The 62,889-nt window shown below is 47.3% G+C and overlaps 2 protein-coding genes across 4 annotated transcripts; one reads left to right on the top strand and one right to left on the bottom strand.

The window, feature by feature from the left end:
- Positions 1–11,648: 11,648 nt before the first annotated feature.
- On the top strand, positions 11,649–22,552 carry Trim45 (tripartite motif containing 45). Of its 3 annotated transcripts, XM_051165686.1 has the most exons (6): positions 11,649–12,442; positions 13,998–14,731; positions 16,319–16,448; positions 17,051–17,165; positions 20,637–20,763; positions 22,260–22,527. In XM_051165686.1, exons 1-6 carry the CDS (start codon positions 11,952–11,954, stop codon positions 22,406–22,408), a joined length of 1,746 nt encoding a protein of 581 aa, XP_051021643.1. In that variant the 5' UTR covers positions 11,649–11,951; the 3' UTR covers positions 22,409–22,527. The 3 variants fall into 3 exon arrangements, with proteins under 3 accessions (XP_051021643.1, XP_051021641.1, XP_051021642.1); XM_051165684.1 differs by lacking the exon at positions 20,637–20,763 and having other exon boundaries at positions 22,260–22,552; XM_051165685.1 differs by lacking the exon at positions 20,637–20,763 and having other exon boundaries at positions 17,056–17,165.
- A 5,977-nt stretch (positions 22,553–28,529) lies between these two features.
- On the bottom strand, positions 28,530–58,653 carry Ttf2 (transcription termination factor 2). Its single transcript, XM_051165674.1, has 23 exons — positions 58,588–58,653; positions 58,411–58,513; positions 56,043–56,129; positions 52,058–52,124; positions 50,524–51,474; positions 49,653–49,767; positions 49,227–49,409; positions 47,666–47,793; positions 46,275–46,356; positions 44,604–44,723; positions 43,406–43,556; positions 41,509–41,614; positions 40,010–40,191; positions 39,224–39,377; positions 38,845–38,936; positions 38,073–38,155; positions 37,389–37,522; positions 37,097–37,267; positions 34,661–34,719; positions 33,239–33,389; positions 32,248–32,330; positions 30,718–30,792; positions 28,530–28,681 (listed from the first exon to the last, which is right to left on the bottom strand). The coding sequence occupies exons 1-23, from the start codon at positions 58,613–58,615 to the stop codon at positions 28,537–28,539; spliced, it is 3,450 nt and encodes a 1,149-aa protein (XP_051021631.1). The 5' UTR covers positions 58,616–58,653; the 3' UTR covers positions 28,530–28,536.
- Positions 58,654–62,889: the final 4,236 nt, after the last annotated feature.

A 62,889-nucleotide genomic window follows, 5' to 3' on the forward strand; every position in this document is an offset into this window, starting at 1 on the left:
GCTGTCACAGTCTACGCCAGACATTTTCTTAGGAGATTTTAACAGAGTGACATGGCACGTGGAAGGACAGAAGGGCTTTGCTGCGTCAGAAATTCTGGAAAAGGACATGTAGTGCTCATTAAATAAGAGAAGAAAATGAGGGATGTTGCCTCCATAGAAAAGACAGAAAGTTCTTCCAGGCCCTACATATTGCGCAAATAAATGAACATTTTATTAAAATGCGGCACTAATCTAAATGCTTCCCAGGAAATAGGTACTTAAGAAGAAATAGCTGCTGTCAATCTAGAATTCATAACTAGGTGAGGGAGGTTTATACTTTCTTGCAGCCGGGAACATTATTTATACTTCCTACCAACATCTCTGGAACTAATGTACAAATGTCTCTGTATACCATGATGTATTATAATCTCCTCGTGCTGTAGATGCTGTTACTGAGCTGGGGGCGACTTGTGCTCAGAGAAGTTGGCTGTCGTTTGAATTAGAAGACACTGCGTTCAATCACAGCCTGCTCTTTTATTGTCATTCTCGGGTTTCGTCACTCGGAGACACGGGGGGGGGGGGGAAAGGCATGTGTTTGTAACCACTTTAGTAGCTCTTCAAAAGGAAGGGAAATAAAAAAAATAAGGGGGGGGTGTTTCAAGTGTAAAATCAAAAGCCGTGAGGCCCACAAATCCCGTGGAGAAAGCAGAATGGTGTGGCACTTGTGTGTTTGTATAGGAACGCATATAAATTGTACGTACAGTCATGAAGTCATTATTGGATACCTAAGCCTCATCTGAGCCCTCTTTCAAATGAAGGCCATCCTAAAAATTGAACAAAATATTAGGTATATGGTATCAGTAAGTGAAGAAATTTTCATGGAGATTTCAAAATATTTTCCATATAATCTTTACAAATGGGGTCTTAATGAAATATTAATATAAATGAATGAAATGGCATATCTTGGCTTTGCTTTAAAGTTTTTTAGCAAAGAAGAAAATAAACAGCTGGGATATATACTAAGCCAAAGTAAGAAGCTTTTATAACTAGAAAGGCTGAGCACTGGCTGCTTAACTTATGAGTTCATTGTGCTTGCCCTGTGGGAGTTCAGGAACATGCATGGTGAGTTCTACAGCATACGGATTTGGTTGTTTTCAAGACAAGGTCTCTCTGTGTAGCCCTGGCTGTCCTGGAACTCGCTCTGTAGACCAGGCTGGCCTCAAATTCAGATATCTGCCTGCCTCTGCCGCCCAAGTGCTGAGATTAAAGACATGCGTCACCACTGACTGACTAATAAATGGATATTTTTAAAATGCTGGCTACTTTCTCATATTTCATACTTGGCATAGGAGATGTGACACTTATATATACTTCTAAATTACTGGCTTGTTTAGCAAACATATTTTCTCAATAAAAATGACACTAGCTGGGCGGGGTGGTGCACGCCTTTAATCCCAGCACTCGGGAGGCAGAGGCATGTGGGTTGCTGTGAGTTCAAGGCCAGCCTGGTCAACAAAGCAAGTCCAGGATGGCCAAGACAACATAGAGAAACCCTGTCTCAAAAAACCAAAAAAAAAAAAAAAAAAAAAAAGGAAACTATGGAGGAATGCTGCTTATTGGCTTACTCTCTGGTTTGTCCAACTAGTTTAAAAAATAAACTATAACATTCTCCCTTCCGTTTTTCCCCAGCTGCCACCTCTAATCCTAGCTAGCTAGTTTGCTATCTTTCTTTTTTTTAAATATATTTTATTAATTTATTCATATTACATCTCAATTGCTATTCCCTCCCTTATATCCTCCCATTCCTCCCTCCTTCCCATTTTCCCCTTACTCCCCTCCCCTATGACTGTGACTGAGGGGGACCTCCTCCCCCAGTATATGCTCATGGGGTATCAAGTCTCTTCTTGGTAGCCTGCTAGCCTTCCTCTGAGTGTCACCGGGCCTCCCCCTCCGGGAGACATGGTCAAATATGTCCTGACTTCCCTAAATAAAGAACTGTGACCTGGAGAAAAAACAAAACAAAACAAAACAAAAACTACTATACATGTACACACACACACACACACACACACACACACACACACACACACACACACACCCTTTGGTATTGTGAAGAATTGGTTCCAGGATGCCCTGCAGATACCGAGAGCCACACATGATCAAGTCTCTTGTACAGAGTGGTATAGTGTTTGTGTATCACATGCATGCATTCTCCTGTGTAGTTTTAGTCATTTCTAATATCACATATACAGTGTAAATGCCAAGCGGTCGCTATATTGTATTGTTTAGAGCATAATAAGCAGCTATACATGTTTATTAAGGATTTAATTATTTTTTAAATTTTATTTATTTTTATTTATATTTGGTATATATTTTTATTTTTACTTGTCTATATGTATGCTCACCACCTGTGTGCCTGGAAGCAAGAAGAAGGTGCCAGATCCCTTGGAGCTGTTTTTACAGATGGTAGTGAGCTGCCATGTGGTGTGGGTGCTGGGGACCAAACTCAGGTCCTCTGGACGAGCAGCCAGGGGCCTTAACCACTGAGCCATCTCCCAAGCCCCTGAGTGATTACTGCATTGATCATAGAACATAAGGTTTTCATTATGAAATGTCCAGTCATGCCCTCATTTCTTCTCCACATCTCTAGTACTTTCCTGTCTGTCTTTCTACCTCCTACATAGAGAGAAAGCACGTGTTTGTTTGTTTTGGTTTTTTTTGTTTTTTCAGATATATTCCTAGAAGTGCTATGGTACCATAGTGGCTGAACTAATTTACATACCCACTAGTAGTGAACAGAGTTTTGTTTTTCATTTTGTTTTTTTGTTTTGTTTTTTGTTTTTTTGTTTTTTTTCTTTTGTGACAGGGTTTCTGTGTAGCCCTGGCTGTCCTGGAACTCAATCTGTAGGCCAGGCTCCAGGCTGGCCTTGAACTCAGAGAGATCTGCTTGCCTCTGCCTCCCGGGACTGGATTAAAGGCTTGTGCCACCACTGAGTGGCTTGTTTGTTTTCTTAATGATTAGTCATTCTGACTGCAGTGAGACAGAACCTCAGTGTAGTTGGCAGCTGCATTTGCCTGACAGCTAAGGGAGTTGAATATTGCTCGTGTATTTGTGTATATCATGCATGTCTGCATGTCTACCTGCATAGCTTCATTTTAAAAGCGTTTTCATTTCCATTGCTTATGTATAGATTGAACTAATTAGTTTTTTGGTTCCCCTGTTTAGTTCTTTATATATGGCATTACTCCTATTAGATAAATACTTGGCAAAAAAAAAAAAAAAAAAAAAAAAAAGAGAGAGAGAGAGAGAGAGAGAGAGAAAACACTTGGCAAACATTTCTCACTTCATTTGTGGGCTTTCCTTCACTGATTGTTCTTTTGTTCTACAGAAGCCTTTTAATTTGATATAGTTCCTGCTTCTGGACTACTGGAGTCCCATGCAGAAAGCCTTTGCTTACACCAAGATCTGAAACAAGCTGCAAAGTTTCCGGTCTTACACTAAAGGACCTTGGTTTATTTGAGTTGATTGTTGTGTAGGGTGAGAGTTAAGAATCTAGTTTGGACAGCTAACTTTCTTAATATCACTTTTGCAGAAGGCTGCCTTTTTTCCAATGCATATTTTGGTAGGAATCAGATGCCCGCAAGCGCGTGGGCGTCTAGGTCGGTTGTCTAGGTCTGCTGCAGTACCACGCTGCTTTTGTTGCCTTGGCGATGGTAGAGTCTAAGTCAGATCTTGTGTTGCCTCCTGAATTACACTTTTGAATCAGGATTGCCTTGGCTGAGATCTCTTGTGCTTCCACCTAAGTTTTAGGACTAAATGTTCTACTTATGTGAAGAATGCCACCAGAAATTTTTATGAGAACGACATTGACATATTGCTTTGGGTAAGGCAGCCACCTTAACAATATTGATTCCGCCAACCTAGGAGCATTAGTCTCTCCATTAATCCTTGCCTATATGGGACCTGCCACCCTGGCAAGGAGCAAGCCGGGAAACTAACCAGAGTAAGTGTGTACCACACCAAAGCATTTTTCAAAACTAACCTTGAAAGGTGGCACATTTATTAAAGTCAAGTGCTGAAGGAATCCAAGAAGGGAAAACTGTGTTAAATTTAAAAAGCAGTGTTTACCAGGAGCACAAAGCATGCTTTGTGACCAATTCTTCAGCATAGCAGCATAAGCACTGCTCAACCAAGACTCCAATTTTAATGACAAGTATTAGCCCCACATGCAGTATAGAATCTGGCTTCTAAATAAATTGATTTATTTCCAAGAAGGGTGACTAATGAGCTCTAGTGTGTGAAAAACATATGAAAGGGAGTTCACAGAAAGACATGGACAGGTGGACAATAAAGTGTACACAGTTCAAGGACCACTTAAGATGGACACTTTCTGACTATGCCAACTATCGGCTCTTTGGGGCCATGATGGAGGCTTGCCAGTGGACAGGAGTCCAGTACGGAGAATAAAGCATCAGCAACAAGACGGCAAATGCTCTTTCTGTCTTATCATACAAAGGCAGGCTAAGCAATGGCGGAGCTGATGGCTTATGAAGTTGCGTTCCAACCTTCTCCTTCCTCTATGGAGAGCTTGAGAGCTGACATCGTCCTAACCATCTCATCTTCACCTTCCCAGGCTTGCATAACTACCCATTTGTCACCAGGTGCCAGGAACGGGGAACTCTGTAATGCTTGTTGTCGCTCACGATGACATCACCTCATAATCTATTCCTGCCCTCATTCCTGCCTTCTTTCCTTCCTTTCTCTAATGACCTTGGACCTTTAATGACCTGGTTTTCCTGCCTCTACCTCCCAAGTGCTGGGATTATTGGTGAGTGCCACACCTGGCTCAGCAGTGGAAACATCTAGAACTCACTGTGTCCTGGAGCCTATTCAATCCCTCCCTTCTCTATATAAGTTCTATTATTATTATTATTATTATTATTATTATTATTATTATTATTATTATTATTAACTAAGCAGTTTCTGTGCTTATTGGTGCTTTTGTTAGAAGCTACTTCCACTAGATGGCACTAAATAGTCGTATGTTAGGACTCAGGAAATGCTAACATCAGGAAGATTATCTGAAATAATCTATACATTTCTTTGATGATTTGTCTTGATATTATGAGTTTCTAGGTATGAACCACGAGTCTCGGCCATGCACCATAGCCTGTGTTGGCGATGCAGCAGTAAGACCGGGGCCAGTTAAGACCATGCCCAGAGGATCTGAGTTCAGTTCCCAGTACCTGTATCCACAGCGCCAAGGGATCTGCCACCTCTGGCCTTATAGGGCACCGACACTCAAATGCACGTGCACATGTCATTTAAAAATAATAAGAATAAAATCTTTTAAAAATTAAAAAAAAAAAAAAAGAGTGGAGGGGCATTGTGCTGGCAGAGGGCACCATCAGGTGAGATGCCGCTGGCAGTGGTGGTGCTGCCACCTTTCATCCCAGCAGTGAGGCAGGCAGATTCCTGTGAGTTCAAGGACAGCCTGGTCTACACATCAAGTTCCAGGCCCGCCAGGGCTACATAGTAAAAGAAAAGAGAAAGGAAGAAAATTGAGGTGCATCTTGGCCTTCTGTTGTTGTGATAAAACACTAATTAAAAAAAAAAAAAACTAACTTGGGCAGAAAAGAGATTTATTCTGCTTACCCTGTGATCACAGTGAATGAAGGCAGGAAGTCTAGCAGGGGCAGAGGCAGGAACCAGGGAGGAAGGCCACTTACAGGCTGTCTCCCCAGGGTCACAGTCAGATTCCTTTCTTATGCCTCCCAGGACCACCTACGCAGGGCCAGCACCACCTACAGTGCTCTGGGGCCTCCCACACATCCACTAGCCAACGATTCGCAGACCACAGACCAATGTGATGGAGGCATTTTCTCAACTGAGGTCCTCTCTTCCCCGACGCCCCAGTTTGGGATAAGCTGACAGAAATCTATCCAGCGTGTATGGGCAGCACATAGACACGTAACAAAGACGCACTGAGTGGAGGATTCCTGGAGAAGCAGAACGGTTAGGAATCGCCCAGGCAGAGGTACTGGCAAGTTGCACTAGTGAGAGCAAGTAGATTGGTGCGGTTGTTTTAAAGGCTGAAAGCTCAGGTACGTGCTGGGCAGTGCAAGAGGTTGAAGCTGGCTGCCAAGATGAGGTCGTGATAAAACCTCTACCCTTTGTCCCCTACTACCTGGCGTCCTGCTGTTGCTTAAACAGGCCAGGTCCGCACTTCGTGTAAACAGCCTCTTTCAGACCCACACCTCGTGTAAACAGACTCTTTCCCATCTGAGCAATTCTGCTTCCAGTCTCGTGCCTACGTCACTCCTTCACCACCAAGTCTCTGAATTCAGAGGTACCAGGAAGGGCATAGTGCTGCCAGGAAAAAAAAAAAAACCTCCTGATTTTTTTTCTATGCATCATTTCAAGGACTGCCCCCCATTATACCAGGCAGGAAGGGATTGGGGGTGAGGGCTAAAATCTCTAGCAAATCAGCCCCAGCGGAAGAAGCTGCATTGCAGGAAACAGAGAGCAGGAGACGGGAGGCAAAGTTTCAGAGAGAACGCCGTGTTTTACACTGACATCAAAGTCAGTTAGATGAGAACTGAAAAGTAGCACATGGCATGCTGCTGGTGCCCTCCGGTAGGAAAGCGGCTTCTGAGGAATGCTGACAGAAATGCCAGACCGCAGGGCACTAGAGAGTAAAATGAAAGAAAGGGGAGGAAGTGTTTGCCTTGGCTCGCAGTTCGAGATACAGTCCGCTGTGGTGGGCATGGTATGGTGGCCTAGCGACTCTCAGCACCAGCCGGGGTACAAGGCTGTTTGCTCACATCTGGGCAAATCAAGCAGCAGAGAGTACAGCGAGAGAAGACCAGCTAGAAACATCAAAGTGCCCCACCCCACCCCAGGGGGCCATTTCCTCCCAGGAGGCTCTACCAACTAAGTTGTCAATCCTCCCCAGACAGCACAAGGACGGAGTGATCAGACACTGGCTATGGGAGATATTTCATTTAAGTCACACTATTCTTCTCCAGACCCTCAGTGTGAGGCCATAGAAAGATCCACCAGTAAGGAGGGATGAGGACGGAACAGAGGTGGGGCTGGAGCTGTGGACCAGAGGCCTCATGGGAAATCAAGGAGGTAAAGGGATGGTGACTGACAGCACAGAAGTCCGCCCGAACCTTTCTGTATATTCACTCGGTGACTGTTGCATGGGCCGAGCTGTGTCAGAAGCAGCCTTTCTCATCTCCGGATGGGCATCTTCCTTTCCTGGCTTTCCTGCCTTTGGTACTATGGCTGTCGTGGGCATGAGGGGTGGGCTGAGAGCCTTACCCACTTGACGGACCTGGCTGCTTCCTTCTGCTGCCATGGCTTTTGTGCTTCCCTGTGGTCACTTGCTGGCTGGAGTCCCCAGTAGGGAGAGCAATGTGCAAACAAGGAGCAAGACAATGAGCCAATTCTGACAAAGGAACATTGATAAGAACTCTTTTTTCATTTTTGGAGACAGGGTTCTTCTGTGTAGCCTTGGCTGTCCTGGACTCCTTTGTAGACCAGGCTGGCCACGAACTCACAGGGATCCGTCTGCCTCTGCCTCCCAAAGTACTAGCATTACAGGCATGTGCCACTATGCTCAGCTTCTTTTTTTTTAAAAGACCACTTTCTTTTTCCTTTAAAAAAAAAAGATTTATTTATTATTTATACAGTATTCTGCCTGCATGCACACCTGCAGGCCAGAAAAAGGCACCATATCTCATTATAGATGTTTATGAGCCACCATGTGGTTGCTGGGAATTGAACTCAGGACCTTTGGAAGAACAGTCAGTGCTCATAACCTTGGAGCCATCTCTCTAGACCGGTTAATAAATCATGTGATCTCAACCCACACCAATTATCCACAAAATTCTTGGTTGAATATGGTCCTGCTAATTTTCTCATTATTTGAGATCACCAATTTCTGCCTCATTATTAACAGGTTTTCATCAAAGGCCTACTATGAAGCCACTACACATAATACACATAATTTATACATGTTTACACATGGATAAATATGTGCACAAACATAATAAAGCAATACTATAAGGAAGAAAAATACTGCAAAATAAGCAATATAGGCAGTGAAGCTGATTTCCTTTTCACGTGTTTTGAGGGGTGCTGGGTATCAAATTATAGCACTAAGCTGAATCTCCAAACTCACAGAGGAGATGCTAGAACAGAATCTGGAGCTTGAAAATAGCAGGAAGACTCGTGGAGGTAGCAAGATGTTCACCTAACAGAGAAGGAAGGAGAGACTTTAACAACAAAGCCGGGACAACGCTGTGGACAAACCGACAGAGAGCAAGAATGGGGCTTGTCAAACTTCAGGGGTTACCTAAAAGTCTGGGTTCAGGGGTCTATAAAGGAGACATTTTAGAATGACGGCTTAATGTGGTTTAACAATTAACCTGGAAGTTCAAATTAGCTATTTTAAAAAAGAAAGGCAAGAATGAGTCAGAGACTATTGTGCTATTTGAGGGGAGAGTGATAAAGTCTTGTACCATCTGGAAAAGTGTGTGCAGTGAGGTGTTGGCAGTGGGGATGGGAAGGAACTAACGTCTGCCTGGGTATGGAAGATGAGAAGGGAGCCCAGAGCACTAGAGGATCTCAGGCCGGGAGACCGAGCTTCCCTCAGGAGAATGAAATGGGAAGACGAAGAGCGCAGAATTTAATGAACGGAGAAGCCCTAAGTCACTTAAGATGGGGGCTAAGTGATGGGAGCATATTTTGGAGAATTGTAATAGACATTTATGACTCAAACTCGGGGGGAGAGGTCAGTCGGTACTGGGATTAGAGGTCTAGGAGTTAACTCTTTAAGAGGAAATAGAGCCGGGAAAGATACAGAATAAAACGGGGGCGGGGGTGTGTGACAAAGGAGAGCAGGAATGCAGCACAAGTACACAGCAACGGCAAGTACTACACCAGAGATGCCCAGCAATATTGTCACTCGTGACCCACGCCACCAAAGAGAACACATTGCTGGCGATGACGAGATCTACACAGGTTACACTTTAAGAAACGCAGTGGTGAGAGCCACCAACGCTAATTCAGTTGAGGGGAACTGGATCCAGGGAGGGTTAGGTTTCCAAACAACTGACTGGAAAGTGTCAGCAAAGTACAGAGAGGCAGAGGAGGCTAAAAACAGCAATTGGTGGCACGAGAAAAGAGAGAGAAGATGCATAGACCCATAAGTAGGAAGCAAAGGCGTTCTCCGGATAGCCCCAGCTTCTCCCACCGCTGAAGGGGTCGTGTGAGGGATCTGAGGGGTAAGTAGCTGAGAGGGGAAGGACAGAGGACACTGGAACAGAGTCCTAGACAGGACACGATAAGACTGTTGTTTCTGCCCCATGTGTTAGCTCAGGTTCGTTCACCACCAGGAGCCCATCCAGACTATCCTCTCACACACTCTTAGAAGATTAAATGAGGCAGTGCGTATCAGTTATGGAGCACTCCTCCAACCAGAGAAGTCAGGGAAGCAGCTACGGGAATTGTACTATGGCATGAAGAAGACATGAAACAAAGCAAAGCTGAGCACCAAGGTGGGTAAGTTCAGAATATGTACACACACACACACACACACACACACACACACACACACACCAAAGCCAAGTCCACATAGTTTTTGTAATTTGCTTCAGCAGGCTGGAGTGAAGCAAGCCGATTTGGTCAGGGCAGTGCAGAGGGCAAAAGGGAGAAATCTAGGTAAGGATCATTTTCATTTTTAAGCCCTTTCTAGGCATCTTTCATTAGGAGGTCCCATGATTTTTATATAAAAAATGGCTTGGGAGCTACTCGCAGATTATTTTATTTACGCTAAAGTTAGAACTAGATCTCAAGACCCTCACAATAAAGACGAAACCAGACCATTTTTGAGGTATGTGTGTGTGTGTGTGTGTGTGTGTGTGTGTGTGTGTGTGTTCACACACATGTGCTAGAGACAGAACCCGGAGCCTCATTCAGACTATGCAAATACTCTACCAGTGAGCTGCATCTCCACTCCAACATATTTTAGAAATATCCAAACGATTTTTTTTTAAATTTCATCTTTCCGTAATTTCCTATCTACCCAGAGTCCATACTTCATAGAAGCGTAGGCTCCAACTGCTGTGCCTACAGAATGAAAGCTCTAACAAAGAGGTCCCTGAATCAGCTGTCCACAGATCGAAATCAAATATGAAAGGTTGTAAACAAGGAAAACGGGGGGCTGGAGAGATAGATCAAAGGTTAAGAGCACTGGCTGCTCCTCCAGAAGTCCTGAGTTCAATTCCCAGCAATCACATGGTGGCTCACAACCATCTATAATGAGATCTGGCGCCCTCTTCTGGCGTGTAGGCAGAACACTGTATACATAATAAATAAATAAATCTTAAAAACAACAACAACAAGGAAAACAGTGAGAAACAGAGTCTTAAGCTACTGACGAATGAGAACAGGTGGCAGCTAAGGAGCCAGGTTGTTACCATTTTTGGAATTCAAGAGATCAAAGTCTCAGACCCCACGTGTAGGAAGCAGTCTCCGCATGAATGAATCCTTTGCCTCCAAGCTGTGCCCATCTTCCTAACTAGTTGTCCGGCCTACAAAGGATTTATCCCTCACTGACATCCTCAAGTCCCATTGTGACCAGTCAGGAGCCTCCCTTGACTGTAAAAACAGCAGCCACGCTTGCTCGGCTCTCCTGCTCCCCTTCTCCCCCAGCCCCCCACCACTTCCGTTATCGTAGAATTCTGGGTGAGAAGTATCTTGAATTCTTGGGTCATGTGCCCTCCCGCCTTGAAGTGGTGAATTAAAAGCACCTTGCCCCCAGCAAACTCAGTAGAGTTCCGCAAGGGAAGCCGTTCTAAACTTTTCAGTTAGGTTTCTGGAACCAGAGCTGGAGGTACCCCTGCCCTGAAAAATACCAGAAGCTAGCCAGCTTCTGGGGTTCTAGTACCAAGCACACGAGATCTAGAAGATATTCCAGGACGGAAAAAGGCTCGGGAGACCAAGGAAGGAACCTGAGAGGGTGACCCCTGATTCGCTGGGGCCTCTGTAGCTAAGGGGAGGCCGCCTACAACTTCCAGCGTGCTTCGGGCTACACCGTCGGCCGACTGACAGTACCAAGCACCAATAGGAGAACCCTATCTGAGTTTGAGGCGGGCCCGTCCTGCGGCACTCAGCGCGGCTTTTTCAGTGAGCCTGAGGCCGGAGCTCATCTTCGTGAAATGGTGACGCTGACTACACTACGCCCCTCACTCCCAGACTCCTCTTTCCTCTCCTTACCTGCCGCCCTCCCTTGCTTCCTCTCGTCTCGCCGCGCGAGTGGCCGGCGAGGATGTGGAACCTGTTGAGCTTATTGGATGGCAGTGGTGTCACTCTGGAGGGCGGCACGGCCCCAAGCGGCGAGACCCGCCCCTCTCGGACGGTGATTGGATTCTTCGGAGCTTACCTTGGCTGGGATTGGTGCGAGGCGGGGCGAAGGCTCTAGGGCCTTCTGGGCTGTCTAGGGAGGCGGTAGCACCTGGCGCCGCACCCTGGCTGAGCCTGAGGACCCTCTACCTCATCACCCCGGGCGGAGGGCGCGCTTGTCGCGTGGTGGGGGCGGGACCAGTGGGGCGGGAGGGGGGTTGCCTTGGAGGACACGACATGCTGGGGTCAGGGTGGTGGTGGCAGAACTAGCTGGGGGCTAGACCTAGAAGCACTTGCGAGGAGGACGACTTGGGTGATCGAGAAAGGCTCAGACGTGGCGGGGATGGGATGCAGTGGAAAGGAAAGGCCCAGCCACAAATCCGGAGTAGATCTGTGGATGGTCCCTCAGAGGTATTCTCTTTCCAATTGCCCCTTTATTTGTCAGCACGAGAGTCCTCATGGTCTCTGTTCAAGTTCTGGGAACTCTGTCTCTGGGTGAATTTAACCTGTATTATAGGACTGCCCAGGACCTTTTCTGATACTGGGTACAGAGGTGGGGATGATGTCAGAAAACAGGAAGCCGCTTGTGGGTTTCGTGCAGAAACACCCCGATGCGAGGGCATCTGGGAACTCAGGCAAGACTCACTGCCCTTTGTGTCTGGGGCTTTTCAAAGCCCCCAGGCTCTTGCCTTGCTTGCACACTGTGTGCACCACGTGTCTGGAAAAGCTGGAGCCGTTTTCAGTAGTGGACATCCGAGGGGGTGACTCAGATACAAGCTCTGAGGGGTCACTATTCCAGGAACCCAAGTCACGCAACGTGCAGCCACAGATTGGCATCCTCTGTCCGGTATGTGATGCTCAGGTGGACCTGCCCTTGGGTGGAGTGAAGGCTCTAACGATAGACCACCTGGCCATGAACGATGTGATGCTGGAGAGTCTGCGTGGGGAAGGCCAGGGCCTGGTGTGTGACCTGTGCAGCGACAGAGAAGTAGAGAAGAGGTGTCAGACCTGCAAAGCCAATCTCTGCCACTTCTGCTGCCAGGCTCATAGGTAATGAGGGAAAACCTCACTTGTTGTGGCTTAAGGGTAAAGTGCAGAGATGTCAAGATATACATCCCTTTGGTGAGTGGGTCAGAATGAAGGCCTTATCAGACACTATCAAAAGCAAACAAACAAACAAACAAACCACCCCGTGCATTCACAAGCTCTAGGATGGAAGTTAACACGGCTGATACCTGTAGTAATAAAAGCGCGGGTGTCAGTTTGCAGAGCACATCGGGTTTCCTTGCATCCCCAGTCGTTTGCCCGGTGCCTGTGCACTGGCCGCTGGAGAGACAGGATTCCTATGCTAGCATACACCCTGCACTTGATCTCCTCTGATCATCGTGACTTACAGAGAGATGGGTGCTGTGTCATCCCTAGTTATCAAATAAGGAAATGGAAGCTTAGCGTTGTTTTGTGATTTTTTTTTTTTTGCGGGGGCGGGGGGGTGTCCTGGGTCTCACTTCTGCAAACCATGTGACTAAACTGAGTCCTCAATTCAGAGCTAGGTCTGCTGTGCCCTTTTTTACTAAACACATGCCACCTTCTTAGCATAGGTGTCAGTCGCTTGTGCCTTAACTTACCCTTCTGCACCCAGAGAGCAGGCTGGCAGGTGCTGATTTGGGATGTTTTGTCTTTTATCACACTCCAAGAATAGTTTGCTAGGTCATTTTACTCTGCCTCCTTCCCCCCCCCACCCCCCCAGTGCATTAGAATATACAACAAAACAAAAAACTAAACAAGGTGTCTGGATTACACTAGAACATTTTTTTTTTTTTTTAAAAGTTCTGACCTCCCTTTGTTTTCTGGCCTCACCAACAGAACAGTTGTCTTTGCTCCCTATTTTTAACTTGTATGATCACCCCTACGACTGTTGTGTTGCCAACCCAACAGCTGACCTATTTTCTCCTCAGCCACACTCGTACCAGAATAGGCACACACACACTTAAGGTTAATGGGATGTTGGTACCAGGGAACTCTACAAGCAGTCGCTGCATTTCCCCGGGGTGTTCTTGAGTCTCCTAGCAGGCTATGGAAGAGAGGAATTAAGGAGAACTTTGATTTTTAGTGCCCATTGATTTTGCTTTCTACTAATGCTGATGACTCTTGAGGGAAATGCTGGCCTGCCAATGTCCGTGATGTAGGAATTTGCTTTACTAAGATGTTAACTAAACGTGAGAGTTTGTCAGAGCCAGCTGGCTGCTGTCGTTGCTGCGCAGCTCGGTCTGGCATGGCTGTCTCCCTTTGGCGCTAGTCCTTCCTCCATGTTTTAGGAAGTGGCCTGTGGCTCTTGTCTAAACTCACCAAACTGAGTCTTGAGTGAGAGTGTCTTGGCACACAGTGTCAGTATGGCATCTTTGGAAGATGGCTCTCAAGCCAGGCTCTAAACAGTAGACCCAGACAGGCACTGGCCCCGCTCTGAGGAGGAACGCTGACACAAAGAGGAGTCCGTAGTCTCATATAAGTTCTGAGGAAGGTGACTCAAGTCTGTTTAACTCCTAGAACCTGGCTCCCTGTAGAGGTAATCCCTCACTTCTTCCTCTTCCCGGCTGCTTCTTCCCAGGCGCCAGAAGAAGACAACATATCACACCATGGTGGACCTGAAAGACCTCAAAGGCTACAGTCGCGTTGGCAAGCCCATCCTGTGTCCCACTCACCCTGCCGAGGAGCTGAGGCTGTTCTGTGAACTCTGCGACCGGCCTGTGTGCCGGGACTGTGTCGTTGGGGAGCACCGGGAGCACCCTTACGACTTCACCAGCAACGTCATCCACAAGCACGGAGATTCCGTGCGGGAGCTGCTGCGAGGCACCCAGCCCCACGTGGAGGCCCTGGAGGAAGCCCTGGCTCAACTCAGAAGCATGGACAGTGCCCTCCAGGAGCGGGTGGAGGCCGTGGCCGCCGACGTCCGTACGTTCTCTGAAGGCTACGTCAAAGCCATCGAGGAACATCGGGACAGGCTGCTCAAGCAGCTGGACGGCATACGGGTGCAGAAGGAGACCTCTCTGCAGCTGCAGAAAGCCCAGCTGGAACAGCTGCTGGCGGACATGCGCACCGGAGTGGAGTTCACCGAGCACCTGCTGACCAGCGGCTCGGACTTGGAGATCCTCGTCACCAAGGGAGTGGTAGTGGAACGGCTCAGGAAACTGAACAAGGTGGAATACAGCGCCCGCCTGGGAGTCAACGATAAGATCTGTTTCTGTCCTCAGGAGAAGGCAGGCCAGTGCCGAGGTTACGAAGTGTACGGGGCCATTAACACCAAAGAAGTGAACCCAGCTAAATGCGTCCTTCAGGGAGAAGGTAGGAAGCGTTTCCCGCTGCCAGCACGGAGGGGACAGGGCACAGGGACGTGATTGCTGCTCAGAGCGCTTAGCCAGCCTGCACAAAGCCTGGGCCCAGTCGCCAACACTACATCAAACTGAGTATGGCTGCACCCCGCTTGTTTGTCACCCCAGCTACTTGGCAGGTGAATGAAGGCAGGAGGGTCAGAAGTTTGCACATCTCTTTAAGGACAGCAAGTCTGAGGCGCCTGCGTGGGTTATACGAGACCGTGTGTCAACAGGAGAGTGAGGCTTATTCACCTAGGAGTGCTCCACTTCTGAGCACTCCCATGGGGGAGAGGCATACCGCCATTAAAGGCAGCAGCCCTCTGCCCTGCTCTTCTCATCCCGGCTTGTTCTGGGCAGGCTGCAGTTATGAATACTGAGGTGAGGCGTGAGCATTTTCCGCTTTAGAAGTTGTAGCTCCCAAGAACCCTAAGGAGCAGGCTGTGCTGTGGGGAAACAGACTCTGGCCACGCCACAGGAGGTAACAGCAGGGACTAGGACAAGGAAAACATCTGCCCACTCAGAGGCACGCACAGTGCAGCCTGGCGTGTGGGTGCTGTGTCGAGGGTTTCAGAGCAACGAGAAAGACCAGATCGCGGCCTCCTTTCTTCCCTACCATTGTGGTTTATGGAAACTTTATATCTTTGGGTAGTTCAAATGATTTTGTAGGTTGAGGGGGTTTGTTTTGTTTCTGTTTTGGAGACAGGGTCTCACTGTGTAGCTCTGGCTGACCTGGAACTGTATGGGACAGGCTGGCCTCAAACTTACAGAAATCCACATGCCCCTGACTGCTGGCTCTAAAGCCATGCATCACTTCCTCACACCGGTGCTCCGTTCCAAAGGGAAGCATGGTGTTCAGATATATTTCACAGACTAACCCCGGTGGGAGATCTGGGTTTGAGTTGCCTTCACTTTGGCAAGGAATTCCCAACTCTTCGGGAGTCTCAGACTGCCCTGAGAATGATCTCTCCAGATGTACTCACTAAGTAGGGCATACAGTTTCAGGGGTTTCCTAGTCCCCCCCATCCTCCCTTCCCCCCAGGCTTCTCCACAATACCTAGGAGTTACCAACCTGAGGCTGCGAAACTGTTTTATCTGCATGCTGGCCTGCAGGCTGTAGCCAGTGGGCAGTCTCCCAGCACCTTGGCGTTAGCTTCTGAGTGGCAGAGGCCTTCAAAACAGGGAGGTGGCAAGCTGGACTGCAACATCCTCTGCCTACTGCCGCAGGACCCAGGACTCACAGAAGGTAGTTTTGAAGATACCAGTCTCATACCGGTCTAAAGGCTTTCCTTGGATACCGAGATGAATCCTGCATATTTGCAGTTTCCCTGGGGCCAAAGTTAAGGTGCAGAATTCTGTGCAATCCCTGAGCAGTTGCTGATGGGCCACTTAGCCCAGGCCTCTGGGGCAAGGTCGGGGGGATGGTACCCAGGCAGTAAGGCCTAAGAGGGAAGGGAATGGGAAGGGAACGGGGCCCTTCAAATAATCAGGAAGCACAAGCTTTGACTGGGGTCTGTCCTTTCTGCCTCTGAGGCGAGCACTGTGTGTTTGTCTTTTGCAGATCTCCACAGAGCTCGAGAGAAGCAGACAGCCTCTTTTACCCTGCTTTGTAAGGATGCCGCAGGAGAGAGCATGGGCAGGGGAGGGGACAACATCCAGGTCGCAGTTGTCCCCAAAGATAAGAAAGGCAGGTGGGTGTGTGTTAAACATGCCACGTGTCATGGGCCTGAGGGAACAAGTAGTTTTGAGTTTCGAGAGCTGTGACTGGACTCCTTCACCTCACAGTTCCACAGTGAGCGGGGGAAAATGATTCCACACCGTTAAACCTTGTGTAGCTATTAGGGCTTAGGTCTCTCTCAGTACAGTCTCCCCCTGCCCCCAGATTGTCCTCATTCCAAATGCTGGAATGGACAGAAATTTCTTTTGAGGTGTAATGGAATTGTACCCTTTCTTAAACCTAGCCTATTTTCCTGTAAAATTGTTCTGGGATTGTATTTATATTTCTCCCTCTGTGATTGGCATAAGGAGAACGGGCCATGGAACAGAGACCTGCAAAAATGAGCACAGGACCGTGCTGGGTTTTGAAGATGCTGGACTAGCGTAGACCGGATGCTAGTTACCTTCAGTTTGAGGGACGCGTATAATTCATACTAAATGCAGTGACTGTTGCCTCAGATAGGGCAGCTGTGCAGCCTGTGAGAGGGAGTAAATGCAGTGACTGTGATGCCTCAGTGGGGCAGCTGGAACAGGCCTGTGAGAGGGAACGGCCTTTTGAACCCTTCCTGTCATTCAGTCCAGTCAGAACGGTGGTCCAGGACAACAAGGATGGATCATACCATGTTTCCTACACCCCAAAGGAACCTGGAGTCTACACTGTGTGGGTCTGCATCCACGAGCAGCACGTGCAGGTGAGGACAGCCCCGGCGCCTGTCAGCTCAGGGTCTCTCGTAGGACCAGCTGCCTGAGAGATGAGACAGACTGTTCATCATGAGCGCAGCCCAGATTCTGAGACTTTTCTTTCTTTCTTTTTCTTTTTCTTTCTTTTTTTTTTTTTTTTAAGATTTATTTATTTATTATTTTATGCCCATCCGTGGTTTGCCTGTATGTGTGTCTATGTGAGGATTTCAACTGAAAGTTACAGACAGGTGTGAGCTGCTGTGTGGATGCTGGGAATTGAACCTGGGTCCTCTGGAAGCATAGCCAGTGCTCCTAACCGCTGAGCCATCTCTCCAGCCCCTCTGTGACTTTTACTAAAGAGTGCCCATGGCCCTAAGAACGCTGCCTATGTCAACTACTTGCAGTTACATTGCATTTTCTCCTTCTCCCACTTAGTTCCTTGGGAATCTTAGTCTGGGGAAGATGTTGAGCACAGAGGAGTCCATTAGCAGACAGGCACCTTTCACACTGACGGGGCCAGCAGGTTACAGCTCCTCCTGCCGTCTGACCAGTCATTTATCTGCGTAACCGTCAGCCCACAGAATGTATATGTATCCGAACCGTGGATCCAGTACCCCCCCTCCCACAAGAAAGTATAACAATTCTTGGTTTAGGAAGTTTTGGGTTTCAGTTTGGGTTTTTTGAGACAGGGTTTCTCTGTATACCTGTAGCTGTCTTGGGCTTTGCAGACCAGGCTGGCCTCGAACTCACAGTGATCCGCCTGCCTTTGCCTCCCTGAGTGCTGGGATTAAAAGTGGGCACCACCATGCCCAGCTTTCTTGGTTTAGGGGTTTAAAAATCTCTGCTGACATTGAAGCATTCAGTTTCCTCAGCCAGAATGCAACACTGATGGCCATAGGCACCACTGTGGTCATGTTAGTCATGTGAGCACGAGGAAGACTCCTTCAGAGCCATTACTACTTAACTAATCACTGTGCGTCAGGAAGAGGTTGCAGGCTTTGTATACTTTACTTCTCTTCTCTTCAAAGCCTACTCAGATACGGATGTCTTGCCCCAATAGACAGTGGCCCTATAACCAAAATTGGAGTTTGAACCTCTTACTTTATCTTCTGTTTGTTTTGTTTAATTTTGTTGTTGTATGAGATAGTGATGGAATATCGTCATAGTCTGTAGGCTAGCGTCATAGTCCGTAGGCTGTCGTCATAGTCCATAGGCTGTCGTCATAGTCCGTAGGCTAGCGTCATAGTCCGTAGGCTGTCGTCATAGTCTGTAGGCTGTCGTCATAGTCCGTAGGCTAGCGTCATAGTCCGTAGGCTAGCGTCATAGTCCGTAGGCTAGCGTCATAGTCCGTAGGCTGTCGTCATAGTCCGTAGGCTGTCGTCATAGTCCGTAGGCTAGCGTCATAGTCCGTAGGCTAGCGTCATAGTCCGTAGGCTGTCGTCATAGTCCGTAGGCTGTCGTCATAGTCCGTAGGCTAGCGTCATAGTCCGTAGGCTAGTGTCATAGTCCGTAGGCTAGCGTCATAGTCCATAGGCTGTCGTCATAGTCCGTAGGCTGTCGTCATAGTCCGTAGGCTAGCGTCATAGTCCATAGGCTGTCGTCATAGTCTGTAGGCTAGCGTCATAGTCTGTAGGCTGTCGTCATAGTCCGTAGGCTAGCGTCATAGTCTGTAGGCTGTCGTCATAGTCCGTAGGCTAGCGTCATAGTCCGTAGGCTGTCGTCATAGTCCGTAGGCTAGCGTCATAGTCCGTAGGCTGTCGTCATAGTCTGTAGGCTGTCGTCATAGTCCGTAGGCTAGCGTCATAGTCCGTAGGCTGTCGTCATAGTCCGTAGGCTAGTGTCATAGTCCATAGGCTAGCGTCATAGTCCATAGGCTGTCGTCATAGTCCGTAGGCTGTCGTCATAGTCCGTAGGCTAGCGTCATAGTCCGTAGGCTGTCGTCATAGTCCGTAGGCTGTCGTCATAGTCCGTAGGCTAGCGTCATAGTCCGTAGGCTAGTGTCATAGTCCGTAGGCCAGCGTCATAGTCCATAGGCTGTCGTCATAGTCCGTAGGCTAGCGTCATAGTCCGTAGGCTAGCGTCATAGTCCGTAGGCTAGCGTCATAGTCCGTAGGCTAGCGTCATAGTCTGTAGGCTAGCGTCATAGTCCGTAGGCTAGCGTCATAGTCCGTAGGCTGTCGTCATAGTCTGTAGGCTAGCGTCATAGTCCGTAGGCTGTCGTCATAGTCTGTAGGCTGTCGTCATAGTCTGTAGGCTACCGTCATAGTCTGTAGGCTACCGTCATAGTCTGTAGGCTGTCGTCATAGTCTGTAGGCTAGCGTCATAGTCTGTAGGCTGTCGTCATAGTCCGTAGGCTACCGTCATAGTCTGTAGGCTGTCGTCATAGTCTGTAGGCTACCGTCATAGTCTGTAGGCTACCGTCATAGTCTGTAGGCTGGCCTACCATTCACTGTGTAGCCAGGCTGGCCTTGAACTCTTGATCCTCTTACCCTGACCTCCGAAGGGCTGAGATTATGGGATGTGCCAATCATGTTTGCATCCAGGTTATTTATTTATTTATTTATTTATTTATTTACTTACTTACTTATTTAAGAAAAATTGTGTATTTGCCACCCTTCCATTACTGTGACAAAATACTTGAGCTATCAACTTGAAAGAAAGAAAGGTTGATTTTTGGCTCGTATGTCTAGAGGCTTAGCTTGTGGGTCTTCTCTTCAAAAGAGGGAGACTTTAACATTGGGAAGTTTTCTAAGACACCAGGCTTCCACAGGAAAATTACAGTGCTTAATAGACATTTGTGTTTAACGTAAGAGAAGAATTAAAATACAGGAATTGTCCTTGAAAAAAAAGTGGCTAGAGTTACTAACTTGAGACTCATTAGCCACACATGCTAAACCTTCCTCTCTTCCGGTCCACCAATAAGAGGATGAATGAACAGATTTGTGGTGTCCAGGGTCTAGAGGTGGGGGAAAGGTGCTAGCTCCGTGAGAAGAGACACATGGCTGAGAAGCTGCAGGAAGCACTGTTCATGTCCTAGCTTGTGGTGGTGGCAGCCTAGTGACCACCCCTGAGACGCCTCAAGAATTAAGACCGCAGCCGGTCAGTCACATGAAAGCCCAAGCTTTCCATTCCCGCTTCGTGCAAGGCTGGAGTGAGGCAGAATCTGTGAAGAGCTTGAGCCAAGCCCGAGCTAATTCCAATGTCTCTGAAAATGAGCTGACCCTGGAACTGTCTTCAGTGCCAGAGGCTCAGTAGCTGTGTGAGCAATCCGTCACCCAGTGAGACATGACTGGCACATAACAGGAGGCCTCCACCCATCCAGGTCCAGTCGCACTGCACCTTTATTTGTCCCCTCCAGCTGAGAAGTCCCTACCCTGTGCATTGCTGTCCTGCATCCTTATCCCCGCTGTGCCTTAGAGCCTGCTGACTCACACCCTATGATGCCTGAGGTGCATTCTTTGCTCTTGGTCCAAACCCTTCAGGGCTCACCATTCACTGTGACTGTGCGGAGAAAGCATCGCCCACACCCAGGTGTGTTTCACTGCTGTACCTTCTGTTCAAGCGGAGGCCAGAAATCTGCACGCTGTGCCTGCGGGGGCACCATGCCAGGTAAGGGCGCTCAGTGCTCTCAAGCCTGCTAGCCCACGCAGCAGCAAGCAAGGGTCCTTTCCTTCTCAGCCTCACTAGGTCAGGGTGCTTGGACTGAGGCTTTCCTTCCTGAACTCTAACTTGTAGAGGCAGGACGGAGAACCTGTGCAACCAGCCTCTTGTTCTGATTGAGATGAAGGCTTCAAGGTTCTGAGTCCTTTCTTGATACAGTTCAGCAGCCCAGAGGCCTTGTGCTCCTCCTGGGGATTCTCAGATTCAGTCTGTATCCCCATCCTAATCATGAAGAAATTCAAATGGGGGATCAGGGAGTGGATGATTGAGCAGTGGGGGGGGGGAGGCGTGGATGGAATCATGGAGTGGATGATTGAGCAATGTAGGGGTATCAGTGAGTGGATGATTGAGCAATGTGGGAGAGCTCAGGGAGTGGATGATTGAGCAATGTAGGGGTATCAGGGAGTGGATGATTGAGCAGTAGGGGTGCGATCGGGAGGTGGATGATTGAGCAGTGGGGGGACCAGGGAGTGGATGATTGAGCAGGGGGTCAGGGAGTGGATGATTGAGTAATGTGGGGGTATCAGTGAGTGGATGATTGAGCAATGTGGGGTATCAGGGAGTGGATGATTGAGCAGTAGGGGTGCGATCGGGGAGTGGATCATTGAGCAGTGGGGGGGGGGACCAGGGAGTGGATCATTGAGCAGTGGGGGCAGGGAGTGAATGATTGAGCAGTGGGGGCATGATCAGGGAGTAGATGATTGAGCAGTGGGGGGATCAGGGAGTGGATGATTGAGCAATGTGGGGGGATCAGGAAGTAGATGATTGAGCAATGTGGGGGGATGGAGAGCAATGATTGAGCAATGGCTGGCTCTTTGAGAAGGGAGAACTTCAGTTAAGAGATTTTAAAAATGTTTGGTTTTCTTTTTAAATTATCATGGGGCTGTGGAGATGCAATCATGTAGGCACTGCCTGCTCTTGCAGAAGACCCAAGTTCAATTCCCAGCACCCACATGGGGGCTCACAACTATTTATTACTCCAATTAAAGGGATTTGGTGCCCTCTTCTGGAAACAGGCACATACATGCTACTTAGATAGACATGCAGGCAAAACACTCATATACATAAACTTTAAAAAAAAAAATTCCATCATGTCTTTAATGGTGACCCACAAAATAAGCTTTTGTACCCTCCTGTGATCAATTCAGGATCTGTCTCCTTTTCCATTAATCTACTCTTCTTTTTTCATGTCACTCACTGAATATAACTAAGATCCAGACCAGTTCATCTAACGGTGAAAGTGCACACTGGTTCATCTTCAGGCTGCATCCCAGACGGTTCTGAGAGCCGGGCCTGGCCGTGGCTACCGCATAGTTCTCATTACAGTGGAGTGAAAGAGGTAGCTCTGGAGATTTCCATAGCTTTAGCCTGAATGTTGCCAGGCTTAACCTGTAGTGAGAGCTGGACGTTACTTGCAGTTGTTTTCCTCCTGTTGTGTCATGCAGGTGGGTACCTTGGCTGTGGCCACGGGCACAAAGGCCACCCGGGCCGTCCGCACTGGTCTTGCTGTGGGAAGTTTATCGAGAAGTCTGAGTGCACATACACTGGTGGACAGAGCGCACCGAGGAGTCTGCTTAGGACCGTGGCACTCTGATGGCTTCCTAGGGATGAGTTCAGCTGGTAAACCTGAAGCTAACATGACTTCAGATGTGCGGTGAACCCAGAGCTTAAGTCGTTCTATAGAGGCTGATGGAATTAAAGACAAAATGCTTTCTCTAATGTCACAGTGCAAGTGCTTTTGTGGGTGTGAGCTTCTCGCCTGTACCCTGGCTGAGTGCAGGCCACCACTGCTATCAAGGCAGGCTGATAAAGACCAGACGGGGGAGGCTCTTCTCTGTTTCATATGGGCATCGAGGGGTCTGTGCCTTGGGAAGGTAGGGGCAGGCAGGACTCCGTCTCCTGACTTTCCGCTGTATGACAACCTCTTCAGCTTACCCAAGCTAGACTTTAAGCCCTTCTCCCAGAGGATGAAAGCCCTTGCCCCTTCACTTTTTGTCAGTACACTTTCAGTGGTTTTTACATCAATAATAGCAAGACTTTGCTGTTCAGGTGAGGCTCACGCAAGGGCTCACAGTAGACAGTTAATGAGGAGGAACAGGGGTAGGGGGCGGGGCGGGGCGGAGAGCGCTCACCCACCTGCTGCAGTTCTTCCTATGCCAGATGATGGAGAGTCCTTCATCCTCTCAGCTCTGAAGACAGAGGGATTTTGCTGTCATTTTACCCAACAGCTGAAAGTACTGACTCTACAGGGCGCCCCCTAGTGTCTACAGGATTCTGGGAAGAAGCCTCAGCCCAGCCAAAGTTACCCTGTATACATTTTGTGTGTTCTGGGACTCTTGGTTTCTTATATAGCAGTAATCCCTGAGTATATTAAATATAATTACTGAAATTTGTGTCATAAGATCCCTTAGGGAATGGTGGCTCATTGGAGTGGTGACTTGGGTAAAGCAAAGGATGTGACACACTTAGATGGCTCCTGTCAGGTCGCCACAGAATACATTTCCTTGAAGCTGCTACATCCTGGCCATAGACATTAAGATACCAAGTCTCTTCCTTTTCTGAGAGCATTGCCCTTTACCTCCTTTCTGTAAGCAGACTCTGATGTTCCCAGAAGGCAGCACTGCCCATCACCTTGGTTGTTTGTCCCTCACTCTTTGCCTCTGGGCTGAGAGTCAGGCGCCTCTTGAGCTCGCCATTGATGCTTTGAGGTCACTGGTTCTCAGCCAGGGGTGGTTTGCCCCACCCCCACCTCCCTGTGTAATGCCTGGCAGAATCTTGGGGATACAAGTTCTAGTAGCAGTGAGTGGGGTCACAGGTCAGTATACTAAACTGTTTGCAGTGCCTAGGACAGCTTTGCACAGTAAATGAACATGTTACTTCTCCCTGAAATGCCATCTGCATTCTGCCCGACCGTTCCCTTCCTAGCGTCCTTTGCTCATCCTTGCACTTTTCCATTCTCTGTATGCTCGGGAGAGTTGAAAGGCAGTTCTTTCATTTTCCTCTGTTCCCAACATCTCATTCTGTGACTTAAATACCACCGACACACAGTGACTCACTCGTGTGTCCCCTATGGGTCTACTGCTGTCTAGATGGTTGTCGTGCCCGATGGCTTGTGTCACATCTCCCTGTGTACTGTAAGCACCTCACTCAAATCCAGATGCCTCCCAGTGTCCAGTTCTCCTTCCTCCTGCCTGCCATCACCAAACTGCTTCTTCTGCCGTCCTCCCCTGCACTTTAAATGTCTGCCCTTAGGTGGGGGAGCCTTGGAAGCACCATGCCTGTCACACACATACCCAAACCCCAGGGAACTCCTGACCCTTCCAACACATCGGACTCCTGCTCTCCGCAGCCATGACTGTCCTGGACTGAAATGCCAAGACTTCCCACCTCAAAGTTTTGTCATTGCTTTCTCACCAGCCTGCCTCCACCTTTCCCCATTGCCTTCTCACCAGCCTGCCTCCACCTTTCCCCTTCCCACTGTATTGCCCAGTGGGGAGCCTCTCAAGACGCCACATCATTCTGCTCAGTCCCCTCGATGGCCTCTCACCTTCCTCAGAGCAAAGTCAGCACCAAGCTTCACGTTACCATGTGTGACGGTCATGTCTGATCCACGCTCTTTCTACCCAGCCACAGCGGCCCTGCTGGCTGCTCCTCGTGCTCAGCACAGTCTCATCTTGGAGCCTCTTTAAAACTGGCTTTCTCTCTGACATGCCTTTCTCAAAGATGTATACCTCTTGATCCACTCTGATTTCTTCAAGGTTCTGCTCTTAGTGTCAACTACCGTCCCTTAGTGAGGTCCCTAACAGCAGTATTCCCACCCCCGCCCCAGGAGATGGCCATCCTCCTGCCTCAGCTTCTTCACCATCTGTTATACATATTGTCTTCTATCTGCTGTACTGGACCCTGAGCTCCCTGAGGGCATGGACTTGACATTTAGAAACTGTACTATGCCCATGCAGGACAGGTTTTGGCTCAGAGTTGAGACAATAGTATCTTGAGTGAGTAAAAGTCAAAACTGGCAGAATTTTCACTTTGGTTTTACTCAGTATGTTTTTATAACTTCCATTCTCCCAAACCCAAGTATTTCTCATTTAACCAAACACCACGAGGGAAAATGTCTTAACCTTCTATCAGACTTGTTGGATACGTTATGAGCACCCAAGGGAGCAGCCTTGAGTTTTCCAATTGCCTCAGACACCCAGGGAGTCTTCTGCCATGAAGTCTCTCGAATTACATCATCTTTCCCCAGGTGTCTTTCTGAGTCAGTGCAGCCAGTGCGTCAAAGCTCACGGGTCTCCCTCAGAGAGGATGGGCCACTGTCCAGCTCTCTGGGTATAGCTGCGTCTCTAGTGGGAAAGTTTAATTTCAGTGGGACATCAAGATCCAAACAAGTGCCTCGGTCTATAATCAAGTACAGAGGACTCAAGACAGTAAGCACATCCCATGGTTGCTAACACTTCTGTTAGCAGCAGCAGGGGTGGTTAGGCTTTTCCTCGCACAATAATAGTCTCAGCCCAATTTAATCCAGTGCTGTGGCATCTGAAAAATGCATAGACAGTCAGAACAATCTGAAAAACCCCAAATTCCACAGCAAGGAGAAGAGAATCGGAGGTTCGGATTATCTTGGATACAAATGTGCACACTGAAGCTTTGCCGAGATGCAGCTCTATGATGTAAGCGGTGCAGCTGGTGTCATAGCTGAGAAAAAAGCCGCAAATTAGAGGCTTGGTCCTCTGGGATATTGTGACAGCTGAACACCTCGGCTGTCTTGGAAAATAAACACTCATATACCTGTCAGCCCACCGTCCCCTTACCTCCCCACAGTCATTGCTCAGGGTTACTCCAGAGGTTGTGTACCTGCGTCAGGCGTGGCTGATAAAGAGAAAGCCGGTTAGAACACAACTGTGTTGTGTCTGCTCCTACATATTGATACGGCATGCCTTCATCGCTTCCTCAGCTCTCACAGGCCAGCTTCTGTGATGAAGCCTCCAGCTCCACAGGTCCTCTACCACAGCTCTGGCCACCAAGCGACAGTAATGCTTGTTAGTGCTCAATGCTAAGCCTCAGGAAGGTAGGCTTATGTTTGGCTTTGCTTTCCTCACAGTTGGAGTACTCAGCAGATCCCTGCACACAGTAGGTGCTTGATAATTTCAGTTAATGTACAGGTAATTGAGAACAGAAATAATTCCCTATCGGTCCTTAGACACCTCAGCTTTACTGTGGAACCTGGATAGGAAGGACTCCAGAGTGTAAGCATATCTCATGGCCGTTACCTATTTCTTCCTCATCCCTCATGGTTATCCTATACTACACCAAACCTAATTAGCCCTAATTTCATTTTTATTCATGAAAACATTCTAGTATAGATTATTTGCCCACAAATTGAAAGTTTCTATTATTTCCCTTTGTGCTTGCAGATATGCTATTGTTTTCTTCCTATACATTTTGAGGGCTTGATGCTGTGTGCTGGTTAGTTGGTCAACTTGACGGGAACCAGGGCCATCTGGGAAAATGTCTCCATTAGATTGGCTTGTAGGACATGTTCTTGTTTTGTGGGCGATGCCACCTGGGCTGGTGGTCCTGCGTTCTATAAGATGCAGGCTCAGCAGCCTTGGAGAGCATGCCTCTTGTCCTCACCTCCCCAGGTTATAGAGTGTGACCTGGGAGCTGTAAACTGAAATAAACCCTTTCTCTCCAAGTTGGTTTTGGCCATGCTTTATCTGAAGACCAGAAGCCTCATTAAGACAAGCTGTAAAATAGCAGTAGAGCATCCCATTTCATAAGATCAACTCTCAAGAAAGTAAACAAGACTTCAGGGAACAAGCCAGATGGTACGGGTGGTCCCACAATTATCCTCTTGGTGTAAGATAATCTGACTTCACCTGAGAGTCCTGCAGAAAGCCATGACGCTGAGCAAGTAATACTCCCAAGGAAATAATACTGTGTATAAAGGGCCACAATACAGCATTTGAGGAAGACAGTGGGTCATGCCTATGATGCCAGCACCCGGGAAATACAGGCAACCTGAATTAAAAAACAAACAAACAAAAAACCTAACCCACATGATTGCCAAAGGAAGGCATCACATCTGCCTACTGCTGTTCCCAGCTGCATGTCAAGGAGTCCTGGATGGAGTTTGAGCGAGCCCAGTATGCCACCCAGCCATACTGTGCTGTTGCCTGCTCTTATTTGATCATTATTCAAGATAGAAGCCAAATGTAAACCTCCATGAAGGAAACTCCTTGTGTATGTGGTATCTGAGACCACTGTGCCTTGGTGCCACTGTTCAGTCTGGCTCTGCCAGCTGCACCCATGTTCTGCATGCTACTTCTAGCATCGTCCCATAGCACTGTCGCTAGCACCTACATGGCACTTTAGGACTGAAAAAGGCTTATTCCCTCGGGTTGTTGACGGCCAACTCAGATGAGGGAGGCGGGCAAGGTGAGAAACCTGCGGCGCTGTGCTGAGTCCTCCTAATGTCACCAAGCCTCTGCAGGAACCTCCACCGCATTGTCCCTACATTGTGACATGCTGCCCACTGATTAGGGTGCAAACTCACCATCTTACAAAGAAATTGACTAGTGAGCCAAGCATGGTGGCTAATGCCTTTAATCCTAATCCTAGCACTCAAGATGGTTGAGGCTAGAGGGTTACCACAAGTTCAAGATCAGCATTACCTCTGTGACACTGTTGAACACATTTATTGGACTATACCAACAACACAGTGTGCTACAATGGTATAAACTAAATGACACAACAGCATTAAATGCCAATGACAAGTAAAATTGACATAAATATTAATACAGACAATAAATGATAGAAATACTGTGTTATCAAATGGTACAAATACTAAATGATACAGTGATGAAACTGAGTGGCACCATCACACTGATGCTGGTATACTCCTAAATGAAGCATGATGCACAGGCTAAATGACAGATGTCAGATGATATCATGATAAATACTCAACATCTGTTTATATGAGAACTATCTTGACCCTAACCCTGCCTGGACCATCAGCAAAGAATGTGGCAACACAGGGCTTTGTGGCTGTTTGACAGACAGGGTCTCACCATGTAGCTCAGGTTGCCGAAGAACCCCTTATGTTACCCAAGCTGACCGCAGAGTGCAGACCCTCTTGCCTTTGCCTCCAGAAAGCTGGGTTATAGGCATTGTCCTCATTCCTGTAATAACTTGCTGAGTTCCTCCAGACTCCTCCTCCCAGACCATCTAATGCCAAAGCTTTTGCTGGTTTTGCCTTGTTTCTCTAAGACATGATCTTACTTTGTAGCCCAGGCTGGCCTGGAATTTTCCCTGTAGCATAAACTGGCCTCTTAACTCCCAATCCTCCCTCAGCCTCTCGAGTGCCAGGAATTCTAATTATGTTCGATGCGACTAACTTCCAAAGCACTTTTTTGGATTTGTTTTGAGTCTACTAACTCAGGCCAGCCTGGAACCTGCTATCTTCTTGCTTTGTTAAGTGCTGGGATTAGAGGCATGCACCTCCATGGCAGGCTTAAATCTGAAAGCACCAGTCGGTCTCTATGGCACACTTTAAATAAGCTGAGTGATACACATGATTGGCTAAGCAGATGGTTCTCATGGTGAGCCATCGTCAACTCCTGGCATAAGAGCATGCCTCACTTGGCGTTATCGAGGGCTCCGGGGTCATGGGAAGAGCATCCCCTCCAGGCCCTAGCACCCCCACACCAGCAGGGGATGCTAGATGCCAAAGAGGATCTTGAGGTCAGCCAGTGTGAGCTTGGTGACAGATCCTCCGGACCCTGAAAGGACCTGTTTGGCCAAGTCTTTCTTCCTTTCTTGGAGTTGTAAGATCTTCTCTTCCACCGTCCCCTCACAGACGAACCTAAGAGCAAATGATAACAAACCTCAGAGTCCAAGTGGCTCACCACAGCACGCTCACTCCAGCTTTAAGGAGATTGCTCCCCTAGGATGACCAGACAGCAGCGAACCCACACAACTGTCAGGAACTATGTCCGTTCACAGTGATATGCCTCAGATGTTCATTCTTCCTGAAGTGAGGGGAATTGCAGAAGGTAGTTCTATCTAAAACAAACTCTATGTTGCCAAGGTCAAGGCCTCAAGGTCAAGCTTCTGACAGTGTCTGCGTGTGTTTAGTATCTGACCACTTAGTTATTCCATATGTAACCAGGCTTTTCAAATTGAAGAAGTCACTCAAGGGCCGACTAAGTATGTATGTATTTATCTACACATACACCGTGTCCTATGGGAAGTGACAGAATGGGAGCGTGTCCAGGGTGCAAAAGGCAATCTGTGTAGTGCAGTGAAGGCAGGCTCCTTTAGTGTTAACTTGGGGTGTGGTGTGGAGGATGACCAGGGGCTTCCTAGATGGGCCAGTGGAATGGGCACATATCCCAGGGAAGGAGAACACATGCAAGCTGTGGCTGAACTTCAGAACATGGTTTATGTGTGATTAAAGATCGTGCTGTCCAGTCAAGTCTACTGGTGGCAAAAGTGCAGGAGCTGTGGGCCAAATCCTCAGTGGCTGTCCCTGACACAGTGTAAAGCTACAGGAAGTGAGGCACTGAAGAAGGTGACAGGCGCGTGTGTCCGCAGAGCCAGCGGTTAGGAAGAGCCCTCTGCTGGCAACACAGAGCACAGGACTCTGCTGAGCTGGAAAGGGAGCTGGTGGTGGGGAAAGGAAGGATGGCTAGCAGTTTAGAAGATACAACTGAAGGCCTCGCGTGGGGAGAGAGGAGGAGGAGTCTAGTTTCTGACTATGCTGGAAAAGCGGTGCTAGTCACCCAGATGGTGCACAGGTATATATTGAGGGGTAGGAAGCAAAACTTTCAAATTGACACTTTTATCCTGGAGGGTATAATTATATTTGGCACACTCAAGCACTCAGTAAATGCTCACTTTGGTGTCTGAATGCAAACACGTGAGTAAGGATGGATGAGCACTTGCACACTTAGGACAGATGTGCACTTACACACTTAGGTTTGGGTATTTAACAGGGATCTATCTGGATATACAAGTTAGATCCACTCATGCCAATGAAGCAAAAAAGAAGAGAAAAAAAAAGTAAAACAGGTTCTTTTGTTCTTAAAGATGTGTAGGCCCCAAAGATGAGCATTCTGCAAAGTAATGGGTTGTGCTTTTCAAAGTCAAAGTCAAAAATCAGAGAACGAATGGGGATGGGGATGGCACAAACCTTAATCCCAGCACTCAGGAGGCAGAGGCAGGTGGATCTCTATGAGTTCGAGGCCAGCCTGGTCTACAAAGTGAGTCCAGAACAGCCAAGGCTACACAGAGGAAACCTTGTCCCAAGAAATCAAAAACAAATCAGATAATAAGGCACTATGTCAGATTAAAGGACACAAAGTCATGACAACCAAACACTACACAGGCTGTGGGATCTGCTATGAAGACGCCGCTGGGAGATATGGGACCATGGGTGGATTGATCAGGCTTAGTATTACACTGATGTCACCATTCGACTGTTGCTCACTACACACACACACACACACACACACACACACACACACACACGGGGGTGGGGGGCGGGGAGGGGGGAGAGAGAGAGAGAGAGAGAAACTTTCCTTGCAACTTTTCTATAGTCTAAAGATTATGTCACATTAAAAAATTAAAAAAGACAAGGGGAAAGAGTGGATAGGGAGCAAGCCTTTCACAGCTGCCTCCTTGGTGAGCTGTGGCCTATCACCACACACGCTTACTCTCTGGCCATGACCAACAGGTTCCCTCAGATCTCCTTTCCCTTCCTGACTAGAGCCCCGCAGGTCTGCCTACAGAACATCATTAGTGCTGGCATCACCGCACACTTTATAGTCTGTGACAGTGCTCCCCAGGAAAGGCTTTCACAAGGAAGACGCTGAGAAGAGGCCGGGTGCCTTTGCTTACCTGTGTATGACAACATTCTTCCTCTGTCCTACTCGGTAAATCCGGTCACAAGCTTGGTCTTCAAGTGAGGGATTCCTGTAGAGGAGAGGTATAACTCAGAAACACGAATGTCCTACACAGGGCTGACCACCATGGCTGGCTGCAGGGTCCAGACCAGTCCATTTCTGTATGCTTCTTTAGCTAAGAAGTGTCACATTGTCAAAGGGGCTTAAGAAAGCAACAAAAACAAATATGCCACAGAAACTATGTATTCTGCATAGCCCAAAATGCTCACAGAAGTTTGTCAACCCTGTTCTAGGAGGCACTGACCCGAAAGACCAGTATCTCTTACCCACTGCTGAGAAACTGTCAGCAGTCACCCCCTGTAAGGATCGGAGGTAAAGTGGGGTTCCTCGCCGGCCTTAACTAGCTGGACAACATGGGCAGGTTACCTAACCACACCCTCCAGGCTGCGCAGCCTACCTGGAAACCTAAGAGCTGGTTAAGAGTTTGAGACATTTCTTTCAACTTTAGTGTTCAGTGAAGTCAACCATTGCGGTGTAATTTGTTCCCTTCCTTAGAAGTTCTCATCATCAACACTCTAAACTAACCACATCTCACCTCTCTGAGTCAGGGTAATAATTCTCCGTCTCAAAACTGATGCAGTTCCTAGTATATTTTTCTCCTGTCTGTGTTTATGAGAATCCTAAGTAAACCTACACACGTGCTCCACAACATAGTGAGCTGGCTCTCGGCAGCCGTTGATGCTGTGTAGAGAATTAGACATGTCACCCCAGCAACAGTGCCTGGGAAAACATATGGTGGTGCAGGCCTGAAACCAGCTATTCACAACTGAGGCAGGACTACAAACACCAGGCCTGCCTGCACTACAGACCAAGTTCAAAGCCAGCTTGCACAACTAGTGAATCCCCATCTCGAAGGAAAAAGTAAGAAGGAAAGGTGGGCTACGTGTACAAGGCCCGGGGCTCCCCCTGTAGCACTGCAGAACAAACAGGACAAAGGCGGTGGCAGCAGCAAGCCCGGCTTGCATAAGTAAACATCAGAGACCAGCACAGTGAGAGCCCATGTGACCCCAGGCATCCAGTACCAGGAAGGGCATGCACTAAAGCACACACATCGTGAAGGTGATGGCTGGATACAAGCATGCCCGGCACAATTAGAAAACCCCTCCCCCTTCGGGAGTAAGCTTCTAAGGTTGCAACTTCCCTGACTCCTCAACAACTGTGTCTGGAAAACGGTATTCCAAAGACTGAGTGATATAGCTCAGTCATGAGAAACACTTGTGCTCTTGTTTTTATAGGGAAAATGATGGTAGATTTTTTTTTTTTTAAGTTAATAAAATCATGAACTACTTGAAGTAGTCTTGGAATGGTCATTCAGCAGTCCTGGACCGCCAGCCAGCCTTACATGGCACTTAGACGGGCACACAGAACGTCTGCATGGTATTCTGAAAGAGCTCTCTCAGACTGCTGCCCCATTACCACTGCTGTCTCTCCCTGCTGGGCCGTGACAGGAGAATCCGGAAGTTACCAGTGCATGTCCAGAAGGAAGAGGTGGTTTCCTCCAGTCAGATTGAGTCCAACACCACCAGCCAAGAGTGAGATTAGCATGACCTTCAAAAGGAAACAATCTGTTACCTTCCACAGGTAGGTATCTGTGGTACACAGGTAATACATCTGTCACAGGCTGGGCCTTCTGCACCCCAAAAAGCCAAGTGGCAAAGGCGTGGTCCCCGTCATGGTGCTAGGTCGGAGGCGGTGGAACCTTTATGGGATTGACACTACTGAGCTTCAGGTCACTGGGAACTTCCACTTCCTTTGGAGGCTATAATGGGGCCTTGACTCTTTCTCTTTGTCTTCTTTCCTTCCTTGCCGAGATGTGTGGCTATTTCCTTCCACACACTCCTGCCATGGTCCACTCCCATAAGAGAAGCCCCAAAGCAGGGCTCGCTGACCTCAGACTACTGAAACCTCCAGAAACACAGGCCAAACTAGCCCCTTCTTACTACAGTGGGTGTTTGTAGAGACAGGAAGATGGCTAACCAGCAGCTTTCCATCTCTACTTCAAGAGGTTAAGACACACCAAAAATGTGCTCTTTTCACATTTTCCCAGTATGTTTTAAAACATTATGATGCCATTTCTCACACCTTGCCTTTGAAAAAATTCTCACATCTCACATGAGGGTCAACCTCAAAAAGCATACGGACACTAATTCAGACCCTGGGGTGGTCAGCTCCGGCTAGTCTTACCACCGCGCCCCCACAGCTGAATTACCCTTCCTTCCATTCAGCTAGGGCTTCCAAAGCCCTCCCTACCCTGTTCTCCCACAGCTCACAGCAAAAGCCCACAGACCCTGCAAGGCTCCCTCCTCTACAGAGTCCCCGTAAGTTATTCTCTTTAGAGCAGCTGTGCACTGTGGTGAGGCCCTGCAATAAATAATAAACTATAAACAACTGGCAGGATGAAGACTGAATGTGTTTAAGCTGAGCCACTACATTGTGCGGCCGTGTCTGGTTGGTACCTGAGGCCCCTGGGAGTGGTTAAACGCCTCCACCAAGTCCATTCTCTGTTTGGGGTTGACAGAGCCATCGATGGTGGCGTAAGTCAGTCGTTGCTTCTTAAGGTGCAGTGCTACCACTTGCAGCATGCTGGTCCACTGAGAGACAATGACACTAGAGAGGAGGAAAACACAAAAAACCCCAAACCACCAAAAGGCTAAGCTGGCTCCTCCGCAACCATAACGCCACTAGTGTCAGGATTAGTTACGAAATACACACAAGAGGAATCCCTGCTACCCGAAGGGCAAGGCTCCCCCCAAAGACCTGTGTGGAAAGCTTGGTCCCAGGTGGCAGTGTGGGGAGCTGTGAGTGGATGAGAAAGCGCCTGGGGGAGGCAGGCCTCGAGGACTGCACAGCTCACCTCCTAAGCCCCTGCTTCCTGCCTGATGTGTGACTACTTGTTCAGACATAGAGCCTGCTAATGCCGGCTTCCTCCCTCAGCCTGAGCCAGTGGACGCATCCAGAGCCACGAGCTACAGGAAACCCATCTGCTTTCAAAGCGCGCCTGTGAGGCCTTTCCCAGTGGTGACATGAAGCTAATGCAGACTCACAGTTTAAGGTCATGCTGTCAGTTTACACTCTGCCTAGTGCTGAGTGCCGCTGGTGTTAAGAGTCAGAAAAAGGAGACTAGGCTAAAGCTCTAACTCCTGCTGTCTTTTGTTTGGGGTTCGACTGTTCACCCAAGAACCATGGTCCTGGGGCTGGAGAGATGGCTTAGAGGTTAAGAGCACTGACTGCTCTTGCAGAGGTCCTGAGTTTAATTCCTAGCAATCACATGGTGGCTCATAATAATCTATAATGTAATCAGATGCCCTCTTCTGGTGTGCAGGTGTACATGTAGACAGAGCACTGTATACAAAATAAAGAAATCTTAAACAACAGCAACAACAAACCCCATGGTCCTGCAGAAAGGGACACGAGCTACTCGTCCTGTGGTCACCAGAACAGCTGCTCACCCCAAGTATGTCTTAACCAGAGCTTTATAAGGAACTACTTCATATATAGAAATGCATTCATTTGTGGAATACAAATGTATCTGTGTACATGTGTGTTATAAATGTGACGGGACAGCAAAGGACAAAGCGACCCTGCTTGACTATGCCCCAGCTTACGCAGCTCAGTAGCAGCCCTGCTATATTCACTGTTTGATCTACGAGCTGTCACTTCCTGCTCCCCTCCCATGATTCTCTCTTCTTTTGCTGGTTCAGATACCTTAGCCAGATCCTCAGTGGTGTGGTAAGCCAGGGTCCTGTTCAAAGCGTATCACAGTATTTTAACTAGAAATTACAGGAATTTATACCATAGCCCCGTGCGTTCTGAGGGGCTGGGACTTGAGAGCACCACAAACATCAACTGCCCTTGCAGAAGCCGGTGATGACGCTTACCTCTTCTGGGAGCCTGGGCCATTGTGGATTGCTTCCAGTTCTGCCAGCAGAGAGGACACCTGGGAGAGGCCACGTAACATTGCAGTTTAAGCCATTTTCTTTTCTCTCTTCTCTCCCTGAATTACAGAAGCAATTTCCTGGGCAGCCTCTATGCTTCTGGCCTGGCTTGTCTATCACGCACCTACAGCCAGAAGGCTGTTTGGGGTTTCTTAAAGGTGAGCCCACTGCCCTCCTCCTCTCCGTGACTTCCCACTGAGGATAAAGCCCACCCCTCTAAGATGACCTGCTGGGTCCATGCTGCTCTGACCTCTGCACTGGCCATTCCTCACTATGTCCTCCTCCAAGACCATGCCAATCATACTGAACTTCTTTACTCAATAGGCCACGCCTGTTCCCTCTATTTGAGAACATCATTTTCTGTGTCAGCTTAATGTCATAGTTTTTTTTTTTTTTTCTTTATACAGTTTTTCTAAATTTTAATTCAAGTATAATCGCAGCACTTCCCCTTTGGCATTCTTCCCTTCAACCTCTCCCATGCACCCCCACTCCCACTTTTTACTTACTATTGTTATGCACATATACATAAATATATACCTAAGTATAACCTACTCACTCCATTTAGTCTGGCTTGTGTATATATGATTCTAGGCTAGCCGCTTTGAACTGGATAGCCAATTAGGGGCCTCATCCCTCAGCAGCATTCTTTGGCTGCCTGTAGTGCTTTGCTAGGGAGAGGGTCCAGTGAGACTCTCACTCCACATTAGTAGTCTATCTGGTATTGTCACTGTTCTGGTCTTGCTTAGCCATATGCTGGGGTATCATTTTGAAAGCCTCTCCAATTTAGTGTGCGCTGTGTGCCAAATGCGTATGTTACACTTGGTTTCTACTGACATGGTTCTGATCACACTACAGTCATTGCTTTAGTAACTATCCTGCCCTCTTAGGACATCAGGTGTTCCGAGGGTGAATACCTCCATGTCTGGTCCCCACCTGTACTCCAGGCTTCTAGACCACTGCTGGAAGGTTCTAGCCTGACACTCAAAGAAAGCAAAATAGCTCTACCAATTTCAAGCTGTTTCCTGCTTACATGAAGCTAACATAGTCATGGGTTCCTGTTACGCACGACATTAGCAGAGTGTTAGGCAAGGACACAGCAGCTAACCAGAGGATGAGGGAGTATACAATCTGGTCACAGGCGGGGCTTAACCTTCAGTGATTTATGGTAAACACCTAGGCTCATGTTCTAAACTGTAACTAAGGGCCAGCAAGATGCCTCAGCAGGTAAGGTGCTTGCTACCACGCCTGACAACTTGAGTTCCATGCCGGACCCTACATGGTACAAAAAGAGAAATAGCTCCTCTGATTTCCACAATTTCACTAAGGAAAGCACACAAAATAAAATGTGTTAAAACAAAACAAACAAAAAAAAACAACAACAACAAAGAAAAAACCACCATCCACAATAAATTTTAAATAAGAGGCAGCATTTCTCTTTTGGTATAGTTGCTCTTTGGCAGTGACTTCCTTTCTAGCGCACATCTTTTAGAAAACTTTGGTGAGAGTGGTGGAGAGGAGAGAAGGAAGCCGCACTTTGAGGGCGTGCAGGCTAGTGAAGCACATCCGCAGCCAACAGAGGCAGGGCTCTAGTTCCAGTGTAGCTTTGTCTTCCTATAGAAAGCCCTGTACCTTAGAGATCCTTTATGAATCAGGGCTCAGTGACTAACGAGGACAGAGGCTCTGTAGGAAAGGAGACTCAGGACGGGAGCCTCCCAGCAAATAGAAACAACTGTCACCGCACACACTGCAGCCTCCGGGGTCATGTGACTGCACACACTGCAGCCTCCGGGGTCATGTGACTGGCCTCCGGGGTCATGTGACTGCACACACTGCAGCCTCCGGGGTCATGTGACTGCACACACTGCAGCCTCCGGGGTCATGTGACTGGCCTCCGGGGTCATGTGACTGCACACACTGCAGCCTCCGGGGTCATGTCACTGCACACACTGTAGCCTCCGGGGTCATGTGACTGCACACACTGTAGCCTCCGGGGTCATGTGACTGCACACACTGCAGCCTCCGGGGTCATGTCACTGCACACACTGCAGCCTCCGGGGTCATGTGACTGCACACACTGCAGCCTCAGGGGTCATGTCTTTGTGGTTGCCTCCCAAGCTTTCCCTAAGTAAACTGCATTTGCTCAGTCCCCATTCCTAGCATGAAACTGGCAGCCCTTCCCTAGTAATCTGGGGCAGAGCTGTCCCAGAGCATTCTCCAAGTCCTCCAGGAATGACAAAGTGAGGCTTTAATCCTAGAGGGGATGCACTCTGACAGCCTAACGCTGCTCTCACATGCTCTACCCATGTGCACAAATGAGGCAGCCCACACAGGGAAGCCGGTAATTCCGTCTCTCGGTGACAAAAGAGGTGACAAAAGTACCTTGGTGCTCCTTCGTGTGTCATCAAAAAGCTCCACCTTGAAGCACGCGCCATTAAGGCTAACAGTGTGTGACGGCTCTGAGACATCGATTTTGGACAAAGTCAGAGCGCTGAGCTGTTCTTCCAGGGACAGGACGAGGCCTTCGCTCTCCAGTTCTGTCGGGTCCAGAGCCTTGGAAATCATGAAAATAGTAAACAATATACAATACGGCGTAAGAAGCAAGTCCTTCTCCATCCCACAGGGGACGCCAGAGCAGCCTTCTCCTTGACAACAGACTAGAGCCTTCTCTCACCGACTTCAGAAGAGAAAGATGGCAGCAACACTGGCGAAGTCGCAGAAGCTGGGACAGGACGTGGACAGTGCTGGGCCTCTGTGAGTCAGCTGCAGCGGAGCACTGGGGCACACTGGACCCAAACTCCCGAGCCACTTGCAAGAGAGAAGACAAGCCCCAGGAAACAGTACAGGGTTTAAGACAGGGCATCTGGGGAAGAACTGGGAACTGACTGAGGCTATTCAAACTTCTTTTCATCTGAGGTTCAATAACTTAGCTATCACATACTGAAAAAAAATTTGGGGGGTGGTATGTGTGCCAAGGTATGCATGTGGGGATCAGAAGACAGTCTACAGAACTCAGTTCCGCCCTCCTTCCACTATGTGGGGCCCCGGGACGGAATTCAGGTCATCAGCTTGGCGCCAAGCACCTTCCCCAGCTGAGGCGTATCAGCAGCCCTGCAGCATTCTTTTATGAAGTCAAATGAAATACTGGGTTTTTCTGCTAGCTTGCTTATGTTTTATAATGCAGATTTAGAAAGCAAAAACAAGTCCTTATGGTCTCCGATCAGTGTATCTCTCTGGCTGAACAAGTTTTAAGAAATGTAGTCTCCCTAATATCTGGAGCCCATAACCTGTTTTGTTATTTTAGTGGCTAGAACTCCCACTTTCAGTGGCTACTTTACTTGAGTGTCCCTTGGCTTACCTCTACTGAATGGGTTATCGGGGCTTTTGCCAGGCTGGCTGCCTCTACCTTCTTGTCTCCTTAGATAGGACTGGAGAGCTGACCTGTCTCAGATCAAAGAAGGAAATATACATGTCACGGCCACTAAGGCCAGACTGCTTACTAACACAGAGTGGGGCCTGGGCACGATATGGAATACACTGGCTAAGTGATGCTAACATGACAATAGACACAAGTCACAGGCACAGCAATAATCAATTATTATTATTTACAAAACAAAAACGTAAGAGAATGCATAGTAAATATAAAGCATAAGAAGACAAAAACCACAATCTTCTTGAAAATAGAAGTGCCATGTGGAAAGGAGCTAAAATTCTGAGGATGACAAGCGCTCTAGACAGCATGCAAAGAACAAACAACATGAAACAAAGCTGTTTTCATTAAGCTCTGGTGAGATGCCAGGTGGTAGGTCAAAGGTCAAAGAGAGTAATTATCCAATACAGCCTCCAGAATATCAGATAGACTCGATACTCTCCGATTTCTAGTGTAAAGATGCCAATTAAAAATGGGGTCAAAATTCTGCATCCAATGTATATGAGAAACAGAGATAAAAAGGGAGGGAGGGAGGGAAAAAGGAATTAAGAAGAAATATAGTTTGGGAGTTTTCTAGAAAATAAAGATATAATTTGTAGTGTCATATTTGAAACTTAAGGCAATCTAAGCCTAGACTCACCCCCAAGCCAAGAAAGGACAAGACAAAGCATAAGAGAAGTTGCTTCTTCATGGCACACACCTTGACCTTGCAAGAAAGACGTCATAAACAGCCCGTTCGTCTTCCGAAAGTTTCAAATGGTGTAGCTGAAATCTACGCAGGGGCAGTGGCACCTGGAAGATGAGAAAAGGCGTCTGGGGTGAAGCTCTATCTGTGAACCATTGAATGCTTCCAAGCAACCCCCAGCACACTGGCTCTCTGCACCAGCCTCTGGACGGCAGCCCTGCGCCCCCCTTCACCCCTCACCCCTGCAAAGGGCTACACTGACATAGCACCAGGGACTGCTTTAAGGAGGCTCCTCAAACGGAAAGGAAAGCTCCTGCCACTGAGAGGCTGGTCCACCTGAGGTCCCAGCACCTTCCCTCCCTGGCCTCCAGGACATAGATAGAAGTCTGGTTACCAAAGGTTTACCAGTGGAATCCAGTTGGTCTTTTGTTCTCCGCAGCAAAAGGCTCTGGGTTAAAATGCTTAACCGCTCTCCTCCTTTCACTGAGCCATTGTCAACTTGACTCTTCCAAAGACTGAACTCATCAAATGGGGAACAGCGGAGAAACCTTTTTCAGGGCCAGGAAAAACATGCATCAGGAAAGGAGAGCCAGGAGAGGATGGGGTAAGTGTTCAAAGACCCAAGATGAAAACAAATCAGAGCCTCTAGCCCCCTCATCCTATCCCCTACCCCATCTGAAAATGAATTCCATAGCAATGTCTGCCAGACAGGCCAAAAGGACCCAAGTAAGGAAAACCACATTGTGGAGTTGTGCGTTTGACATGAACATTAAACAGTCACAACAGGACATACAACGGACAGCTAGAATTAAAGTTAGCAAAGAAAGCTCAAAGCCTTTTATGGGCTCACTTGGAAAAAAATTAGCATTTTAAAAATCAGCATTCTTTATGTTTGCCTCAAATAAATTGCAATCCTGCCCCAGTCCATATATTTAGAACAAAGCTGCCTAAAGCAGCCCCTGGACTAAGGAATGGTGGCCTTGGTTTCCTTTAACTAACGCTGCTCTAGAGTTTTGTATAAACACGAAATACTGGCATCAGCCTGTGAAGTGACGATATTGTCTCATGAAAGCTTTGCCTTTAAAGCTGGCCACCTGCCACACAAGATAACCTGGACACACCACAGCGTCATCACAAGACATGAAATTATGATGACAGGCTGGGGCAGGAGGTCACTCACTTTATCAGTGAATACATATCCAACAGGTTGTTCTGAATAGGGGTTCCAGTGACAGCCCACCGGCACTGCGCTTGCAGCTTACACACAGCAATGGATGACTGTATTCGCGGATTTTTCACGCTATGAGCTTCATCCAGTATGAGACGAGCCCAGACTACTTTAAGCAGAGGCGCTGCGATGCCCTACAAGAAACAACGTGATAGCCAGCATCAGTGTGGGAGCATGCATGCGCCCACTCAAGGAGATGACGAGGGGACATAACCAGCACGTGCTGAGGACCCACCCTGACCCTCTGACTTGCTGAGACCCTTCCACTGAGCTAAGTTCAGAAACCAAGGTCAGAAGTTCGCTCAAATTTTTCAAATAAATGGTCACTTAAAAATCTGTCTCTGAACTTAATGTGCCCAGGGGTAAAATGCTTTGTAATCTGAGTCTTCATTTATTCTCTCAGCAGTAGTATTAACAATGCTTGGCCAGGAATACACTAGGTATAAGGTTCAAACTTCACTCAGTAAATTATTTACTAAATTACTAAAACTTACTACACATCTATTTTTAGTTCTGAGAGGCTTGGTCAAAACATAAAGGCCAGCTGACACCCTCAAGGAGCTGAGGGCATGAGGTCTCTGCAGAAGTCAATCAGGGAAGGACAGTGGAAGCCGACTGCACCATGGTTTCTTAGATTTCCTGCAGCACAGCAGAGCCCCCAGCGGAATAAATGGAGAGCTACAGCCAAGTGAGCACAGGGTGCCAGGGAGGCACTCCAGAAGCCGGGGAGGGAGTGGCACAGAGAGGCTTCCCAGGGCTGCTTAGGGAAAGTACAGTCCTCAGAGAGGACCAGAGGCTGCAGCAGTGCCACAGGGAGGGAGCAGATGAGAGGGATGAAGGACAGCGAGGGTAAGACTGGAGGACATTACGTCATGGAATTTGGGGCTTACCTCAAGAGCTGTGGAAAACCACTGAGGTTGCTCATGAACTAAAGAGATACTATATAAATCACCCAAAATACAGACCCTCTTCCCCCAAAGTCTAGCACATAGCCTGTAAGGACAGCTCACAGAGCCCCTGAATCTCCCTGGGAACAAAGAACTTAGCCTCTGGCCCATCTGCAGCCCTATCACTTGCAAGGCTCTCTTCTGGGAGGCAGAGCGAAGGCAGGCAATAACAGGTTAGTGCATACAAAATATTAAAAAACAAAAACAAAAAACAGAAGCCATGGGTACACACCACATCGTCCGAGATGAAAACAGTGAGACTGTTTTGCATTCATGTAGGATTATTACTGCCACAATTACAGTGTACATTTCTTTTGTTGTAAAAAATAGCTAAGCTCTGTGCCAAGTGCTAATTTACCACAGGGGAGTTTGCCCAGGATGAGAAAGAGCAGTGGGAAGGACTCATTTCCAGAGGTGGAGTATCTGGAACGTTCTTCTCCTTGCAGGAAGACAGCTTTGCTACCTCTCCCATTAGACCATGTCCCGGGCATCCCTAGGCCTCACCTCCACATTGAGGTGTGCTCCCGGGACCTCTCCCTCCTGCTTCGCTGTGGGAATCTCCTTGGCCAGAAGGCTGTAAGTAGTAATCACGATGTCATACGTAGACAGTCTGCATGGGTACAACAAAGCAAGCAGTGAGCAATTCCTCCCAGAAACTGCCAGAGGCTTTACACAAAGGCCGAGGGAGCTGGGGGAAGAGCAGCTCAGTGGCAGGGTGTTTGCCTGGGCTGCTCAAGGCTGTGAGTTCAACTCCCGGTACTGCAAGAAACAAAATGTGTGGAGGGAAGGAAAGATAGCAGAATTGACTAATTATAGGCCAGGCGTGGAGGTGCACGCTTTTAATCCCAGCACTCGGGAAGCAGAGGCAGGCGGATCTCTGTGAGTTCAAGGCCAGCCTAGTCTACAAAGGGAGTCCAGGACAGCCAAGGCTACACAGAGAAACCCTGTCTCGAAACTCGAAACACCAAAAAAAAAAAAAAAAAAAAAAAAAGAATTGACTAATTATGTCCTTGGTACACGCATGTGCTCTCTGTGTTGTCCCCCTTGCAGCCCTGCCCACCACTTGTGTGTATAAAATATGTGAGGTGGATTTTTCTACCAGACTTCCCTATATCTTACAAATGTGGTCATTTTTACTATAGTCCTGTTCACTGTAGCCAGCCATCCAGCGAGTCAGAAAGAAAAATCTCTGGCTATAGTCAGATTAGGATTGCCACACCCTGATCATAACAGGGACTCGAAACTGATATGTAATGATTGGAAGTGGGTGATGCTCCAGTCCCCAAGAAAAAAAGAACCCTTCAAAGCACTGTCAGTCCATGCCAATGGGACCTTCCTACCACACTTTACAATAGATTTGTGAAAATACATTAACTTAGTTTTGGGCAGAAAAATATATGTAGTAAGCTTTCAGCTCACCTTTCCTACATTATTTGCACACAAAGGTGCACGGGTCTTATTGAATAGATTTAATTTGGTGTCCCTAAGAGACAACAGTACACTATTTTGGTAAAACGATACACCTAATTCCAAGTGGCAGTAGCATCTATGAATCCTCAGCATTAATATAAGTGACTGGTGCCCTCTGAGTGCCAAGCCCGTTATGTTCAAGTGAGCTCCAGCTGTTCCTAAGTAAGGATGCAGAGCAAAGGCTACTGCACGGACTCTGAGGGCAGACGTGCGGTGTGCTGTCAGACAAGGGTCTGGCTTGAAAAATGGCTCAGGGGTTAAGAGCACTTGCTGCTCTTGCTGAAGACCAGGATTTGGTATCCAGCACATTGCATGGCTCACAACTACTTATAACTCCAGTTCCAGGGAACCTGATGCCCTCTCCTGGCTTCTGCAGGCACCCGCATGCTCATACACATTAAATGAATAAATCTTTTAAAAATTAAATAAACCTTTAGAAACTAAAAAAAAAAAAAATACATATTAAAAATAAAAAGTCACCAATGTGACTGACTCCTGGAGACACCCACAGTGTTCTGTGGGTACAAAATACTTAGTAGCAAAGGTTGGAGAGAGATTACTTGCAAGCGGGAACAGCGTCCTTGGTTAAACAGCAAGTTATTTGCCCCAGATCCTCTCATGCCTGAGTTCTAGACTCAGGCTTTCAGTGACATGTCCTCATTTCCCATCGTTTACCAGGGAATGCAATGGCTATCTGGCAGGCAACTCAGGCATTGCAAGCCCCTCATACTGCAGCCTTGGCTAGGGAGAGTGGCCGGCGCATGGCAAAGAAAAGCACTAATGCTTGAGATGGACCTGAGTGCAAGCTGTCTGATAATGACATTGAAAGTCCGCCTCAGTCTGCACAGACAGAGAGAGGAAGTGGGCAAGCACACACAGGCACAGGGCTCCTTAGGTGGGCTGCACACCTGCCCAAGCACTTCCCGCTTACACTTTTGCGTGCTGACTCCGGTTTGGCCCGTGGTAGAGATAGATTCTGAGTTTGTTGCTGTTCACACGTTTCTCTATCTCGTTCTTCCAGTGATGGATCAGGGAAGCGGGGCAGACAATCAGTGTTCCGTTGGAAGTGAAGACAGAGGAGTCTTGAGGGAGAAATCAATACCTAGTTACACTCACTGAACAGCCTTGAGCGTTAACTTTCTCTTGACTGACTTTATTCCTTCAGTCAATATGTTTAACTACTGCTTTATTTCTATACAAAGCAAACAGAACAGGAAATGGAAGAGCCGGTCTTTTAAAGCAAGTTCGTATTTTAGAATGAGTCTAAAGACAGGGAGGAAAGTGGGCCGTGTGTGATCTAGTCAAAAAAGCAATGCTCTTTCACAGTGGCCAGAGTGGAAGCAGGCCCTTTCCTAAGGCCCTCTGAGATGACTCACACAAAGAATTATTATTTTGTTTTTCTTTTTCTCTATGAAAACCATAACTTAATGTTCTTCCACATTAAAATATAAGTACAAATTACTATGTGTTAAATAGAGCCCATATGTAAGGAGAAAAAGCCCCTTCCAAGATAAGCAAATGTGCTTTGTAACAATCTAGTGACATAGTACTCAGTACCAATGCTGCTGCTCCCCCAATCTCTGTGTCTGTGTGCGCGCGCGCGCAATACGCACGCATGCACACGCATGCTGCTCCATACAAGGTTGAGGGGCCCAGCTGCAACAGTGCTTGCCACGGCCCTGAGAGAGAGAGCCACATGCTTCTACCCACATCTGTGCTCCCGTTCAGTCATTACATGGTATTTATGGATAACATAGAGCATCATAAACTATGCATGAAGCTATATTTTTGAAACAAGTTAAGAAACAAATTGAATTTGCACCTTTTAAAAAGTATATTAATTTGGATCTACCCATGAGTTTATTCCCAACAGCAATAGAAACCCCTATTAACTGTTCTTGAGCCTTATGTGCCTCCAGAGAACTTTTTTGAACCCCAGATCAAGCTAAGTTTAAATAAAAGGAAAGGAGTTCTTTATAACTGGCATACTCGGCATGGGAAACAGCACAGCCAAGTAGCCAATACTGGTTTTCTAACAGATGAATTAGATGTCACCAAAGATTTCTTTTTGCAGCTTGAAAACCTCCCTGGCTCAAACAGTAGCACTGGCAGAAGGCGTTTATATCTACCATCCTTGGTAAGGCACGTCACGGGCACACTTCTGTCCTTTTCCTTGCTTCTCTGCTGGTTCTTCTTGGTTAGGATGAGCGCGATCATCGTCAGAGTTTTTCCTAAGCCCATATCATCCGCTGGAAGTAAGACACAAAGAATCAGCACGGCTTTAAGAGAAGACTCCTCCAGTAGGGACTGACCCGGTCCCCCCATCTGCTCCCCACTCCAGTGAGGGATGTTTTTGGAAAGATGCCCTCTTGCTATTTGCATCGAGATGGAGGTCAGACACTTACCACACAATAGTTAGACCTTCCTCTTACCAAGGCTTCCCTGTTACCATGGCATTTATCTGACAGCAGATCAGCCGACTCCCAGTTTCATGATGGTGCCTGGTCTGTTATTCCCAAAAGCAAGCATGTCTAACTAACACATCCCATCACCTGCTCTGCCGAGGCTGCCATGGTCCCAGCAATTCATGCACTCCCTTTATCCACCAAAGGCCATAACTGAACACTTCACTGTACACATTTGTGTGTCTGCGCATGTGTGCATGCCTGCCTGTCTGTGCACATGCACACAAGCATCACACGCCAAGGCACATGTGTGCAGTCAGTTCTCTCCTTCCACCTTTTATGTGAATTCCAAAGATCAAACTCCAGTCACCAGGCCTTTACAAGTGTGTGCTTGCTGAGCCAACTCACTAGCCCTGACACTTCTTGCGCTGCACAGGGTCCTGTCTCTGTGCTAGTTTATTTAACTCACTCTTCACGCCATTTGCAAAACTTGGGATCACTTCATTGGGCTGCGATATTCACTCAGAATAAGCACTGTGACCCAGCAGAAGTAAAGTGTGAGCGCACAGGCTAGAACTCACGCTTTGCTTCTGCACAGTGCAGGGGTCAACAGGGCAGCCTGTGCACCAGCTGCTCAGAGCCCTTCTCCCAATGTCAGGCCTTGGCTACCCTTTGGAACTAACTTGTAAGGGGGGCTCTCACATTTCAGAACCGCCCATATCATTTGTATAAACAATGTGGTTCTATGCCAAATACCACCTTTCCTTCTGCAGGACGAATCTTGTATCTACCAGGATGAAAATGCCTACATTACACGCTCCTAGAAAGCTCCCTGGGCACTGAGTTTCCAAAATGCTTCTCTGATTGGAAACAACCTCCTACTTCCTACTAGGATGGTAAATGTGACCCATGTGACTTCATACCAGAAGACACCAAAAGACGCTCCTAGGATTTTGATCTGTGAAAGTCATGGCCATGAGACAGACTGAATGTTTTGGGTCCTACTATAAACCTCTGAACCTGGGCAGATGGAGCTGACAACAGGTGGCCTTAGCATCTTTGAACCATCAGAGCAAAGTCATGATCAGTTTGTAACTGTGGCTGTGGCCTGTATGCCGTGAAGGCTGGCTCCTAGTCTCATGTCCCACAGCTTCTACAGCGTGGAGACCAGCATGGAACAAACCCTGCTTAGTCAGAGGCAGTTACTAATGTTGGCTGCCAACACCTCCTTTGGCACACTCTTGTTTTTAACCAAGTCCTCAACATTTCTACACTTTAGTTTTCCATCTGAAAAAAACAGATGCACCGTCCTCATAGGAAGCATGACACCAGGTTAACACAGCGCCTCCCTCAGCATCTTGTACCTGGTGGCTCTTCTCACAATACCAAACTTACCCAAAATCCCTCCTTGAGGCTTCTGACTTTCCCGCCACAGTAACCAGGCTAACGCCTGTTTTTGGTGCAGTAGTAAAGGGACCTGACAAAAATAAGTCAGATGTCAGAATGAATTCCCAGTGAGCGGCTATGCCGGACCCTGCCTCACCATACTCCTCCTCTGGACCAGTGAGCCCTTCACACTCTAGTGGCTGCTGTGAGCAGCTGGCCTCGCCTGTCTGCCATGTTGAGGCCTCCGCTGTGGCTCCCGTGGCATCTCTATGAGGACACTCCCGTCTGCCTCCACCCCACTAAAAGTTCTCACCCGTCTTCTCAATTAGAAGTCAGACTTACTGCTTGCACACACACTTCTGATGGTCCCTTGACCTTTACTAGCCTTTCTGTCCTTTTCCATCATCCTTATATTTGACTTTCCTCTCTCCCCAGCAGCCCACTCTGGATTGCTAGTCACAAGTACCGGAAGCCTTTAATTAGTGACTTCCTCCCAGGTCTGCTGTGTTCTAGCTTACCTTGTGCTTTGGGAAAGGATAAACTTCCACAACATTCATAGCACTTCATGAAGCCACCGCAACTACACAGGGCATCTAGTTCATGAAACCTAAGTTCATTTGCCAATGCCAGGCTCCAATGCAAGGGACTCTCCCCACTCCTGCTCCTCCCAGCTCAGGAAGTGATGACACCCACTCATCGCTCATTAACCCCAACCACTGTCTCTACCCCAATATCATCTGTCGTTGTCTTGTGTTATTTTTATCTCTCTGCTCTCTGAAGATCTGGGGGTTTTTTGTGTGTGTGTGTGTGTGTGTTTTTTTTTTTAAGGTATAAAAGTACTTACTGAGCCAGATGATGCTTTCCTTATTTTGAGCTCCCTATGTACTTTATATGTATGGCCTATGACACACTGCAATATGTTCCCACCCCCACCCCTATTGCTTTATTGTTTTTTTAAGACAGGGTTTCTCTGTGTAGCCCTGGCTGTCCTAGAACTCACTCTATAGACCAAACTGGCCTCAGACTCAGAGATCCACCTTCCTCTGCCTCCTGAGTGCTGGGACTAAAGTCGTGCACCACCATCTCCCAGCAGCACAGTGCTCTTTATCTCTGCTTTATGGTCACATCTGTTTTATATATCTCCATCCCCAATCGTTCATTACAAATAGCAATTGGTTTGCATCCTATAGCATCTACCAACCCAATGCATGGCTCCTTTGGTGCTATAGAAATGTATAACCTTATGGCTTAAGAAACAAAGTGTGTTACTATTTTCACTGTTCAATAAAAAAAAAAAAAGAAGCACTACAGAAGAAGCCACAAGGCACCTGTGTGCAGGGGTTCCCATGGTGCTCTCTCCAGGGTCCCGGATACTCTAATTGTTACTCTTCCTGGCTCACCTTCAAGCCGGCTGGGTCTTCTGCCACTGCTGTTTCACCAGGACAAGACGCCAGTGACCGATGCAGCTCATCGATAGCTTCACTCGTGACTTTCCACACATTAAAAAGGCGATGTTGGTTTGGATGGCCTGAGAACAGACAAGCGTTACCCAAAGATGTCACAGATGCCGTGTCTGAGGGCTGGATGTGGTACAGTTGGTATAGTGCTTGCCTCACAGATTTGGGCCTGACTCCCAACATCATACAAATTAGAATACATGAGGCCCTGTCTCTCAAACAAAACCCAGCAAGTATTGTAGTCTGGTTAGAGCCTTAAAAATGTAATTAGTAGCCAAATGATGGCTCTGATTTGAGTAAAACCTCCTACCACAAAGCTTTACTGGACTCATAAGCTTTTCTACTGCCATTCTGTTTGCTTAACCACAGCTGTAATCTAGAACAAACCAATGTATAATTTTCTGGAGCTGAAGAGCAAACTCGAAGCCTTGAGCATGACACGCAAGCACTAGCACTAAGCTACATCTCCAGCTAGGCCCTCAGTATTTTGGATCATTTATTTTTCAGTTCTGAAAAGGAGTGGACAAAAAAGGTCATGCTGTGCAGTCATTCTGGAAGCAAAGGTCTCCGAATTCAAAGAAAAGCCATGGATGAAGTCACCTGTGAGGACAGGGTGCTGCCCCCTGAGGTGCAGGCCACCAGCTGACTACGTATCACACTGTACTGCTGGCCCGCTCACCCCCATACCCATGAGCTACCCAAACTGTTCGCAGTTCTAGAGGAAAAGCCTCCCGAGTACGAGGTTTCTAGACAACAGAAAGCTTTAAGTTTTAAAATGCCTTAAAACTGTCTTAATAGAATTTTCCCCAAGACTTACCGCAGGCTCTTTTACCTCAATAACCTGCTATAAGTTAATGTTTCTCTAGGTGACGTCATCACTATTAAGTAATGGAATAATGCTGTAGCATAGGCAATGGTCCCGAAGGACTTCCCGAGCAGCCAGGACTGCCGCGCTGTGTAACCGAGTGTTTTCTCAGTGCTCTTTTCGAGTGGCCTACATTTAAATACCAACCCATCTATTAGACACTCCCTGGCAAGGCTGCCCTTCAACTCTGTATATCTCTAGCAGTGCTCACTAGGAGAGAACTGCCATCGCTTTCCTAACTTCTGCCAGCTCACTTCAACTCCAGTCTCCGAACTGTAAACCAAGTCATCAGATAGCACACCTAAGACTCTATCTGGGAGCTGGGTGTATGTGCACACCTTTAGTCCTAGCACTTGGGAGACAGGGACAAGTGGGCCTCTATGAGTTGAAGCCAAAGTGGTCTATGTAGCAAGTTCCAGGCCAGGCAGGGATACATAGTGAGACCCTGTTTCAAACAAAACAAAACAAAACAAAAACAACACAAAATCCCAAAACCCTAAAAAACAAAAAACCAAGTCTCTTCTTGGGATCTGCAGTTTCCCAACTTGGAATGTGCACCTTTCAATTCAGGAATGAATGGCTTCCCCTTCGAGTGGGAGCACAGGCCTGTCGCAGCGGGGCTGAGTCCTCGAATCTTACCTCCTGAGCACCGGCCGGCTCCCTCAGAAGTTCCCTGGCAGCCTGCCTTTAGTCCTAGAGAGCCTGCAAGCTGGGTCTCCTGCCTGGGAAGGGGCTTGGGAGGCACAGAGTACGCAGGGTCAGCAGCAGTTTGGGCGATGTTACTCTGCTCTGGTTCCCGAGGGCTGCAGTCTCCCCTAGTTCCTGCTCAACACACAAGGGATGAGCAGATTAAAGTGAGAGAAACAAGTAAAGGCAGAACAAGCAAACGTGGCCAGGCGAGGCTTCAACTGCGCTCAGACCTTGAGAAGCTGAACTGTTTTTATAAATAACACTAGATATCATTAGATAAAAGCTCAGAAGCCAACAATAAAACGGAAAAAAATGAACACAACTTTATCACATCAAGTTCATAAAGACCGAGTTCTGGGTCAAACCCCATCTTACCGGGCTCTGGGGAGAGCGCCAGAGCACTGAGTGCATCCTCCAGCGCCTGGATCTGCTTAAGCAGCTTCTCGCCCTTGTCCGGGAGAGCCTGGATGTTCACTGCAGCTAGTGTGCCCTAAAAAACACACATCCTAGCAAATGAAACTGGCCTGTTAAGTTATTAAAGGACTTCAGATTTTTCAATTTTGGCCTTGCATGTCAAAATTCTGAACCTATCTTTTAATTATGAATGTAAAAAACCAGGATTAAAAAGCAGAACAAAAACCCAGCTAGCTCGCTAAGCCTCCCTAAGCATAAACATAGGAAAAGCAGGTGTTAAGCAACCACTTAGAAAGGCCTCTCAGGAATACACAACTCTGTGTCCACAGAACGCCCTGCCCTTAGTGCAGTGGTTCTCAGCCTTCCTAATGCTGTGACCCTTTAACACAGTTCCTCATGTTGTGGTGACCTCCCAACCACAAAATTATTTCATTGTTACTTTTGCAACTGTAATTTTGCTACTGTTATGAAACATAATGTAAATATCTGTTATGCTGGATACTTTATATTCAAATCCTATGAAAGGGTCATGTGACCCTCAAAGGGGTCGTGACCCACAGGTTGAGAATAGCTGCCTTAGAGATCAAGCACAAGTCAAGACTGGCCTGGGTGGTTTTTTTTTTTTTTTTTTTTTTTCCTTGTTTGAATTACATGTACGTTTGCATGCATATAAACTGCGTGTGAGTATGTGGGTGTAAGCTCCGAACCCAAGGAGGTGAGAAGAGAGTGTTGGACTGCAGGAGCTGAGGTTACAGGTGGCTCGGAGCCAGCTGACATGGGTGCTGGGGGCTGAGCTGGGGTCCTGCGAAAGCAGCCTACACTGCAGCCTCACCTTCTTCTGTCTCAGCTGTGATGTAAGGTTTGCACGCTGGGCTGCTGGGTCAGATGAGCCTCCTTTCTCGGAAACTCCTAAAACAGCGGGTATCTGTCTTTGCACACTTGGGTCAGGAGGTTGAACGTTCTCCCTCTTCTGTGAGGCCATAGTCAAGTCGAAGAGAAGTGGGGACCCTGGGCTACTGGAAACATCCTCCTCCTCCTCCTCCTCACTGTCATCGCTGCTGGAATCAGAATGGTGTACCGGTCCTACGCAGAGCCCACGGGCTACTGGTCCTTTGGGGGCAGGCCCCCAAGTCTTGGAAGGAGCCTGGAGAGGCCCCTGGGACAGCTCTTTCTGGGAGGGCTGTGCACTGGGGGCGTCTGACTCTGTTTTGCCTTGGGCTTCCCCATTCTTGAGGTGCGTCCTGCTGAGGCATCCCTCCTTCTGGGCCTTGCTTTCTGAGTTGTGACCAGGAACACTGTGAGGCAAAAGCTGGGTTTCCTTCTCTCTCAGAGGTTCTGCCTTGCTTGGGACTTCTCGGCTCTCACGTGCTGACATCTGAGGAGCCTCGGGCGTTCCATGATGCACATCTCCATGGCCTTGTTTGGAAGCCATTCCTTCAGTCCCCTTGGCTTGGGGCTGGAACTTTGTTTTCTCTTGTTCTTTCCCTTCACCTCCAGACTGTCTCTTTGTCACTAGGTCGGAGGAGGCATCCTTCTCCATCCAGCAGTTAGATTTTGGCTTCTGTTCTTTCTTTTGGTCCAAGAGCTGCTCTCTGTTTTGTCTCAGCTTCTTATCAAGTGTTTTTGCTTCCTCTTGTCCTTCGACAACCTCTTTCCAGAGCGCTGGTTTTTGATTCTTGTTAAGCACCCTGAATGGGTTTCTAGGCTGGCTGGGAGAGCGAGGAAATGTCTCCAAAGCCTTGGCAGGCTTACTGGTTACAGAGTGTTCTTTAGGGTTAGGGTCCTATGGACAATGAGAACAGTACACTGTGATGCAAAGTTAGGCCACCTTTGTAGCTAAAATGTCTTTTTGGAGAAAACGGAAACACAGTGCATGCGATCTACACCTAGTTTGCTTTTGCATCTAAAAAGAACCCAAATTTACAACAAATCCATTTCTTTCGGTGCCTTGTCCCTTCTCTGTACATGACCACTCCTTTCCAGGGCTCAAGTGAAGGCTAAGCCAAAGCACTGTGACAGTCACAAGAGCCATCACGTCCACTTCTCTATTCTTTACACGTCTTACCCGCTTCCTAGGTCTAGTCCCCGGGTACTGCACAGACTCGTTACATTGAGCTTATATGAAAATCAAGTAAATACTGATCTCTGAAAAGATCAAGATGTTAGCCTTTTCTTCCTAAGTGGGAGGATACTGACTGTGTTCACGACACTGGAAAATGTCTGCGTGACCCAGGAGGTAAATGATCCATCTTTGTCATGGCAGTGGCTCTCCCAGAGACGCGTGATGGACACCAGCGGCTCACACAGACTTGAGACTCGCTACCCTGTCTTAACACAGCACATGGAAAACAGAAGGTACCTCCTACCTGCCACGGGACACTGCCGCACCAGTGCTTCCCCTCCGCCTTCCCCTTCGCACACCGGAAGAACAGCCTAATGGAGGACAAAGTAGAAAGAATTATGCCTACAAATTGTAGTGGATGGAAACATGTTTTTGTTTCGATCCCAAGAGTGGGATATGAAACAGACTTGTATAAGGGTGTGTGGTCTTTTTCTGCTGAAAACAGTTGTGAGAGAACAGGTGATGTTTGTCCATTGGAAGAGGAACCACCTCTTGAGGGGGCGTCGTCTTTGCCAAGTGATAAACATCCTAGAACAGACTCTGAAAGGAGATATATTTATATGAGCCCAAGACAAGAGGTGGGGCTTTTTGGTCTTGGCTGTTTATCACTCCACTTCAAGATGCTCCTAGAGAGAACTGCCTCAGTGCACACTTTCAGGCTCCAGGCTCCGGCTGCTGCTCCAGGCTCCAGCGGCTGCGGTTGCAGTCACCTTCGCTGAATTGCTAGTTTGCTGTTTAACTGGTCTATTGGAATCCTGCCAACTATGCCAGTGGAATCGCTCCAAGGAACTGAGTCTAAAAAGGTTTACTAATTTTGTTCCTACTAATCTCATCTCTCCTCTCTAGGGAGGAGGGTTGGAAGAGAGGTAGAAAGATTGAAGAACTCCAAATAAAGTAGGTGTGAAAAAGGTCAAAGCCTACAACAAATGCTCTCCAAAAGCTCCGTTTTCTAATCTTTAAAAAGGGTATTTATTGATGTTGTGTACGTATGCGTTGTATGTATGGGTGCCACACTCATGCAGTGCCTAGAGGCCAGGAGATGGCACTGAATTCCCTGGAACTAGTTACAGGCCTGATCAGGGTACTAGGAACAGAATCCATGTCTTTTTTGTTTTGTTTTGTTTTTTGTTTTTTTGAGACAGGGTTTCTCTGTGTAGCCTTGGCTGTCCTGGACTCACTTTGTAGACCAGGCTGGCCTCAAACTCACAGCGATCGTCTACCTCTGCTTCCCGAGTGCTGGGATTAAAGGCGTGCGCCACCATGCCCAGCTCAGAAGTAAACAAGAACACCAAGTACTCTTAACCACCGAGCACCCAGCTGGGCTCAGGTCTTCGTGCTTGCACGGCCAACAGTTTACCTACTGAGCAACAGCCTCTGCACAGGACATTTTTTAAGGGCTGGAAAGTCAAGAACCAAAATGACACACCAACCAGAGAGTCTGCACAGGCTTGCTCTTCTTCCTCTTTATGAAGAATAAATGAAGTGGGGTGACCAGCAATGGCTGCTAAAGTCAGGAAAAGGGTAACCAGATACTGCATGTGCTAGAAGGGAGGCCTCAGTACTGTCTAAAGGAAAGGAGGTGCCAAACACAGAAGAAGTACAGCAAGCTACAAGCTGTATCACACCGCCTAGGGACTTTCTACCCCTTCACCAAGACCCAGATGAGAAGGCAAGAGAGGAGCACCCTGAAATGCTCTACCAGGAAACAGCTTGCCATCCCAATGCTCTACCAGGAAACGGCTTGCCATCCCAATGCTCTTCCAGGAAACGGCTTGCCATTCCAATGCTCTTCCAGGAAACGGCTTGCCATCCCAATGCTCTTCCAGGAAACGGCTTGCCATCCCAATGCTCTTCCAGGAAACAGCTTGCCATTCCAATGCTCTTCCAGGAAACGGCTTGCCATCCCAATGCTCTTCCAGGAAACAGCTTGCCATCCCAATGCTCTTCTAGGAAATGGCTTGCCATCCCAATGCTCTTCCAGCAGTTTTTCTCAGCCCAACAGCATTCAGCTTCAGCACCTCAAGCCAGTCTCTCACTGAGAGAAGGCCTGTGTGCTCAGTCGCTGGAGCTGGGTTTGAATCCCAGCGACACCACTTGACAGCCATGGGAACTCTCCAACAGTAAGCAGTCTATCTCCCTGTGAAACAGCCACTGAAACCAATCACAGCAGATGGGCGCGAAAGCCAAAGGAGAACTAGGCACCTTTCTAGGTAGCCATTAACTCAGAGCCTTTGCCTCCACTGGCTTCACTTTTGAATCTCCATTTTTTTTTTAATGCAAATTAAAAATCCAGTTGGTTGCCTCTTGTCACCCTCAGGGGTAGGTGTTTCCGTATGAAGGGGCAGGTGATCTTATGTGTCAGGAGAACAAGACTGATCCTAATAAAGATGTGTCTGCCCTACTCTGGCAGAAAAGTTTAAAATATATATATTTTATAAAATATTAATATATATTATGTTTAAAATATATAACTAACAAAAACAATTAAACATAATATGTACTTATTATATATAATATTTATTATGTATTTTAAAATTTTCACACAGGCTAGAAAGATGGTTCAGTGAACAAAGTGCTTCCTTGCAACTGTGAAGAACGCGCATAAACTCCAGGTGGGCTCGCCAGCCTACCCTGTAATCCCAGCACTCAAGAGACAGAGGACAAACTGTCTAACTAGCTTGCAGACCCGGTGAGCTGTGGGGTCAGGGGATTCTGTCTCAGTAAGTAAAGTGTGATCAAGAACAGCTGGGTGTGATGGCGCATGCCTTTAATCCCAGCACTGGAGAGGCAGAGGCAGGCAGAGCTCTGTGAGTTCAAGGCCAGCCTGGAGTCCAGAACAGCCGAGGCTACACAGACTAACCCTGTCTTGAAAAACCAAAAAAAAAAAAAAAAGTGATCAAGAGAGTCACTCAGCATCAATTTCTGGCCTGTACACACACTCACACATGCACATGGCACCCACACACATCCAAACATATGCAAACATACATATACACATACCCCCAACACATGGAGGACAACATTCCATTTACACCAGCACTAAAAACATAACCAGAGGAACACATTTAGTAAAAGGAGTATGAAAGCTTTATAATGGAAGTTCTTTGAAAACACTGAGAGAAAAATGTGAAGTCATACTGCACCATGCTCACAGACTGCAAAAGTCAATATTGATGTCTGTTCTCTCCAAACTCATCTGTGTAAATTATGCGGCCTCAACAGAGTTCTCAGTAGCAATTTAAGATGTTGGATCTATATTTGATACGCAGATACAAAGATCCCACAATTGCCAGCACAATACTGAAGAGGCTGGAGGACATACTCCTTTACATAATTAGCCATGCAAGAATATGTAAATGAACCAACGGACAAAAATTAACCACCTCAGACATTGACCTAAACTCAGGGTCAATTGATAAAAACAAAAAACCAAACATTTCAATATACTTGGGTTGGGGACAGAGACTTAGAATACATAAAATCTAAAATATGACTATTACATAAAACTATCGTGTATGACCCGTGCCTTCTGGGCCAACCAGCAAACCAATTCTCTGAAGTGATCATATGCCTTCATGCCTTGGTACCCCAATGCGATGTATTTATTTAAAAGAACATCTAGTGACTGTTAAGTTTCCACTTACCTTTCAATACTCACGACAAGTAACAACTTCCCTGCCCTTAAGGGAAACTGCACCTTACCAAGTACTTAGCATGTTAGACCTTTTTCCCTTTCAGTCGCCAGACTTGAGTACTGACAAGGGAGTGGGCCGATGGTATTAGCAATCGTAATCCAGAAATTAACTACCCGCTTCTCGGGCTAGCTAGTTGTTCACCATTTAGGGCGGTGGTTCCTAACCTTCCTAATGTTGTAACCCTTTAATATAGTTCCTCATGTTGTGGTGACCCCCAACCAGAAAATTATTTTCATTGCTCCTTCATAACTGTAATTTTGCTACTGTTATGAATCATGATGTAAATATCTGATATGTGACCCTGGAAAGGATCATTTGACCCTTGCAAAGGGGTCATGACCCACAGGTTGAGATCTGCTGACCTAGGGCATGACAAGGTAGATGATGGTCAACACATGCGAACATAGCTTGTTTTTCAGGGATGACTTTTAAATAAGGATGATGATGACGACGACAATGATGACGATGATAAATATCTACCTGCGACTCTTTCGGGACTTAAGGGGAAGGGGGTGCATCTCAAAGGACACTCACCTCCATTCTTTCTTGCCCTGTGGTAGGGACAAACCCTGAAGCTCTACCACAAAGTCCTCATGCAATAAACAATGAGAAACAGGAATACTAGAAAAGAGAAAAAAAAAAATTAAGTCAGATCCAAGCTTGAATTCTTATTTTTAGTTATTTATTTGAAGACAAGGTCTCACTGTATAGCCCTGGCTGGCCTGGAGTGCACTCTTTAGGCTGGGCTGGCCTCAAATTTCCAGCAATTCTTCCACTGCCTCTTGAGACCTAGGATCACAGGTGTGTGGCACCACGCCTAGCCCCACTACAGATTGTACACCAAGGATTTACTCATGGCTTGTCCTGGGTTTGTAATCCCATACACGGTTATCCGTGTGGCTTCCAGAGGAAAGGATCCATAGTTTCTCTTTTTCCTGAAAGAAAGCATGACAGCAATTGTCTTTTTCTTCATGACTTAGGAGTCTAAAACTGACTGTTATATGGCATCTATGCTGCAATACTCCCAGGAATGACTTGTAATCTAAGGCTGGCTACAGGGCAGGCCTGCTGTGAATTCTCTCCAGGTTCTCCCTCTTTCCTTTATCAATTAACACACTATTAGCTGTCACTTACTGTCATTCACATGTGTCCCTCTAAAAATAATTTACTAATTTGCTTTTCGCTCAACATACCTTTTGTTTGTTTGTTTGTTTGTTTTCGAGTTTCTCTGTGTAGCCTTGACCAACCTGGACTCACTTTGTAGACCAGGTTGGCCTTGAACTCACAGAGATCTGCCTGCCTCTGCCTCCCGAGTGCTGGGATTAAAGGCGTGCACCACCACGCCCGGCCATCAACATACCTTACAGAAGAAATATATAGACAACACCGAGAGCGAATAGGTTTGAGTGCAGTCTGAAGCATTCTTGACTTGTAACACTGTCTTCAGCCTGCAGTCTGTGAAAGCACTGTACTGGTCTGTACTGCAGGGTACCCATGTAAGTGGCACTGTGTTTAAGAACGTTCACTCTCTTTTTAAAGGAGTTACTTATTTTTATTTTGTGTTTAGGGGTACTTTGTCTGCCCGTATGTCTGTTTGCCTTGAACATGCTGTGCCTTCAGAGCCAGAAGAGGGCGCCCTAGATCCTGGAACAGGAGTTACAGGCATTTGTGGGTGCTGGGTATCAAAGCTAGGGGCCTCTGGAGCCAGAGCTCTTAAACGTTGGCCCATCTCCACAGTCCCCAAGAAGATTTCTCTTAATGATTAACCAAACCCGATAGCACTATAAACATGAGCATGTTTGTCTCACAACATTTGAGCAGGGTGCCAAATCTCAATACATTCCAAACCTAGAAACGGTAAGCCCTGATGCAAAATGGAAGCACAAATCACACAACTTATTCCAGTACTAATATCCATTATATAGTTATGATACTGAAAAAAAAAGTTGCTCTACAAAATTCAGCTGAATAGAGAGCAGGAGGAAATGTTAAGGAACTGGGTTCGGTGGTGCATGCCTGTAATCGGGGAGGCAGAGGCAAGTGGATCTCTGTGAGTTCAAGGCCAGCCTGGTCTACAAAGTGAGTCCAGGACAGCCAAGGCTACACACAGGAACCCTGCCTGGTTAAAAAAAAAAAAAAAAAGTAAATTAAATTAAGTTTTAAAAATGAATGTTAAATGATACCACAGTTTAATTTCACTTAGAGAAATGCAGACACCTGGTGTATAAGAGTGTCACTCTAGATAGCAGTATTAGCTTTCCTCACTTTAGACAAGATGCTTGACATTTCTATGTCTCAGCCCCCGCATCTGTGGATCCTGAGTTCCGCATTGCTCTCTGATGCTTCTTTCAGTGCTACTCCCAACAGCAGTGGGTCTCAACCTTCCTAAGAGTTCCTTAATTTGTGGTGAGCGCCAACCATGCATTTATTTTCGTTGCTACTTCCTAACTGTAACTTCGCTCCTGTCATTATGAGTCATACTGTAAATACTTAGTCCGCAGGATATCTGAAATGTGATCCTTGATCCTTGTGAAAGCGATGTCCCCGTCCTCTCCCCATTTCTGGATTATCAACTTCACCACTAGATGAAGGAGAAAAGCTGGCATCTAACTACTAACGTTTTAAACCTCAAACATTAAAATAAAAGGGGCGACCTAAAATTGGTGCAAAACTAGCGACTTAATTCCCAGGGCTTGTCTACACTTATTAGAGGGAGCAGAAAGGATGTTGGGGGCAGAGCGAGGCTAGACAGGTGACTCGGAACTTGAAGCTGAGTCTAGCAGGATCCAAGTGTGAGGGAATACGCGACCCATCTGAATATGGGGGGGTCCTGTCCCAAGAGAGCTAACTAAGGTGACCAGGCTGGTCACTCCGTGGAATCGGCGCCGGGCTGGAGACTTACTCGGTGGCCAGCAGGAAGCCACAAGCGTTCGTCCGACACACGTAGAAGCTCTTTCCCTTATTCGGGCCATCGCGGACGCCGGTCTTTAAGAAGCAGACGGTCTCTAAGGAAACAAGAAGGTCAGCAACGGCCACTCCAGGCCAGCCCCACAGGCTCGAGGGAAATCGCAAGGCTTACCGTGCTGCGGACACTTAACCACTTCCATAACTCTACCAGGATGCCCTGACCTGCCGGGTTTCCGTCTTTGACCCCGCCCCCTCCCGCCCCACGCAACGCTTCCGCCAATCATATGGGAGATCCGCTTCTACCTTCAACCAATTACAGCCGCGCTCAGGCTTGGCGCGCGTCGGAATCAAACTTGAAATGAGGGGGCGTGGCCGAAGTCGAGTGAAGATGACGGTGAGGTCCGCGACCTGGGAGGAAGCAAGACTTGGAGAGGGGTGGACGAGGCTGACCCGGGGCGACTCTAGAGTAACCCCGGAGGCCTAGAGGGAGCCGGGGCTGCTAGCCTGCTCCGGAGGCCACCGCTGCGGGACGGACACGCCAAAGTTTGAGGCGGCCGAAAGGCTGAAGCGTCCTCTGGAACAGTGGGAATCTATTACAAAGACTTTCTTAGGATCCCCGACAACCTTTAAATGAGTGTAGCGTCCTCAGGGCCACCCAAGGGTGAAGCAGCCTCAGAACAGCTCCCAGGCCCCGGCTCGGCGCTCTTTGTACCTCACCGCTGCCTCCGAACGTTGGTGATATTCTAAGGGCCGCCTGGTGTGGCAGCCCCGAGCCTGAGAGAAGAACCTCCGGGAAATACCGCACCTCGCGTGCAAGCTAATTTTACTTTCTATTCTGTTTCGCATTGTCAAAAACTTTTGAGCTCATTTTGCATTTGTAGGATTGAAAATGGAGAGTGACGTTAAGAGAATATTGCGCTTGAAATTGTAACCAACGGGCCTGAGATTTGGCTCAGCAAAGAGTGCTTGGGGTTGTTCTTGCAAAGGGCATGAGTTTGGTTCCTAGCACCTACTTCCGGCCGCTCACAACCACCTTTAACTCCAGCCCCAGGTCTCCACACACTCCCACACTAACTTGTACACACAGAGAGACACATACAGAGAATTAAAAATAGGGTGAACCTTTAGAAATTGTAATCAGTTCTATTAGTGACCAGAAGGGGAGGGATGACCATGGGAGCTTGTTGCAATAGCAATGGCTTTGTATTTCATCCACTGAGGACTGTCTCGGAGTGGCACACGTGACTGCTATGAGGACACAAGAGCTGCATTGTCTAAGAAGTCTGGGCTAGGTGGAGACTGTAAATGTTTTAGGAGTCCAGAGGAGGGGAGACAGAACCTAGGTATCATTTATGAATTAAGCAGTTCTTACTAAATAGCTTTTTTTTGGTGACCCCCAAGAGAAGTAGATGTTTGAGAAATACAAAGTTCACTTAGCGCACACATTTAAAACAACTGTTCTAACCACAAGGGGCTTACTGAATGGAGGAGACTGATCTAACCTATGCCTGGTGCTTAAATAAATATAAATTACTATTTAAATGTCAGGATGAATGGAGTCAGCGGCAAACTCTGGGGAGCTGGAGAAAGACATGGATTTCCAAGTGCATGCAGTATATACCCACAGTTCTCCGGTGGAGTTTTACAGACAAATAGGCTGGGTGTTTTTAAAGATCTGTATGTGCATGTGAAACAGACCATGTGAGGAGATGGAGACCACAAACACGAGGTTTTGAGGAGGAGGACCATGGTGATTCTTTGCAGCACAATATGATTTTGAGGCTAGACAAAGTCCAGGTCTCAGGTGTGGCATTACACAGGAATCTTTTCCTCTGCAGCTGCTCAGTCTACTGGCTCACATCCAGCTAAGCAAAAAAAATGGTTACAGAAAACTTACAGGACAGGAAACTTTTCTTCCATAAATTTAGGATGTGCTTAGACCTCAGATCGTATTAATAAGAGTGGGGAGTGGGAGTAGGACAGTGAGATAGCCCAGCAGGTACAGGTTCTGTGTGTGTGTGTGTGTGTGTGTGTGTGTGTGTATCGTATATGTTCTTCGCCTGAAAATCTCTGAGAATGAGCTCTAGAGGTTTCTATTTTGAATGAAATTGAGAGTGGGTATAAGTTTGGTTTTCTTGATAGCGTGATGTACTCAGAATGAATGCTTTGAGTAACTCCTAAGTCTAGACATTGTACATGTACAAGTTAACAATACAGGTTATTTAAGTATGGCTGACTCAAGCACAGAGTTCTTGTTGGAATTATTCTGTAGCTGGAGTGTGACAATGACAGCATTGAAACAACAAAAAAGGCTATTTAAATAATTATTTATTTATAGGTAGAGTCTTAGGACTTGCTCAACCTGGTCTAGAACTGGATGTGTTTCCCAAGTTGGCTTCCAATACACAACCCTCCTACCTCAGCTGTGTGATGAGTTATAGGCATGCATTCTCATACGTGGCTTAGAATTGTACCCTTTAAATAGGTGAATTCTATAAGATCTCAATCAGGCCTCAAGAAAGCTGTTTTTTAAGATGTGTAAGTAGTGCCAGAACCTTCCATGTAGGAAGTAAATGGTAGGCGTGTTAACATCCTTAGGAAATAGCCTCATGGTTAAAGAACTCAGTGGCAGAAAAGAAACCCTTGAATTTCAGGTGGTGGTGATCTTTAAGCAGACGGGCACTCTAACCTATGAAGTAAAATCCAGGGCCATACACTCATTTTAGTCCTTGGGGAAGTGAAAGTGCCCAACGCTATTCTAGCTGACATATATTAAATTTATTGGGCATTCATTAGATTCTGGAGGTGAGAGGACCGCTACAAGAGTAACTCTCTTGACATCCCTGTCAGCATCATTTAAAAATATCCAGCAATTCAAAATTTTCAAGTCATTTGTCAGATTCTAGAAGTCTCCGCTAGTCTTGTTTATTATAACCATACACAAATGAAGTCTCCCAGCCAGCTGTCATTCTAAGTACCCTATTCTGTGGGGTGGGGTGACAGGCAGTGCTGGAAGGCCTTCAGCATGCTAAGTAAGTACTGAATCACCGAGTACCATCCTCCAGCACCTCACTTTCTGTATCTCTCGGGCATTTTGATTGTTGTGAGCTGAGAGCCTCATTCTGACTGGCAGGTTAGAACGTGCCCTGCGGCACATTCTGAGAAGGGAAGTTTTCAAACCTCAACTTTCTCTGAGGTGCTTCTAAGCTATGAGCTTCTACTGAATAGCTACATTTAATGCTCATGACTACCCTGGTTTTAAAGATTTAGGATAGCCATGTCTAGTGGATCACCCCTGTGACCCCAGCATAAAGAAGGAGGGTTGCCTTGAATTCAAGACAAGTCCGGGCTTCATAGTGAGTAGCAAGTGTTGCCTTGGAATGGTTAGGGACTTGTCTCAAAAAAATAGTGTGCTAAAATAGCGGTGGTAGTATCATCATCATCATCATCATCATCATCATCATCATCATCATTATTATTATTATTATTATTATTATTATTATTATTATTATTATTATGGCTTTTGAGACAGTTTCATTGTGTAGCTTTTGCTGTCCAAATCTGGCTCTGTAGACCAGGCTGTCCTCGAACTCACAGAGAACTGACTGCTTCTGCCTCCCAAGTTCTGGGATTAAAAGCGTATGCCACCACTGCCCAGCTAAAATTGAAAAATTTTAAATGCATTCAGTAACTCAGATATTTCACCTGCATTTCATCAACTATTTAGCTGTTTGCTGTAGCAAGTGAATGGCTTAACAAAAACTAAGATTAAATAAAACAAAAGTGCTGCCATTTTATAAATACTCACTAGGTGGCAGCATATTCCCATGAAAGACAAGTAGAAGGCCCGCCCACTTCTGCCTCTTTCATTTTGCTCACAAATCTATACTGCTCAAGTTCATTTTGTCTGGGGCCTTCCGGATACATGCGAGTTTCAAACTTCTCCTTTGACAAAGGGACAGCCAAGATGATACGGTGGGCAAAAATCTGTTTATAATTTGAACTGTCATTCAGTTTGACAGGTGCAATTGTAGTACCAAAATTTTGCAGTATTAGATTCCAAATTTAGCTGTTCTTAAAATATGATGCCAAGAGATGCCCAAAGCAGTCCCTCCTACTTGTATATAATTCGTTGTAGTGCTTTTTAATGTGTAGAGTTGCATTACCAACTGGTTTTAGAGTATTTTTTGTGTATAGTATAACGTGTATGTGCGTGCGTGCGTGTGTGCGTGCGTGCGTGCGTGCGTGCGTGCGTGCGTGCGTGTGTGTGTGTGTAGAGGCCAGAGACTGACATCAGACACCTTCCACTGCTGATCCCCACCTTGGCTTTTGAGGTGGAGTTTCTCACCGAATCTGAATCGTACCCCAGCTTACACTGGCTGTCCAACAAGCTCCAGGGATCCGCCTGTCTCCATGCACAGTCAGGCCTCACTTCTCTGGGTGCTGGGGACCCAAACCCAGGCCCTTGTGCTTA

This window comes from Acomys russatus, chromosome 23 (genome assembly GCF_903995435.1).
Source record: "Acomys russatus chromosome 23, mAcoRus1.1, whole genome shotgun sequence".
Classification (NCBI taxonomy): Eukaryota; Metazoa; Chordata; class Mammalia; order Rodentia; family Muridae; genus Acomys; species Acomys russatus.

Coding starts and splice junctions, on each gene's coding strand:
- Ttf2 (XM_051165674.1), bottom strand. CDS start 58,615: ATGGAAGTGGTTAAGTGTCCGCAGCACG. Junction 33,390..34,660: donor GGCCCAGGCTCCCAGAAGAG/GTAAGCGTCATC, acceptor CCTCCTCTCTAG/TGTCATTGTCTCTCAGTGGA. Junction 30,793..32,247: donor TTCCTTCTGGACATGCACTG/GTAACTTCCGGA, acceptor TCTCCTCTACAG/GAATCCCTCACTTGAAGACC.
- Trim45 (XM_051165686.1), top strand. CDS start 11,952: ATGATGTCAGAAAACAGGAAGCCGCTTGTGGGTTTCGTGCAGAAACAC. Junction 12,443..13,997: donor TTCTGCTGCCAGGCTCATAG/GTAATGAGGGAA, acceptor GCTTCTTCCCAG/GCGCCAGAAGAAGACAACAT. Junction 14,732..16,318: donor ATGCGTCCTTCAGGGAGAAG/GTAGGAAGCGTT, acceptor TGTCTTTTGCAG/ATCTCCACAGAGCTCGAGAG.